The sequence below is a fragment of the Chrysemys picta genome, unplaced genomic scaffold (assembly GCF_011386835.1).
Source record: "Chrysemys picta bellii isolate R12L10 unplaced genomic scaffold, ASM1138683v2 scaf179, whole genome shotgun sequence".
Taxonomy (NCBI): Eukaryota; Metazoa; Chordata; order Testudines; family Emydidae; genus Chrysemys; species Chrysemys picta.
Window position 1 is genome coordinate 1 of NW_027052886.1, and position 69,069 is coordinate 69,069.

The 69,069-nt window shown below is 55.3% G+C and overlaps 3 protein-coding genes across 3 annotated transcripts; 1 reads left to right on the forward strand and 2 right to left on the reverse strand.

The window, feature by feature from the left end:
• Positions 1-10,297: 10,297 nt before the first annotated feature.
• LOC135978245 (maestro heat-like repeat family member 5) lies at positions 10,298-15,144 on the reverse strand. The gene is made up of 6 exons (XM_065579248.1): positions 14,972-15,144; positions 14,080-14,235; positions 12,862-12,984; positions 12,371-12,473; positions 11,907-11,981; positions 10,298-11,066 (listed from the first exon to the last, which is right to left on the reverse strand). The coding sequence occupies exons 1-6, from the start codon at positions 15,113-15,115 to the stop codon at positions 10,954-10,956; spliced, it is 714 nt and encodes a 237-aa protein (XP_065435320.1). The 5' UTR covers positions 15,116-15,144; the 3' UTR covers positions 10,298-10,953.
• Positions 15,145-17,262: 2,118 nt separating this feature from the next.
• On the reverse strand, positions 17,263-25,307 carry LOC135978242 (maestro heat-like repeat family member 5). Its single transcript, XM_065579245.1, has 7 exons — positions 24,844-25,307; positions 24,030-24,145; positions 23,375-23,533; positions 22,590-22,739; positions 20,448-20,602; positions 18,515-18,641; positions 17,263-17,457 (listed from the first exon to the last, which is right to left on the reverse strand). Exons 1-7 carry the CDS (start codon positions 25,028-25,030, stop codon positions 17,263-17,265), a joined length of 1,089 nt encoding a protein of 362 aa, XP_065435317.1. The 5' UTR covers positions 25,031-25,307.
• Positions 25,308-55,736: 30,429 nt separating this feature from the next.
• Positions 55,737-61,382, forward strand: LOC135978243 (zinc finger protein 383-like). Its single transcript, XM_065579246.1, has 4 exons — positions 55,737-56,344; positions 58,350-58,463; positions 58,806-60,075; positions 61,337-61,382. Exons 1-4 carry the CDS (start codon positions 56,311-56,313, stop codon positions 61,380-61,382), a joined length of 1,464 nt encoding a protein of 487 aa, XP_065435318.1. The 5' UTR covers positions 55,737-56,310.
• The last annotated feature ends 7,687 nt before the right edge of the window (positions 61,383-69,069 follow it).

A 69,069-nucleotide genomic window follows, 5' to 3' on the forward strand; every position in this document is an offset into this window, starting at 1 on the left:
GGGGCGGAGTTACCAGCTTTCCTGGACACTCCCCTTCCAGGGAACAGCTCCAGGTCAGTGGGGGAGCCCAGCCCAGGGGCTGATGGAAGATATGGGGAGGGGACAGGTGTCTAGAGGGAAGGTGGGGTCTGGCCCAAGTTTCCTTCTCTCAATCTCCATGGAAGGGGGATCCGGTCTGGGAAGAGGGGGGGGGGGGGGGGCTTTAGCCAGGGACTGGGAGTGTCTGGAAAGTTTCTGTCTCTTCCTTCTCCCCCCTTTGGCCCATCAGCTCAGCAGCCAGGGCTGCAGCCATCAGGAGGTGCTGATTGGGGGTCCTCTCCTCTGTCTGGGGTTTGCTTTGAATTTCCCTCTGGTGTGGGGGAGTCTCTGATGGCCAAGCTCTAATATTAGTGTTTTACACACCAGCTAATGAAATCTAAGAGGTTTCGTCCCTGTGGGATTGGCTGATGTTGATCCCTGTGGATTCTCCGATGTCTAGTAAGCTTTGAGTGGTCACTGAAGCTTTTCCGCACAGTGGAGGCCTGTACAGGGTTTCTCTCCCATGTGGGTCTCTCCTGGGCAGTAAGGGCTGATCGCTCAGGGGAACCTTTCCCACACTCACGGCATTTCTCTGGCCTCTCTCCGGTGTGCAGTCTCTGAGCTGTAATAAGCTGTGATCTCCGACTCAAGCTTTTCCCACTGTCCAAACATTTATACGGCCTCTCGCCTGTGTGCGTTTTCTGATGTCTACTAAGTCCTGACTCTCAGAGTGCCCCCCACCTGCTATTCCAGCCCTGGGACCTCCAACCGCCCCCCCCACCTCTGCCCCCCAGTCCTCCCCACAGGCTGCTCCCCACCTGCTATTCCAGCCCTGGGACCTCCAACCGCCCCCCCCACCTCTGCCCCCCAGTCCTCCCCACAGGCCGCTCCCCACCTGCTATTCCAGCCCTGGGACCTCCAACCGCCCCCCCCCAGCTCTGCCCCCCAGTCCTGCCCCACAGGCTGCTCCCCACCTGCTATTCCAGCCCTGGGACCTCCAACCGCCCCCCCCCAGCTCTGCCCCCCAGTCCTGCCCCACAGGCGGCTCCCCACCTGCTATTCCAGCCCCGGGCTCAGGGTGTGACGGGGCCAGGCCCAGGGAGCCCCTAGCCCCGGAAGCGGGGTGGAAGTGACGCCAGAGCGGGGCGGAAGCTTCGCGTTAGGGAGGGGCGGGGCCGGGCTCTTGCAGGCAACATGTTCCCGCCCCCCCCCCCCCGCGGGCGTGTCTAGCCCCGCCCCCCGCAGCCCGGGGCATCGCTCCCTGGGGGGTCTCTCCCCTTCTCCCCAAGCGGGGCCGCCCTGGGGCAGGGGCGGGACCGGGAGGGCGGGGCCGGGCCGGGGGCTCTGCCCTGGGGGAGGCTCCCGGGGAGCAGCGGGTAAGGGCCCGACTGGAGATTCCCCTCCCCCATGCTGCCAGCTCCGTCCACAGACACTAAGATTCTCGCTGGTGTCTGATTGGCGCGCCCACATGCCTATCATCCCTCCCCAGCTTCTGATTGGTGCCAATACACCCTTTTTCCCCTATTGTATTTAAGCCGTCACCCATCCAGGCAGGGCGGTTAAATGTGCGTTCCTTGGCGCTGATTGGCCCGTGCAGAGAGCAACTGCGGCTGTGATTGGAGGCCAGACCCGGAACTTCCCATCCTGTGCTAGGCTGCCCCACGTGGGGGGAGTCCTGGGCCCCTGGACACGCCCCCAGGTCCTGACCGGCCCCGGGGAGGGGGGGCTGGAGCAGGTTGTGGGAGCAGCCCCAGACCAGCAGCGCCCCCTGCTGCTGTGGCGGGTGTGAGCTTTGCGCTGGCTGCTGGCTATGGGGCGGGGGGGATACACAGTTAGGGGGCTGCAGCCCCACAAGCCCCTGCCCATAGAACGTAGGAACGGCCGGGCTGGGTCAGACCAAGGGTCCATCTGGCCCCGTGTCCTGTCGGCCGACAGCGGCCAGTGCCGGGGGCCCAGCGGGACTGAGCAGAACAGGGATCGTCCAGTGACCCGTCCCCTGTCGCCCATTCCCGGCCTCTGGCTAGCAGAGACGAGGGGCCCCCTCCCTGCCCAGCCTGGCTTGGGCAGCATGGCCGGCTTCCCCCGTGGGGCACAATGTGGGCAAAGAGCCACGGTGGAAGTGGGTGGGGAGGGAGGCTTGGAGCCAGCGGCACTGATCATCCATGTTTGCCTGGCCACACAGGTGCAGTTGGGAGGGGAGCGGGAGGGGCCGGCTGAAGCTTTTCCCCTGGGGCTGGAGGACTAACCCCAAGACTCGGCCATTGCTGTTAGGACCTGTGGTTTTACCAACGTTGTTTTGGTCTGATCAGCGGTTGTCAGCCGGGGGTCCGGGGCCGCGAGCCCTTTCATGGGGGCCATGGAGCCCCGCGGCTGAAACCCGGTGCAGCGAGCCCCAGCGCTGAAGCCAGGAGCGGCGCGGGGCTCAAGCCAGCAAACCTCCCCTGCCCCCAAGCCAGGAGCAGCAGGGAGGCTGAAGCCGGGAGCCCCAAGGCCTCGCCCCCTAAAGCTGGGAGTTCCACCGGGAGCCCCCGTGCCTGCACACAGCTCCTAGGTACCCCTCCCTGCACCCTGAGCTACTCCCCTGCCTGCACCCAGCCCCTACCTACCCTCTCCCTGCACCCTGAGCTACCCCCTGCCTGCACACAGCCCCAGCTACCCTCTCCCTGCACCCCTGAGCTACTCCCCTGCCTGCACACAGCCCCTAGCTACCTCTCCCTGCACCCTGAGCCACCCCCTGCCTTCACACAGCCCCTAGCTACCCCTCCCTGCACCCTGAGCTACCACTGCCTGCACACAGCCCCTAGCTACCCCCTCCCTGCACCCTGAGCTACCCACTGCCTGCACACAGCCCCTAGCTACCCCCTCCCTGCACCCTGAGCTACCCCCTTCCTGCACACAGCCCCTAGCTACCCCCTCCCTGCACCCTGAGCTACTCCCCTTCCTGCACACAACCCCTAGCTACCCTCTCCCTGCACCCTGAACTACCGCCTCCCCGTACACAGCCCCTAGCTACCCCCTCCCTGCACCCTGAGCTACTCCTCTTCCTGCACACAGCCCCTAGCTACCTTCTCCCTGCACCCTGAGCTACTCCTCTTCCTGCACACAGCCCTAGCTACCCCCTCCCTGCACCCTGAGCTACCCCCTGCCTGCACACAGCCCCTAGCTACCCCCTCCCTGCACCCTGAGCTACTCCTCTTCCTGCACACAGCCCCTAGCTACCCCCTCCCTGCACCCTGAGCTACCCCCTGCCTGCACACAGCCCCTAGCTACCCCCTCCCTGCACCCTGAGCTACTCGCTCCCCGTACACACCTTAACTGATCACTCTCCTTATGTTGTATATGGTAACACCCATTGTTTCATGTCTCTGTGTATATCTCTCTCTTCCTACTGTATTTTCCACTACATGCATCCGATGAAGTGGGCTGTAGCCCACGAAAGCTTATGCTCAAATACATTTGTTAGTCTCTAAGGTCATATAGAAGAGACCCCAGTAGGATCATGTCTTTTTATTGTGGCCAGGGAGCGTGAGCTCACACGTTCCCCCGGGATCATTGTTAGATCAGCTTTTGATGTGAACTGTAGTTCTCTGTCAGGGGACTGCAAACTGGTCTCCCACACGGCCTCCTGAGCGCAGCCCACAATCGAGGCGTACAGACAGCGTGGAATGAGCCAAAGCAGGGAAGGGCTGCGTGTGGCCATGTGTCTGTGGGTGTCCAGCCAGGCCAAGGGGGGGCTGTTAACTGGACGCTGTGCCCGGCAGTTGGGGTGAGTCCAGTTGAGGATCCTGAGCTGGGGCTGCTCCTGGCTATGTTGGGTTAGATAAAAGTCATGTTCTCTTCTTAAGTGTGTTGCTTATTCTTATTACTAACTCTTATCCCCGTGACACACGTCCTGCAGGGACCATTGGTCTTTGTGCCGAGGCGTGTGGCTGAGATCCAGGACTCGGGACCCCTTCCCCAACTATAAGCATCCCCCCATCTGACGCTCTCTTCCACTTCACACCCCCAGAACCCTCACTTTGTGTGTGTCTTACCCACAAGCCAGAGGTGGGGAATTAGCTCAAGCGGTAGAGCTTGTGCCTTGCATGCAAGAGGTAGCAGGATTGATGCCCACGTTCTCCAGCCACTCATCTGCTGTTTCTTCTCCCTTCCTCCTGGCCACTGTGGTCCACCTGCCTGCCTCTGCTTTCTCCTGTGTTAGCTCCCTGTCATTAGCAGTAGGCAAAAGAGCAAAAGCCATCTCTCACTGTGCCTTAGGGTATGTCTACACTGCACGGTTGTCGACAAAACTTTTCTCTTTTGCGGGTTCTTAAAAAAGCCCCCCGCGAAAGACAAACGTTTTGCCGACGCAAGCGGCGGTGTGAACGCTGCTCTGTCGGCAGGAGCGCTCTCCTGCCGACAAAACTTATGCCGCTCACGGGGCTGGAAGTATTTTGTCGGCAAAAGTGCCAACAAAATACCACAAAAGAGCGTTCACACACACTGACTTTTAGCGACAAGACACTGTCGACCCAGCCTTGTCCCTATGAGCTGCGTGATGTAGAGAAGCCCTTAGTGGGTCATAACTGAGAATAGTAAATTCAGGACAAAGTGCTGAGAAATGGGGCAGGCACCCCCAAAAAGCAGTGGTCATTCTCTGATAAGAGATACCAAACCAGCAACCAAAGTAAACTTCTCTTTCACCGCACTCGCTAACAAGAAGTCAGAAAAGCAATCTCCTTAGGCATTCCAGTCCTTTTATTGCCACCAAAAACACTGAATTTACTGCCGAGTGGTTATTTGAAGCCAATTCCATCAAACAAATGGGTTCTTCAGATCCTAACGGACCAGCCACATACCTAGGTCGATATACAACACAGATCTTACAAGAAGTGGAAGATTAGGCAAATGACCAGGGAGGAGTATAAAAATATTGCTCAGGCATGCAGGAGTGAAATCAGGAAGGCCAAATCACACTTGGAGTTGCAGCTAGCAAGAGATGTTAAGAGTAACAAGAAGGTACATTCTTCAGGTATGTTAGCAACAAGAAGAAAGTCAAGGAAAGTGTGGGCCCCTTATTGAATGGGGGAGGCAACCTAGTGACAGAGGATGTGGAAAAAGCTAATGTACTCAATGCTTTTTTTGCCTCTGTCTTCACAAAGAAGGTCAGCTCCCAGACTGCTGCACTGGACAGCACAGCATGGGGAGAAGGTGACCAGCCCTCTGTGGAGAAAGAAGTGGTTCAGGACTATTTAGAAAGGCTGGACGAGCACAGTCCATGAGGCCGGATGCGATCCATCAGAGGGTGCTAAAGGAGTTGGCGGATGTGATTGCAGAGCCGTTGGCCACTATCTTTGAAAACTCATGGCGATCGGGGGAGGTCCCGGATGACTGGAAAAAGGCTAATGTAGTGCCCATCTTTAAAAAAGGAAGAAGGAGGATCCGGGGAGCTACAGGCCAGTCAGCCTCACCTCAGTCCCTGGAAAAATCATGGAGCAGGTCCTCAAGGAATCAATTCTGAAGCACTTAGAGGAGAGGAAAGTGATCAGGAACAGTCAGCGTGGATTCACCAAGGGCAAGTCATGCCTGACTAACCTAATTGCCTTCTATGAGGAGATAACTGGCTCTGTGGATGAGGGGAAAACAGTGGATGTGTTATACCTTGACAGGTCTGGAATGATGGAATCTCTGCCTTTCCCTACCTTCTGCCAGCAGTAAGCATGAGCAGGATGGAAATGGTTTCCCTTCCCAAGAATTGGGCATTTTATCCCTTTTCACAGGAGTAAACATTATCGTCAATTCACGCGTTGCAAAAGAGCATTCACAAGGATTGATGGCATCCCGTGCCGTTTGTTTAGATCCTCGGCCTTTGAAGTTGGTTTGGACAATCCCCATTGTGACGTTTACCTCGTTCCTGAACCTTTGTCTGTCTTCAGTTATTGGCTCTTCTTTTCCCTCCGGGGTCCCTTCAGCAAAGATCCTGCATCTAGTCACAGTCTTGGGGCTGTGGTGTCACCAGGGCTGTCCTTAGAATTTATGGCGCCCTACGCAACCTCCCTGCCCCTACCACATTCCCCCCACGTGACTTGTTTCCGCTGCAGCTCGGCCCCCCCACACTCTCCCCCTGCCCTCCCCTCCCCATGGTACGCTACCTGGCACAGTCCAGCAGGGAGGCGGTTAAATGCCTGGCTGCTGTGGAGTGGGGAGCAGGGAGCCGTGGCTAGGAGGAACTGGCGGTGGCCCCGGGCCCCGCGTCTTGGGGGGCCTCGCGCTTCAGGGGGATGCAGAAGCGTGGGGCCCAGGACAGCCCAGAGGGTTATCAGGGGCCTGGCACCAGCAGCAGGGGTTGGGCCCGACCCCACACTCACCGTCAGGAAGCAGAGCGCCCCGGCCCCAGCCTGCTCCACTCTGCGGCTCCTCGCATCGCTCAGAGAAGGGGGCTTGGGGGAAGGGTTGCAGTGGTGGTGAAGCAGGGGCAGGAAGAGTTGGGGGTGGGGCCTGGCATGGACGGGGGGTTGTCCCAGGCCCGGCACCCCCTAGCGATGGCCCTGGCAGTAGTAACCAGGTAACCTCCCGCCCCGCCAGCGTTTGCATGTTCACGTCACCATAATTTGGGGGACCACGGGGACAGCAGGTAAGGGACGGCCCTGGGGGTTGCAGACTCTGGTGAGGGGAAGATGCAGGGTGCTCCTGCACGTTGGGAGGCCCTGTCTGGAGCTATCTCCCAACCCCAGGGCTGCACATCTGCAAGAAGCACATCTCCCCTCTTGGGGTCAACCTGACGCCCTCACCCCCAGGACTGAGTCCTTCTCCAGCCCCCTTTCCTGAAGGGCTGTGACGTGGGCTCTGGGGGTTAAGAAAATCCTCCCTCTGTCCAGGTGTCCCTGACACCAGCAGCGTTCTTTCCGCTGCTTCCTTTGTGCTGCCAGGCAAGGGGAAGTCACCCCCGCCCCCAGCCAGCCGGGTCATTTCCATCTTCACACACAGGCATGTTCAGCCTGAAGGCTCCTTGGATTCAAACCCTTGGCAGAGGCTGAATTTTGCCTTAAAGGGATATCGTCCTTTCCCTTAAGTATGTCAAAATGGATGTCCTGGTGAATCCCAACTCCCGCTCCCCCTGGGGATCAGATGTGCCTGAGCGCAGCAGCGTAAAACCGGACATATGCCCTGGGGCCTGGAGGGAGAGCCCATCTGCCACCACCCCATGTCCTCGAGGGGTTAGCTGTGTGACTGCTTTCCTCTGAAAGGTCAGCTCCACAGTTCATGCTCTGAGGCTGAGTTCCAGGCTGGTGGCCTGGGGGAGTGTTGGGGGCAGGTAGAGGTTTAGTCAGCCCCTCTGTGTGGGGTGTCCATCCCCAGGTGACCAGCATGAGGACATTCCTGTGCTAACAACATGACTTCCCCAGGGTCCTGGCTGGGCACACACACCTGCTGAGAGGGTTGGTCAGGGCTTTCGTTCTCTCCCACTGAAGCTTTCCTAGACATTTTCCCATCTTCTTCAAAAGGCCTTTCCCTGATTTCCTTTCCTGGCGCCCCCTGTAAGCCACCATCCGTGGTGCTCTCTAGGGCCAGGTCTATGCTTTCTTCAACTGCAGAACTCTGGCTGTGAGCAATTGGAACAGCTTGTTCAGTGACAGGCACCTCTTGGACCCCTTTGTCTCTGAGGGCACTGCTGCAGGAATTCATCTCGGCACCTCCCTTTGCTGCTGGAGACACGCTGCTTCTCCCTACTGCCGGGGTGTCAAAGAGACTTTCTCTGTCTCTCTTAGCTTCTGGGATTTCCCCCTCCTCCCTGGGATCTCAACACAAAGATGCATTTCTGCTGTGGGTGACCACATCCACACCCTTAGCCACATGAAAAATTATACTCTGTCCTTGATTTACCAGCCGTTAATAGGCTTCATCTCTAGCTCTGCAGACCCAACCCTCTCAAAACCTTTCAAATTTCAGAGTAGAAGCCGTGTTAGTCTGTATCCGCAAAAAGAACAGGAGTACTTGTGGCACCTTAGAGACTAACAAATTTATTAGAGCATAAGCTTTCGTGGACTACAGCCCACTTCTTCGGATGCATCCACGAAAGCTTATGCTCTAATAAATTTGTTAGTCTATAAAACCTTTCAAGTAATCCTCAGGTGCTTCAGGGGTTTCTGTGCTGAGGACAGTGAATTAACGTGAACTGGCTGAGGCTTGTTGTTTCTCAGCTCAGGGCCCTGATTTCTCTGGTGCTCCGGGTAGTTCCACTGATCACACTTCCTCAGGCTCTTCCTTGACAGGAGATTTGTAATGGGAATTACTAGGAGAGGAATGATCCTGGGGAAGTCAGTGCCCAGCCTCCTAACCCTGCTCCTTTGTCTTTGTTTAATGAACAGATTAAAGATAAAAGTATGTACTCAATACGTTCAGTGTCCATACAGTCTCTGTGCACATTGGATTTGAATGTTGTCCTTCATCTGTACACCACAAGTGTCCATTTGAAATCAAAAGATTCCTAATGCCCCATGGGCTACCTCCCTATGATACACAGGGTCACAAACATCGTGGTGAGTAGGACAGATTACTAAGTAATCACAGTGGGTTTCAGCCCTGTAGGATCACCTGTAAGGATTTTTCCTTCCTTTAAAGAGGGCAGAACCCAAACCCCATTCAGTAGATGCAGGGAAATCTTACAGTAAATTCTTCCCACATGGTCCCCTTTGTAAAGCTCGTCTATCAGAGCTTGCCTTAGAACAAGAAAATAAGGCCACACAGTGGTAACCACACAAACCAGACATCATTTACTACGGGGAAAAGGGTTAGGATAGGATAGAGAAGAGTCGGATTAACAAAACTTTAACTCTGGAACTGCTCCACTCTCACAAACAATTAGACCCATGAGGTAATGTTGATGTTCTCTCTACTTTCTCTTGCAGTAACAGCGATGGACGGACACTGTTCTCTTGACATTGGACATTAGGGATGGACTTCTATGCTGGACGCAGGAACGGGCGAGTATAGACCTAACTAAAACCCCTCCCTATCCCTCTTTGCGTCGTCTCTGCCTGGATGTTAGACCCTATCTACGCGGATTCAATCCGTGCGTGGGAGTGTGCTTCCCAACCCAAAATAATATAGCAAATGGCAAAAGGTCACAACATTTTTTCCAAAGTCCAAGATGGCCACCTTATATATAACCCAAAAGATCCATGCCTTTCGTCCCTTCTTTTACTAAAATTTGGCAGGGGCAACCAGCATTTTACACACCGGGAGACTGGATTTGACCAATCGGGGGATATTCCGGGACAGGGTGACCCATCCAGAAGGGGGTTGTATATCTCCTCTGATATCTCCTCCCTCTGTCCTCTATCAATTGAAGTGGGCGTCAGCCCTGTAGAACCACCCCGAGAGGGGATTTGACCAAACAAGGAAGTGCTGTAGTGGAGTGACCTGCCCGCAAAAGGATCCCGTGATCCCTCTAAGAAGTCCCCCCACCACCCTTTACCAATTGGTGAGGGTTTCACTCCTACCTTAGGCCATCTCAGAAGGGAAACATGTACAAATCAGAACAGGTATAGCCTGAAGTCTAGGCCGTGATTTCTGCAAAAGACACCCTTGGAACGAGACGGCCTCTTCCACGCAGCGTTGTGTTGCGACTTCCAGGGCGATGCTGCCAGCCACGCAAACATGGAGCTCCAGAGATCGGCGGCTTCTTGCCTAGACCTTCGGGCACTACCTATTCTGATCGATACATTTCCCTTCTGGGATGGCCTAAAGGGTGTGTTTGAAACCCTGACCGATTAGTAGAGGACAGTGGGGGGATTTCATGGAGGGGTAATGGCTGTGTGGCCCAACGACCAGAGTCCGTGCGGCCGCCCTCTCCATCGGGGCTGTGTGGCCCAACGACCAGAGTCCGTGCGGCCGCCCTCTCCATCGGGGCTGTGTGGCCCAACGACCAGAGTCCGTGCGGCCGCCCTCTCCGTCAGGGCTGTAGGGCCCAACGACCAGAGTCCGTGCGGTCGCCCTCTCCGTCGGGGCTGTGGGGTCCAACGACCACAGTCCGTGCGGCCGCCCTCTCCGTCGGGGCTGTGTGGCCCAACGACCACAGTCCATACGGCCGCCCGCTCCGTCGGGGCCGTCTGGCCCAATGATCAGAGTCCGTGCGGCCGCCCTCTCCGTCGGGGCTGTGGGGTCCAATGAGCAGAGTCCGAGCGGCTGCCCTCTCCGTCGGGGCTGTGTGGCCCAACGACCAGAGTCCGTGCGGCCGCCCTCTCCATCGGGGCTGTGTGGCCCAACGACCAGAGTCCGTGCGGCCGCCCTCTCCGTCGGGGCTGTGTGGCCCAACGACCACAGTCCATACGGCCGCCCGCTCCGTCGGGGCCGTCTGGCCCAATGACCAGAGTCCGTGCGGCCGCCCTCTCCGTCGGGGCTGTGGGGTCCAATGAGCAGAGTCCGAGCGGCTGCCCTCTCCATCGGGGCTGTGTGGCCCAACGACCAGAGTCCGTGCGGCCGCCCTCTCCGTCGGGGCTGTGTGGCCCAGAGACCAGAGTCCGTGCCGCTATCCTGTCTCTCATGCCTGTGTGGCCTTGAAGAAGTGAGGTTTTTACTCACGAAAGCTTATGCCCAAATAAATCTGTTAGTCTTTAAGGTGCCACCAGACTCCTTGTTGTTTTTCTACATAATTTTGTGTCATCTGCCAATATCCACCTCATTGTTCAGTCCCGGTTCCAAATATAAGAACATAAGAAAGGCCAAACTGGGTCAGACCAAAGGTCCATCTAGCCCAGTATCCTGTCTTCTGACAGTGGCCAATGCCAGGTGCCCCAGAGCGAATGAACAGACAGGTAATCATGTAGTGATCAATCCCCTGTCACCCATTCCCAGCTTCTGGCAAACAGAGGCTCGGGACACCAAAAAGTTGATAAGCGTCTGTTGGACGTACCATAGCAGGACAAAGAGGTCTTCTGTGTCGGTCACAGTTCCCTAGTCGAATGCAGAACCTGACACAAGATTTCCAAGCTTCTGCAGCCATTTGTAATATCTCCTGAGGATCCACCCTGTGGTCATGTCAGATGTCAAAGGCACTTCCTGAAAAGCTGAAACAAAGAGGAAACGGGTTGAAAGCCCCATGGTGCTGATGTGACTGGCGCCTAGGAAATCTCCCCTTCAGATGGCCGTCGCCACATGCTATTAACTACCCAAGAGTCTGCGGGCACAGAAACAACAACTCTGCTACTCCCAAAATAGCCCTGGACAGAGAGGAGACCCCATTCTGTGCGTAACTTCCCCCTCCCCCAGGATACACACGTCCACACACATGTCCACACACTAAAACACAGGCAGGTGGGGGCAATTGTTCCTGGGACGTAACAAAAAAGTGTCAACAGCAGAGGTGTTAAATCATCAAACATTTATGCACAGATCCGCAAAGGAATTTAGACTGAAATCCTTTGTGGCCCTGTGCCTTCATTCCTCAAGAGGTCACAGGGAAAGATGTTTCCCATGTGCACTCAGGGGATTTCCTATGAGCTGATAACCAACCTCTGAGTGGTTCCCTGGCCTGCAATCACTCCATTACAGAGAGGGCAGGTGATGAATTTTTCCCTACAGAGGGTAATTGTCATCATCATCATCATGCTTAATAATAACAACAGCCCTTTTCAATTCTGCCCGGCCTTCCTTTAGAGACTTTCTGACCTTTCTGAAGACAGTCTCCCCACACAGCTCTAAGGCTACCTCTATGCTAGGAGCTAGGGATGGTTATCCCCTGCTCCCGTACACATCTTGTGGGACCTCGATGAAAGCTCGTGTGACCATCCTTCTTCTTTAAACGCTGTCCTTAGCCAGAGAGGGACACATTCAAACCTGTGTTCAGGCCTTGTGCTGCACCCCTGTACTTCCCACAGAGGCACAAACACACAGAGCTATTTCCTTACCTTCATACAGGCGGGAGATGCCATCTTCAGTCACGGTTTCAGACAACAAGTCGCAGTAATGGCGGATAGTTTTTCCTAGACATACAATGGATCTCATTACTTTTCAAATCCTTCGCTGAAAACTGCTAAAGGTGCAGCCATTCCCCCAAGACAGCCCTTGGGAAATTCAATACATTCCTTCCATCTGCTCACAAAGCACATAAAAGCATCTGATGCACAGAAGTTACTGAGAGGCTGATTTCCAAAGGAGATTGAATTCACATCATGCGGGTTTCCACTAGGCGCAGCCAAAGAGTTGTTGTGGGCAGGGGAAGTTGGTGCAATCAATACAGCTAAATTGCTCCCTTAATCTTGGAATACATGTTAATTCTGTCTCTCTCTCTCTCACACACACACACCAGAAGTCTAGAAAAGGGCTTTGAAGGAAGCAGTTCAAAAAAGATCAAGTGAATTTCTCTGCTTACCAATGAACAGGGCTGCAGAATGTCTTATTGTTGTCTGTGAGCTTTCCAGGTACTCTAAGGCCTGGAACAGGAATTTGGGGATGTGTCTCTCGTTGTTCTGCATCTAGGAGGGAAGAAGGAAGAAATGCGCAATATACAAATGACATGTTCTTCCCACAGCGAAGGGGCCAGGAAAGCCAAAGCACACAGCCAGGGCAAAGCAACAGCCAGTATGAGCCCATACACCATAGCAGCACATCTCTGGAGTTACTAGTGTGTTCTCCAGAACCTCAGCTTTCATTTTAAAAGACACAAGTTTGGAGGTCTGACAGTTGTGGAGAAAAATTTGAAAAATGTGAAGGGATTGTAACTCATGCAGAAATGAACCAGCAGAGAGCCTGGAATAGAGTCCTGCCGCCCGACCGAAGCGGATGGGTACTCAGGGTGTGGGGTTAGAAAGGTCTCCCTCAAGTCACCGTTCACCACTCTCAAGGCACAAGGAATCCACCTACCAAGCACTTCCAGACACACTTCAGGAGCTGTGAGGAGCCATCCCAGGCCATGCTGCGGAACAGCCTCTTCAAATGAGCCCACCTGAGAAACACTGCGCAGCGGAAGAGCGTCAGTTTACATCTCTGCAAGAGAAGGTGAGACCAAGAGGGTTCTCACTGAGAGAGGGATTGTCTGGGGGACATCGAACCTTCCCCTGTCCCTTTTCTCTCGCTTTTCCTGCTAGTGGAGATTCCTGTTATTTCTTCTACACAGGACTGTGCTCAGGAGAGGGAACTGAGACTTGGCTGGAGACAGCCAGAGCCGTCCTGTCTTTGGATGGTTTGGGGCGGTTGCCCAGGGCCCTCTGCTTTGGGGGGCCCCGCACTTCACGGGACGCAGGACCTGGGCTGTGCTGGGGCCAGCAGCAGTAGTCCCGGCCCGACTAAGATATACCCCACCTCGCCAGCACCCAACGTCGCTCGGGAGAGGAGAGGGCAGGGGCTTGGGAGGAGGGGAGAAATAGGGGTGGGATGGGGGAGGAGCAGGGGTGGGAAAAGGTGGAGTGGGGGCTTGGAGGAAGGGGTGGAGTGGGGGTGGGAGGTGGACGGGGGGGGGTTGTCCCAGGCCCAGTGCCCCCCTATGGGTGGCCCTGGAAAGAGTCATAAGAGATCTCCACAACTCAGTCCTTCTATGCAAAGAAACTGTATGAGAGCGTGAGTCAGCTTTGGGATCCCAAAGAGTCGGACCAAAGAGGCACACGGATCAGGCTTCCCTCCACATCCCAGTTGGCCCAACGAAAGAAGGCAACGTCCGGTGAATGTTGGGAAGCGAGGACCTGCTGGAGAAGGTCTCTCAGGAGCTCCAGGGAAGAAGGCAGGGCAGCTGCACCCACTTTCCAGAAGGCTGTGGGCAGATACCAGCTCCCTGAACCGAAGGGCACTTACAGATTTATGCTCCCTTTTCTTTTGCTGCCTCTTGTTGGGAACCTTTGGATGCAGCAGCCCAAAGGCCTGAGGCCTGTCTTTGCAGTAGAGGGTCAGGACTCTTTCCCAGAAGAAGGCTTTTCTTCCAAATTGTGCTATGTGCTGTGGGGATGGATGAGGCCCTAGACTCCAGCATGGAGTGAAGCAGGGAGGAGAAGACTCTGCTTGGGCAAGAGGCTCTGGCCATTAATGGAGTGGGGGCCCCAGGGGATTCTGGCTCTTTGCTTATAAGGAAATAAGGACGGTGGCACTTACCAGTGTCACACGCTCCTCCTGGTCTTCGAGATGCAGCAGCAGCGGGAGCAAGCAGTTGATCATTTCCTGCTGCACCAGGCCTTTGTCCGGGTCCTTCACCCTGCTCACCACCTTGCCAAGCAGTAAAATGGCAGCGGAGCGCACATTGCCCCTCTCCTGGCAATGACACACAGGGAGTGGGGAAGCCCGGTTAAAGCCAGGCAGTATCAGAGCATAACGCGACAGAGTCATAATCCGCCCGCTGCTCCGGTTCCCCCTGTGTTAACTGACTTGGCTGGCGGGAGCAGTGAGGCCACCAGGCTAGCGCCATAGACAACTTGTGCAGAACAGGGCCTGAGACACTGTGCAGGGCAGTGCAGCCCCTTGGTGTCCCAGACGCAATTTCTGTCTGGAGAGCACCGAACCCTAGACCCCTAGAAGATTAGGGGAGGGGGTGGGAAGGCTGCTGGAGACTGGTCTGGGGAAGGGGAGAAGCAGCTGCTGGAGCCTTGCAGGGATGTGCTGCTACAAAACACAGCAGTTCTTTTGCTCTTCAGTTCCCCTGAGAGCCGGGCCATTCCCGACCCACCTCTTTCCTGCTGGGAATCTCCACCTCTTTGGGGGCTGGTGTTCTCCAGACAGCTGGTCATCTGCCCAGTGCCAGCCCCTCTCCCCCAGGCCAGGCTGCAGCAGGGGCTGGGAGCAGGGCGCTGAGGCTGAGGTTTGCCGAGAAGAGCTCTGACAGGGAGGTGGCGGAGCAGGAGATTCCCCACCCATGGCAGGGGCACTCCTAGGAGGCTCCATGGCAGGGCTGAGGGGCGGGAGGCAAGGGGATGGGGAGAGAGACACAAGGGCATCAGAGGCAGGTGGAGGGGGGGGGGAAATGGGCTTCTCCTGCGGTTCCAAGCCTTACGTCATCAATGAAGGGGCGAAGGCTGACTGCAATGTCCTGGGAGATGGAGCCAAGCCCCTCCCCGTCGAGGAGGTAGATGATGTCTCCAGCTTTATGCATGGCCTCCATGACACACACTCCATTCCTGTCATCGAACGTGTCCATGATCGCTGGCAGCTGGGCCCGTAACAATTGCACCTGCAGGAATGAAGAAGGCAGCTCATTACTATCCTGGGTGACAGCCTGGAGCACATGCTGGACCATCCCACTCCCACCTATGAGAAACCACGGCTGGCACAGCCCCCCAACGGGGCAGAAAGTCATTCTCCTCTCACTCAGTGCCAACTGCTCACTGTAACCTTTGTCTTTGCTCACCCCGCCTCCCCCATTGCATCACATCTGCAATCAGGGGTCAGCTCACGGGAGCAGGGACCATGTCATGCCTTGATTCGCTCAGTAACGCACCTCCAACATTTGAGTGCCGTGTGTTAAACAACAAGGCTTGTGTGGGGATCTCGCTCTCATTTCTGAGCTATTCGATAGACATCGGCTTCCTCGGTCCCCGGGCAATCCACGCCTCTCACCTTTGCTGGCTGGAGAACAACACTGCCAAGGCCTCGCAGACTGAGCCTACGTATGATGGGATTTTTGTCCTGGGTCCATTCCATGAGCTGCGCCTTGAGCTCTGATTTTGTCACTATCGTCTCAATGGAAGGACTCTGGAGCAACTGGAAAGAGCCAAATCAACATCCGGTTGAGGAGCAGAGGTCTTCTTGTGGGGTCTGTTCCCTGGACAGTCATCTTTACCAAATGGCCACTTACTCCCGTACAAAGTCTCTGGTGTGTAGGGAGCCAGTTGCTGCTCTTTCAGTTGGTTCATTCCCAGAAGTTAGACTAATGTATAAGTCACAAATAAACCCGCAGGGAAAGGGGAATCTCCAGGCCCCATTGAGTGCCATGGAACAACCCCTGGGGCAGAAGAAAAGCAGACCCCAAGAAAAGGTGAGGAGAGAAGCATGGCCTTGGGGCAGTGGTGAAACATCTCCTCTTGTCATATGATCCCATCTAGGCACATCCAGCCAGGGGCGATCTCACCCTGTCTCTCCCTCCCTCTCTCTGCCGTGCCCCACAGCCATCCATGTGTGGAGAGGAGCTAGCTGGCTGTAGGCTGCTGAGCTCCTGACAATGTGCCCCAGAGCTTACTGGCCTGAGCTGCTCTGCAGAAAGCCCACTTGTGCCTGTCAATTAATGAATCTCACCTCAGTGCAGAAAGTCATGGCGATATGTCTCTGCTCATCCTCCTTCTGACTCTGGACAATGGTGACGGCCTCTCTGAAAACTGCAGGGAGCTGAGGGTTCTCAAACTCGATCATGGCTCTGGAACATGGAACAGAAAGTCCCTTGTGGTTATCAAGGGGGAGAGAGAGTTCCTCACTAGTTGCTGGGCTGAGATGGCAGCTGGAACAGAGGAATATTTCACACGGAAATCCCATTGCCAAGAGAGACCCAATGAAGAGGAAACTTTGGGCTCCTACCTTGCAATTAGGCCAACCCCCTGCGAGTAGTAATATCGGGAGGATATCATGTCCCAACCCTGCTGTAACTGGATGCCGGCAAATTCCTTCCAGTATCCGGGCATGGAAAAAAGAGTCTTCACAGCCTCCACTGACGTGCTAAAGACAAAAAAATCCCAGTGTCAGGCAACGAGATCACCCCCAAGCATGGCAAATCTGCACAAGCCCTGGGACACACAGCATGGTCAGCAGTAGCTAGCGACCCCGAGGATAGATCCAGTGTGATATCATGGTGCTTCCCTTCCCAAGGGGCCCTGTCTACACTGCAGATTCACTGAGTTTGTAACCAGTTACTGACACTAGCTTCTTAAGATGGTTGGTGTCATCACTCAATACGGTTGAATACTTGATTCTTTACTGTGGCAGGTAACAGGACACAAGCGGGCATGTGCGGCCAGATCCTTAGTTGGTGTAAGCGAGCAAAGCTGTGTCAGTTTACAGCACCTGAGGTGGCCTCTGGCGCTCTGTGTTTCCACTGACGCTTTGGCAGGTGGCACATGGGGATGGATGCACAAACATGACTGCTGCCTGACTGTGGAGTGAAAGCAGCTGGCCTGTGGACGGAGTCAGATGAGCGAGTGTGACTCACAAGAACACACGGCTCTCAACCCTTTCCCCTCAAGAGAGACCTGCACCAAACTGAGCCTGGGCGAACTACAGCACCCGAACAAATGATGGCCATGAACAGAGCACACGTGTTTAGCAGAACAAATCTGTTCTTCCTTTTCCTTTCAGTCATTACCTTAGGGGGCTGAGGCAGCTGGACCCCTCCTCGGGGCTGGATGTCTCGCTGGCCCCGTAGGTCCCTGGCAAGCGCAGCTCCATCACATACTGCACTTGCCTGACGCAGAGGATGAGCATCTGCGGATACATTTCCAGGATGGCTTCTCGGTATCCCCACAGGAAAAGGACCTCGTAAATGGTCCTCATTGCCTGGAGGGGGGAAAGAATTTCAGTCAACTATCCCAATCTGCCACCTGCCCCCATTGCCATTCGCTATTGTCCTTTTCTCATGTCTCATTTCCTCCACAGGGTATTAGAAAAGAGGATAGGCTCCTGAGAGGGGAGGAGACATTTTGAGGCTCCAGAACCATCACCCATTCCTGGAACGAAAGCAGGATGGAGCCCTATGGAAAGATCAGAAGAGTCTGGATGACGTTATTCCCCGTTGTTTCTCTTAATGGTGCAGACCCTGTGCTTTGGCTTTCCAGCCATGACTGGACGGGCTGAAACCATCCTGAGGAGATCCGTTCGCATAGGCCCAGTGTTTCTGGCCCAGTCAAAAGTACTGGACATCTCATGATCCCATGCTGGGAAGCTCTCTAGTCACAGTTTACAGAGCCAAGAGACACCGGAACTGCAGCTGCTCACTAAAGGGCCATCTAGAGCAGAAGACAACTGAGCCAGGGGACCAGCAGATAAACCACTTCAGATCTGTAACTTTTACCTGGGGGAAACTTTCTTTACACGTCTTTGGTTTGCTAGGAGGTGGCCAGGACACACTAAGGCCTGGTCTGCACTACAGAGTTAGGTCAACGCAAGGCCGCTCACCCAGCATCACCCTAACTATGGAATTTCCTTCCCGTCGGCAGAACTGCCCCTCGGTTCCAAATTAATAACAATAATAATTAAAAATCTCTCCACGAGTGGCAGAGAGTCCAGGTTGATGCAGTTAGGTCGATGCAGTGTCAGTGTAGACACCGCGTCGCTTATGTCAACTGGCTTTCAGGAGCCTCCCCACCCTGACCGTACAATCAAGACAAGCGCTTCTGGCGAGGACGTGCACTGCCGACACGAGCAGCAAAGTGCAGACACACACAAGGGATGGAATTGCTGTGGCGGCTGTATGCCGAGGTAAGTTAGGTCAACTTCATTGTGTAGTGGAGCCATGGCCTGAAGCTAAGAAGGGGTGAAGCTCCCGCGCACACACAGATGCACCATCCTCCCTGCGGTGGCGGGTTGGCAAAGTGACATCTCAAATCTCACTTACAGCCAGAGACACATTGCCGCTCTTCTCCTCCCGGCGTCTCTGCTGGAGCTTGTCCAGCAGCTGCTGCAGCACCTCCCTGGTGAGCTGTGGTTCTTCACCCAAGGCCTTCCACAGCTCAATGGCACATCTGCAAATTCAGAAACAGAAGTTTGACCTTCCCTGCTTGGCCACCTCTTGCCCTCCCCAGGGAGAGACTTGGCATGTAGGCAGGAAAGGCATCTCTCAGAGGACACACCGATTGGTGCAGAGAGGCTGAGGCAGGGCAAGTCCCTTCAGAGAACGTTGTATTTATTCCTTTCCCCTAATGGGCTATTGTTCCTGAAGCTACAACCGCTGTTTCCAAGACAGTGACCATGTACTGACCACAGAGTGACCACCAAACTGTGACCCCCAGACTGTGCAAAATTCTGCTCTGTTACGCTAGGGTCAATCCCGAGGAACTTGCCTGACCTCACTGGAGTTGCTCTGGCTATTTGGGGGTGTAACTGAGACCCAGCGTTTGGCCAAGTGTCTCTTAACAGCTCAATCCTACTGCAGTGTGGTGGGCGGGGTCAGACACTGAATCAGAACATGCCCTGATAGGAGAGGACTCAGGAGTTTGGAAGGGGAGATTGTACTGCCCAGTGGGACAGAGATGGAAGGAAACTAGTACTGAAATCCCCCTCCTCTCTTCTCTCCATTCTTGCTGATCTAAGCACTGCTGTTCCTCGCAGGCATCTGCAGAGGAAGACTGCAGATGGATCCAAAAGACTCCAGTCATTGGACTTCCAAGTTTGGTGAGGAAGGTCGGACATGGTGGTCAAGCCCTGGGGACATTGAGAATTAGGTTGGACAAATCAAGAGTAAATGGCCTGGATTTGAGATCTTCAGGAAGCTTGGCTGAAATTCTGTGCCAACGCTGCCGAGTTTCTATAGCTTCTGAGCACAGACCCTGGAAAGCACTGTGGCTGTTTCAAGGAATTCAAACCTGAAAGGTTTACAAATCAAACATTCAAATCAATATGAAAACCAGCACTGTATTCCTCTGGTAACTGCATTGGGTAAGAAAGTCAATTTCTTTCGTGCTGCTCTTCAATTTGCTCTCCCATGTGACACAGATTTGTCTGTGGTCAGTGCAGAACTGCACTGCAGAGGATGCCGAGGAAAGCCGGCGTTTTGACCTCTGGCTAGGGTCCAGTTGGGTTTCACGGCCCCTAGGCACATGGGGATTGTGTTATAAACACCTCAGCTGGATGACTCTGCAAAGTGATCGGCAATAACCAGCAGGACTCAGATGAAAAGAGGCACTCACTCCGCTCAGAGCCATTATTCCCGGCTGTCTGCAGACTCAGGCAGGCTGCACTGCATTTATGCTCAGGTCATGTGTGGATGATTTTTTTGTTGTTGCAACAATAAGGGCTGGAAATTTGTGTCTTAAGAGATTTATCTCTGCTGTACAGCTCCATAAGGATGAGTGCATTTTCTCAGCACTTCCTCAGCCATGGAATAACTAGGGATCTGACTACAGGTAACAATCCTGCACTGGTCCCCAGGGGACAGACAGATGGGCCTCATGGGCCTTTTCCATCTCTGCCCTCTCTCACGCAATAGGGAGCAGCCAGACCTCATGACCCAGGGATGTGGAGTGAGCCCCAAGTCATTTATTGGCCCTGTACTGGATCAGAGAGCAAGTGGAGTGACCCATCGAAATCAGGACAATGCTGGAATTCTCCAGAAAACTGGCACGTCTCCATCCTGGGGAGTGCAGGAGGAGGGGTTGGCTCCTCAGTGGCTGTGCCTGGGCATGTCCTCTTAGTGAGAATGGACAGCTCTCTTCACCGCAGGAAACTCCCTCCAACTGTGTGAGCCTGACAGACCCTTCACGGACGGTGGCCTGTCAGTAGGAGCAGGAAGAGAAATAATGGCCCGAGGTGATAACAGAGCAGCTCCCTACCTGTCCGATGACAGCGTGTGCGCCACACAGCTCAGAACCACATCCTGGGGGTGGGAGCGAGCCAGCAAGGCTGTGGCCCTCAGCGCTGCTTTTCTGGCTCTGGGATCACAGACGTCGTCTAGCCACATTAAGATCCTTCCAACAACGTCTCCAACCTGGAAGAAAGCCAGAAAGTTGAGGGATGGATTTATCAATGAGTGACCTCCTCCCAGGTAACCCCATCTGGCAGCCCTGCAAACTGCCTCTCACCTCACTTTCCCATCTCTACTCCTCCATAATCTCAAGAAAGAGGCTTTGACAAGTACAGGAACCCCAGTCTTCCTGAGGTCTGGTTTAGCACCTTAGGCTCAGAAACACACACAAAAGCCTTCCCCAAAACCTGACCGTGGGCACAGCTCAAACTCCCCTGATGTCCCAGGGCCTTCCCTGCCTTAGCAAACTGCTCGCAGCCCTGCTCTCAAGGGCTTCCCTGCAGGAGCCTTTCCTCCATCTCTGCAACTTCCTGTTGCTCTTTCTACCACGATCAGTTCCTCCAGACCAGTGGTTATCAACCTAGTTTCCGTGTGGGCCACATCCAATACTATCTCTTTGCCCCTGAGGATGTCCCAGGTAGAGAAGCACTGCTCCAAACCCAGCTGGTTCTACGGATGTAGCCCAGAGCCCATCCCAGCGATGGCAGGCAGGGCTACGTGGATGGGACTAGCCAGCTCCAGGCCCCAGCCCTATGGAGAACCTCTACACTGTGGGATTTTAAAACCTGCCGTAACAAATCTTAAAGCCGGGTCTCTAACCTCGGGCTCAGGCTGTGGCACTCAGAACAGCAGTGCAGACATGGTGACTTGGGCTGGAGCCCAGGCTCTGAAGCCCCCTCCTCCCCTGGCTTCAGAGCTCAAGTTCCAGCCCAAGCCCAGAAGAGGCTGCATTGCTGTTTGGCCCCACAGTGCCAGCCCTGGGAGCCCAAGTCCATAGGGCCAGGCTTTACGGCTCCTGCTGCAGAGTTTGCAGCACAGGGTAGACAGACCCGAAAGGGACAAGCCACCCCCTAGGGCTCTTCCATGAGGAATCGATCATTGCTCTTTCCTCTCCTGAACAAGGAGCAGGAGCTACAACCCGGGTGGCTGGATTCGGTTGACCTGTTCTGCTAGCAGGAGGTAGAGCCCGGCACAAATCAATCTGCTGATCGAGGGGCCATTTGTTAACTTCCCGCCGGGACCTGCTGGAAACAGGGAACTTGGCCAGAGACAGGGACGACCTGCAGGGAACCCGAGGAACAGGCAGGTTTGGGGAGGAAGCTCAGGCTGAGGATTCGGTTCGTTTATGAGTCTCCGAGTTTCCAGGAAAGCCAAAGCCCAGGAAGGGAATAAGTCTGCACTGACGCGCCACGGGCAGGCGGTATTTGGAGAAGGGCGGGAATGTCACCTATTTCCAGGCTGAGTGATAAAAGGCAACGTTTAAAGAACTGTAGGGAACATGAACCCTGATTCCTTTCTCAATAACCCACCTGCGCAGGCTTGGGCAAGTCAAGGAGCTCTCTGGACTTCAGTTTCCCCAGGTATCCAATGGGTTCAATTCCTACCTCCCAGGAGGGTGGTGGAGTTTCATTAATCAGGGGAGTAAATGATACCGAGAGCCTCCTACCCAGGGGATGTAGAAATGAAGTCTGCCAGAGACCTCCCTAGGCCAATCTAATTCAGGGGGGCAGACACTCAGATCTGTGGGGATGGGCAACAGGATCAGAGCTTGGGAGAGACAGAGAGAAAAGTGCAAAGCCAAATTCCTCCTGATACTTCAGCTGGACAAACAAGGCCCTGCAGCATGTCTGAGGAAACCATGTCTGCTCCTGGAGCCTAATGTGGAGGCCCATCGGCAGACTAGGTAAGTGCTGTGCTGCCAGGGCTGGGGCTCTCGGCACCTTCAGTGTGGCTGGGCTGTCCTCAGGGACGTGTCAGAGCTCCAGCGGGCAGAGAGCACGTTACAAACCTGATGCCGCGGATCCCCGCGGCCAAGCGATGAATGGAAAGGGGCTGAGCCAACCTTCAAAGCACCATGCCAGCATGTCCCAGGAACGGTTTCCTAGGAGAGGAAATTCTCCCCTCCCCCTCTCTGCACAGCATCCTCTGCCCCACGGCGGGAGTCTCTTACTCTCTCCATCTTGTCTCCGTGTAGAGATACGATGGCCCTCAGCTCTTCCTCTGCGGCTTTAAATCGCTCCAGGGTGGGTGTTGTCAGACCCTTCACGGCTCTCATCAGCAGGGCTTGGGGCTGGGCTGAGGAAAGCTGCTCCCCGGGGGTCTGCAATGAACAGGGACAAAGCCTGTTGGGACGGAGTATTTCCATTGGGCAGCTGCCCTGGAATAGTCTGTCTCCGCGGGAGGCTGGCAGGGCCTAGTGAGCGTGGAGACTCCGGCTGAGCCCTTTTCTTAAAAAGCCTCAACAGGTGCCGAGGTTTCCTCAGTCTTTCATCCGCTCCCCTCGCCCCCTCTGCCTGAGAAGAGATGGGAGCCTCTCAGCCAGTGCTGGGACCCCAAGGGCCACCCCATTTCCTCCCTCTCTAGCCCCTCCTCCCAGGAGCCCAGCTTGTGCTGAGAAAGCCCCAATGGCCTGCAAAGCCCATTCAAGTTGCTTGTTGAGTGCAGCCGAGGGGTCGCTGGAGAATCTGCCCCGCGTCCCATCCCACCTCGAGCGCCTGAGCAGATTGGCTCAGCAACTCTAGCAGCCCACGGTGTCTGCGCGGAAAGGACTGAGAACAGGCCCCAACGGAAATGCCTCTTCCTTCCCCACCCCGCAGCGTGTGGCGCTGCCACAAAACAGGCAGAAATCGCCGGCAGGACAGAAAGTAGCTTCGACTGAAGGAGCGAGTCTGCCTGGCTGAGGAGAATCCCAAACTGTGGGCTTCTGGGGCCAGACCCTTGTGGGTCAGAACTTACTGGGCACAATGTTAGTCCAGGGGACCTGGTTCCAGGGTCTTCTAAACCCAGGGCCTGGGGTGCTGGAGGCCTTTGTCCTGGTGTCTCAGGCACCTCCTGAGTATTACTGCAGCTGGCCTGCGTGTCTGGATCAGCACCGTCTGTCCTGGATGGCAGCAGCTGAGGACACAGCAGAGCACACCAGAGTGACACACTCGCATAGCTACTCCAGCCCCCCGGCGTGTCAGAAGCTCCCAGAATTGCAGACTTTTGTATGTGCTGCAGGGTGCTCTGTCACTAGTCATCAGAGTTACAATGGTGTCTCAGTGTCTACAAGTGCAGGGATGGGCCTCGTATGATTTTCAGCAGTGCCTGTGTGCCATGAAAAGTGCATCAGAATCAGGCACCTGAGTCAGGCACTTCTGCGAATCCCACTAAGCACTTGTCTACTTCTTTAGGTGCCTAAACCCCTTTGTCAATCTGGATTATTTGCCTTATGCAAACAACCTAGAGAAACTCATAAAGACTGGCTGGAGTTGATGACGTGCAGAATGTTTCCTTTCAGCTCCCTGAGCAAGGGGCAGGTAGTTCTCCTGTCAGAGATACCAGCTCCGGGAGACATTAATACACACAGCAGGGGATGCTTTCCATTATCTCAGTCACAAAGCGTCATTACCATTGTCATATGGGAGCTGCTTGGTAATGAGGGGATGGGAGCGCGCTCTTCTTCCTGCTCTTCTGGACTCCCTTTTCCCCACTTCCCCTTCGACTCAGACGGCTCCTCCTTCGTCCCTGAAGCAGAAAGAAACATTCGTAACATTTCGCTTTTCCATGTGTTATCCCTGGTTTACAGAGGACGGAAGTCGGGCCCAGAGCCCTGAAGCGACTTGCCCAGGGTCAGACTGAAGGTTGTGGGCAGAGCTAAGCAGAGAACTCCGATCTCATGGCTCTTCGCTGGGGGCTTTTACCACATGAGGCTTCCTCTGATCTAGGGGCCAGTTTCTTTTCCATGGTGTATTCTACTCTTCCCCTCCCCTTGCACACCGTTCCTGTCAGTGATGGGCAACAGGCCTCATTTGCACTTAACCCCCCAAGAAGTAATGACTCAGCTCTGGTACGGTTCCCAGCTGTGACCTGCTGAGACCTCTGGAGCATTTTACTGATGAAACAGACCCGATCCAGGAGACAAGAAATAATTTCCTACAACATCCAGCCTCTCTGTTCTCCTTACAGCCTGGAGCAATGTTAGTACTCCCCACCCCACAGTGCCAGACCCCCAGAGGGGGGTGATCTGACACTGTCAGCTCTCCCCACCTCAGCGATGGACCTCGGCCACCCTGTCCAGAAGGATCCGGCACTAAATGGATTCCAGAGTCTGAGGTTTCCATCACTGTCCCGTGAGAAGCCCTGATGTGTAAGGCTTGTAGAGTGACTGGTGTGAGTATTCCTCACATGCTCCTCGCCACAAACCATGTGGATTGAATCCTCACCTGTAAGATCCAGTTCAACTTTTTCTGTGTTCTCCTGCAGCTTCACCTCCTCTGACTCCACCTGGGTCTCAGCTGTTTTCTTCTTCAGGGACAAGTGCGTCCACCTTCGTGGTGAGGAAACTGTTCTCTCCTCATTGCTCTCTGCCATCGAGGTGTCAGATTGGCTACGGACACAGAGTCTTTTCATGCCTGATAAGATGGTCCATGAGCATTTGTTTCTCTGGGGCTTCTCTGGCAAGGCCTGTTCTTGCTGGCTGAGGACAGAGCATGCCTCGATTGCTGCAGGTTGGAGGAACACTTTGTGCACAGGGATCTCTCTGTGCTCCCTAGAGGCGAGTCTTTGGAAAAAGGAACGAAGCCTGGAGTAGAAAGAAGGAGGAAATGGGTTTTTCTGTCATTCTCTAAAGGAAAGGAATTAGTTTGCCCAGGATTCACAGATCCAAGAGACTGGTCTTTTGAAGCCAACTGCTCCTCTAATAGCCAGCTAGTTCATACAACCAAGAACATAAGCAACACAAGATCGCCCAGCCTGGGTAAAACTGTCTGACAGTAGCCAGTGCCCCAGAGGGAATGAACAGGGAATGATCAAGTGATCCATTCCTGACGCTCATTTCCAGCTCCTGGCAAACGGAGGTTAGGGACACCATCCCTGTGCATCCTGGCTAATAGCCATTAATGGACCTCTCCTGCATAAATGTATCTAGTTCCTTTTTGAACTCTGTTAAAGTCTTGGACTTCACAACATCCTCCGGCAAAGAGTTCCACAGGTTAACTGTGCGTTGTGTGAAAAATACTTCCTTTTGTTTGTGTGAAACCTGCTGCTTATTAACAGAGACTTCAAAGGGGGCACTAGGATGTGACTCAAGGACCATTTGATCTGTAGTTAAACACTGTACCCCCATGATTAGACCCACCACATGGGACCGTGGTGAAACAGAAATTCTTCTGCAGACGTTCTAGGGCCTGTGTTATGTAGGGGGTCAGACTAGATGATCAGGACTGGCCTTAGAGCCTTTGAAACTATGAATTTCTGAACCTAAAGATGGCTCTAACTGCTAGTGTGAAGGTTGCTGCTCCTGTCCAAGAGGAGATACTTTGTCTGAGGTTTCCTTGGGGAGAGGCACCTGGATCCCTGTTCCCTCTTTCTCATAACCTTCCTTGGACAGAGCACATCACAGGTTCTCCCCTTTTGTTCTCTAACAGGAAACCTCCATCCACCAGATCTGTAATTCCTCCCTTGCTAGCACAGTCGCTGGCTACATTTCCTAGCCTGACTCTCACCTCAGGGTTGGGGTGCAGGGGGCTGAGGGCTCCGGCTGGGGGTGTGGGCTCTGGGATGGGGCTGGGAATGAGGGGCTCTGGGCTAAGGCAGAGGATTGGGGTGCAGGGGGGTGAGGGCTCCGGCTGGGGGTGCGGGCTCTGAGATGGGGCTAGGACTGGGGGGCTCAGGACTGGAGTTGAGGGTTGGGGTGCAGGGGGTGAGGACTCCAGCTGGAGATGTGGCCTCTGGGATGGGTATGGGAATGAGGAGCTCAGGGCTAGGGCAGAGGGTTGGGGTGCAGGGGGCTGAGGGCTCCAGCTGGGGGTGTGGTCTCTGGGATGGGGCTGGGAATGAGGAGCTCAGGGCTAGGGCAGAGGGTTGGGGTGCAGGGATTGAGGACTCCGGCTGGGGGTGCAGGCTCTGGGCTGGGGCTTGGAATGAGGGGTTTGGGGAGCAGGTTGTCCCAGGGAGAGAGGACTCCCCCAGCCCTCTCTCACCACAGCAGCAGGGCCAGGTGAGAGAGCAGCTGTCTCCTGGCCACAGCAGCTCTGGTGGGGCTGGGCTGGGACTAGGGGAGGGGACAGGATTTATTTTTCCTAAGTCAAAACGGGGAAGGGAAGGAGTTATGCTTCAGTTTTTACCTTATAAACTTAGTTCCTATCTAATATACAAGACGCTATGGGAATAAGACACCATGTCATGTGGTGACATCACAAGAGCAGAGGGTGTGAGAACTACAGCCACCGAGAGGGCAGGGGATTTATAGTCAGATTGCTTCAAATGCTGCATTCGTCGGCTTACATTTAACAACAACGCTTAGCTAACAGAATGGAGAAAGGAATTCTCTGCTAAAGATTCAACCTGCCCCTTTGGCCAACTCCACCCCTTCCCTGAACAGAGTGTGCTCAGAACAACACCCCCACCCACCCACCCACCCACACACACAAGCCCACAGCTGGGCACCCAGCACAAAGCAAGGGAGGGGGTTACTTGGCTTGTTTTATTTTTACTTTGCAAAAGGTTTTTTCAAAAGCATTTTCTGCCCCTGTTACCCATGGTAAGGAAGCAGATGGTTGTGGGGAAGGGAACCTGAGAGTGGTGGAGCCAGGGCAGGGCGGGGAAGTTGCGGGAGGCTGAAGAGGGCAACGGGGGGCTGAATGTGACCAGGTGCGGTGGGGAGAAGGGAACAGTTGAGATAGAGTGAGGCAGAGGGGATAAAAGTTACCACGGATGGGGGAAGCCGTCAGCAGCAGTTCCAAACTAGGGTGTGGTGGAAGGTAGAAGGACTTGTGTTGCTCACTGGATGGTCCATCTCAGCACCACCTCCCCAGGGCTGTGGTGTTAAAGGCCCCGGATGGCCCAGTGCCCAGGTACCGCAGCTCTGCTCTAGCTGAAATGGTGACTGAACTGCCCAAAGAGACTGGATTCAGGGAAATAGTTTACACCCTCCCCCGCACCCCTCTGGGCTCTGCTAGCATCAGCCCCTGAGCCAGAGACTGCAGGTGATACGAGACATCTGGGGTAAGTGCTGGGCCCAGGCTGGAAAGTGTCTCTGCAGAAATGGCTCCTGCTCGCCCAATCTCTGCCCCGGAGTTTCTGCGCGGCTCAGAGCTGCTGCCCAGAGCCCCCAGGCTCACCCCCGTTAGCAGTGGCTGTAGCTATTGGCGAGGAAACGCCCACGGGAATGCAGGACAGTGACCGGCTCTTCGTGCAGGAGGGAGAGGGGAGAGACTGGACGGGGCAGCTGGAGTCTTGTGGATAAGGGAGAAGCGGTGGATGTGGTATACCTAGACTTCAGTAAGGCATTTGATAGGGTCTCGCATGATATTCTTATCGATAAACTAGGCAAATACAACTTAGATGGGGCTACTATAAGGTGGGTGCGTAACTGCCTGGATAACAGTACTCAGAGAGTAGTTATTAATGGTTCCCAATCCTGCTGGAAAGGTATAACAAGTGGGGTTCCGCAGGGATCTGTTTTGGGACCGGCTCTGTTCAATATCTTCATCGACGACTTAGATATTGGCATAGAAAGTACATTTCTTGAATTTGCAGATGATACCAAACTGGGAGGGATTGCAACTGCTTTGGAGGATAGGGTCATAATTCAAAATGATCTGGACAAATTGGAGAAATGGTCTGAGGTAAACAGCATGAAGTTTAACAAAGACAAATGCAAAGTGCTCCACTTAGGAAGGAACAATCAGTTTCACACATACAGAATGGAAAGAGACTGTCTAGGAAGGAGTACGTCAGAAAGGGATCTAGGCGTTATAGTGGACCACAAGCTAAATATGAATCAACAGTGTGATGCTGTTGCGAAAAAAGCAAACATGATTCTGGGATGCATTAACAGGTGTGTTGTGAGCAAGACATGAGAAGTCATTCTTCCGCTCTACTCTGCGCTGGTTAGGTCTCAACTGGAGTATTGTGTCCAGTTCTGGACACCACATTTCAAGGAAGACATGGAGAAATTGGAGAGGGTCCAGAGAAGAGCAACAAGAATGATTAAAGGTCTTGAGAACATGACCTATGAAGGAAGGCTGAAAGAATTGGATTTGTTTAATTTGGAAAAGAGAAGACTGAGAGAGGACATGATAGCAGTTTTCAGGTATCTAAAAAAAGAAGAACAGGAGTACTTGTGGCACATTAGAGACTAACAAATTTATTAGAGCATAAGCTTTCGTGGACTACAGCCCACTTCTTCTATATGCATCCGAAGAAGTGGGCTGTAGTCCACGAAAGCTTATGCTCTAATAAATTTGTTAGTCTCTAAGGTGCCACAAGTACTCCTGTTCTTCTTTTTGCGGATACAGACTAACACGGCTGTTACTCTGAAACCAGGTATCTAAAAGGGTGTCATAAGGAGGAGAGAGAAAACTTGTTCAGTAAAGACTGGAATAAACTGCCTAGGGAGGTTGTGGAATCTCCATCTCTGGAGATATTTAAGAGTAGGTTAGATAAATATCTATCCGGGATGGTCTAGACAGTATTTGGTCCTGCCCTGAGGGCAGGGGACTGGATTCAATGACCTCTCGAGGTCCCCTCCAGTCCTAGAATCTATGAATCTATGAAGGAGGCACCAGCCTGTCATGTGTGATCTAAGGAGCAGGAAAAGAATCTGGGAATTACCTTTTGTAAAATCTCATCTTCTTTCGAAAACCTGTGGAAATAGCTGATTCAAGAAGTTGTTGACAGATGGATAGTACGCATCTATCACCTCCTGGGTTCACCAGCCGTTGTCAACCAAGCAAGTTGGCAGACTGAAGGCAGGGCAAGAATGTTGAACCAGAACGGTCTTTGCTCTTGTCACACATGACATCACAATAAACTTATGCATACACACACACACACACATAGACATACAGACAGAGGCTGGTACCATTAGCAACACTGAGAGACTCAGCCAAAATCTCTAGGAATTTTGATTTCTGGGAGGGGATGCACAAAGGACTGATACTTTGCATGTACAGAATATATCACATTGTACCTGTGGAGTTACAGAGTAGTTTACAAGCTTGAATTCAAGAAGCCTGACAGTTGCTCCGAGCAGGACCAGGTCATGGTGGGGCTGTACTGAGGGGTCTGCGAGCTGCAGCGGGACGCGCTGGACTGGGTTTCGCTCTGGTGGAGCAGGTGAGAGGGTCTGGGGGCCAGTGCATTGGGGGAGGGGCTGTCACCCCAGTGGCTGAAGCCCGGAGCACTGACCCCCTCGCCCCTCTTGTGGCTGAAGTCCAGAGCCCCAACCTCCCTCCCTGCCCTCCTGTGGATGAGTCGCAGAGCCCAGACCCCCCACTCCCCTCCACCTCCCCAGCGGCTGAAGCTTGGAGCCCTGATCCCCCCACCATGGCAGCCAAAGACCAGGTCTCTTCCCTTCATCTCTCTTGCTGGCTTGAGCCTGGACCACAAGCCCAGAGTCCTCCCTCCCCCCTGGGTGCTATAGCCCGGATCCTGGAGTCTCTACCCAGTTGTGGGAGACCAGAGCCCCAAACCCAGAGCTCCCCCTCCGTCGATCAAGCCTGGAGCCCTGAGCTCATCCCCACCCCCGGGAGTTGTTTCGGAAGATGGTAAACACCTATGTAGGGCCCTATGAAATCTCTTTTATTATTGGGGAGTTTCCAATTTAGTATTTTCTGAGTTTTGTCCTTTCCATTTCTTAAAAATTAATTCCGTCTTTCTGGTTTTTGTATTAATCACAATTGTTTGATACACTAACCACAGTTAAGTAGCTTTACTATAAATGCACACAAATGTTCAGAAGTGTCTTGCAAGGGGAGAAACTGATTTTACTAAAAGAATCCTACAATTTAAACAAAACTTCCTGCAGATGCACAGTGTACGGTAAAAGTGACACTTTTAACTCACCTTTTAAAGTAGCCATCGGTAACACGACCAACTGATATTGCTGAACTACAGGTTTCAGAGTAGCAGCCGTGTTAGTCTGTATCCGCAAAAAGAACAGGAGTACTTGTGGCACCTTAGAGACTAACAAATTTATTAGAGCATAAGCTTTCGTGGGCTACTGCCCACTTCTTCGGATGCATATAGAGCGGCACATATATTGAGGAGATATATATACACACATACAGAGAGCATGAACAGGTGGGAGTTGTCTTACCAACTCTGAGAGGCCAATTAAGTAAGAGAAAAAAAATGGCCTCTCAGAGTTGGTAAGACAACTCCCACCTGTTCATGCTCTCTGTATGTGTGTATATATATCTCCTCAATATATGTGCCGCTCTATATGCATCCGAAGAAGTGGGCAGTAGCCCACGAAAGCTTATGCTCTAATAAATTTGTTAGTCTCTATAGTGACACTACAGTCCACAGCAGTGTGTATGGGGGGGAGGGAGGTTGTGGGGGAGTGGAGTGTGTGTGTGTGTGTGTGTGTGTGTGTGTTGGGGGAGAGTATGTATGGGTGTGTTGGGAAGTGGGGGAGGAGTGTGAGTGTGTGGGTGGAAGTTTATGGGGCGCAGTGGAGGTGAGCGTGGGGGTGGGGGTGGAAGTTTGTGGGGGAAGTGGAAGTGAGTGTGTGTATTGGGGGAGTGTGTGGGTGGAAGTTTGTGGGGGCAGCGGAGGTGAGTGTGTGAGTGGGGGTGGGTGGAAGTTTGTGGGGGCAGTGGAGGTGAGTGTGTGGGTGGAGGTGAGTGTGTGGGTGGAAGTTTGTGGGGGCAGTGGAGGTGAGTGGGTGGAGGTGAGTGGAAGTTTGTGGGAGCAGTGGAGGTGAGTGTGTGCGTGGGGTGGGCGTGAGTGGAAGTTTGTGCGGGCAGTGGAGGTGAATGTGTGGGTAGGGGGTGTGGGTGGAAGTTTGGGGGGCAGTGGAGGTGAGTGTGTGGGTGGGGTGGGCGTGGGTGGAAGCTTGTGGGGGCAGTGGAGGTGAGTGTGTGGGTGGGGTGGGCGTGGGTGGAAGCTTGTGGGGGCAGTGGAGGTGAGTGTGTGGGTGAGGGTGGGTGGAAGTTTGTGGGGGCAGTGGAGGGAAGTGTGTGGGTGGGGTGGGCGTGGGTGGAAGTTTGTGGGGGCAGTGGAGGTGAGTGTGTGTGGGGGGTGTGGGTGGAAGTTTGTGGGGGCAGTGGAGGTGAGTGGGTGGGTGTGGGTGGAAGTTTGTGGGAGCAGTGGAGGTGAGTTTGTGCGTGGGGTGGGCGTGAGTGGAAGTTTGTGGGGGCAGTGGAGCTGAATGTGTGGGTAGGGGGGTCTGGGTGGAAGTTTGTGGGGGGCAGTGGAGGTGAGTGTGTGGGTGGGGGTGTCTGTGGGGGCAGTGGACGTGAGTGTGTGTGTGGGTGGAAGTTTGTGGGGGCAGTGGAGGTGAGTGTGTGGGTGGGGTGGGCGTGCGTGGAAGTTTGTGGGGGCAGTGGAGGTGAGTGTGTGGGTGGGGTGGGCGTGGGTGGAAGCTTGTGGGGGCAGTGGAGGTGAGTGTGTGGGTGAGGGTGGGTGGAAGTTTGTGGGGGCAGTGGAGGTGAGTGTGTGGGTGGGGTGGGCGTGGGTGGAAGTTTGTGGGGGCAGTGGAGGTGAGTGTGTGGGTGGGGGTGGGGGTGGAAGTTTATGGGGGCAGTGGAGGTGAGTGTGTGTGTGGGTGGAAGTTTGTGGGGGCAGTGGAGGTGAGTGTGTGGGTGGGGGGAAGTTTGTGGGGGTAGTGGAAGTGAGTGTGTGTGTGGGTGGGGGGAAGTTTGTGGGGGTAGTGGAAGTGAGTGTGTGGGTGGGGGTGGGTGGAAGTTTGTGGGGGGAGTGGAGGTGAGTGTGTGGGTGGGGGGAAGTTTGTGGGGGCAGTGGAGGGGAGTGTGTGGGTGGGGGGAAGTTTGTGGGGGCAGTGGAGGGGAGTGTGGGGGTGGGGGGAAGTTTGTGGGGGCAGTGGAGGGGAGTGTGGGGGTGGGGGGAAGTTTGTGGGGGCAGTGGAGGGGAGTGTGGGGGTGGACGTTTGTGGGGGCAGTGGAGGGGAGCGTGACTGTGGGCGTTGGGGCAGTCAGGAGGCTGGGGGTCCCGTCTCCGTGTGAGCTGGAGCTGCCTGAGCAGGGCTGAGCTGAGGGGAGAGGAGCAGCCCAGGGGCCGCGCGGGGGGCAGAGCAGCAGCAGCCGTGTGGGGCTGGGGCTGGAGCCCTCTGGAGCCAGGTGTGGGGAGCAGCTGGGCAGAGTGAGGGGGTCCTTGGGCAGCGGGCCCAGCACAGGGAAACCCCAACAGTCTGGAGGCCTTGCAGGCCGCACTGGGAGGGGTATTGTAACCCCCGCGGGGGGGAGGGGCCCTGCCACCTAGACCCTGAGGGCGTGTGGCCACCGCCAGAGCGAGTGTCCGACCCGCGGAGTCCCTGCAGCACAGCGAGGGCCTGGCCAGGGGCCTGGGACGTGTGAGGAGCAGACTGTGAACTGCCCTGACGTTCCAGCCACAGCTGTTTGGGGTTCCCCGTGCCACAGAGCGGGGTGACGGCTTTTCCTTTCACCTTCCCCAGTTTCTCCTTATTTTTCATGACTTGCTGTTTAATAACTTGTGTTTGCTTTGAACTATATGCGATGATCAGTGGGTCAGGGAAGCGTCCGGAGCAGAGAGAGTACCCCGGAATGGAGACACCCAAGCCCTGTCCTAAGTACAACAACCAGACTGAGGGTCGAGCCCCAGGAATCCTGGGCCCAGCCTTGTCTGGGTTACGAGGACTCTGCCACACGAGAGTAGAAGGGGTGTCCTGGAGTCATGCGGGCCTCTGGGTGAAGGGAGTGGGAGTAAGGACTCAGATCCTTTCGCCAGCCAATTCGACGGGGGTAGTGTATGAGCCAGGAAAGGTCCCCACGATAGCGGGACCATTCCCCCGCTTACATAGGCCTGGACACAGAATGCCTTTAGCTGTGGATTGCACTGCAGATCTGATTGGCTGTAAATCCTGGATACCTCTGGCAACATGAGACCGCATGAACTGGTCCTTTCCTATGGTCTGGCTCTGGTGAGGTAAGACTCAAAGGTCTTTTCACGGTTGGACCAGGACAGACTCTGGGGAGTGCATTATTCTCCTCAGCACTTGCATTCTGTAGTGCCCTGGCAGCAAGATCCCAGGTGAATGTGTGGGTTACTCTACCTGGCAGGGTCAGGTTTTCTGTTCAGTTTTTAATGACTGAAATGCTCTTCTCTTCTTTTTGCGGATACAGACTAACACGGCTGCTACTCTGAAACTTCTCTTCTTTGTAACCTAGGCACACGTTTTGACTGTAATCGCGGAGCGGAAGCAGAAAATAGTCACCATTCCCCCGAGATGCCCAGCTAAAGAGGGAACTTTTCAGTAAGAGCTCCCTGCTGGTTCACACATGCATGTAGACAGCGTCCATGCGGGTGTCTGTCAGTGAGGTTTCTCTGTCTGTTCTGTCAAATGTTTGCCTACTTGTTTTCTGGCTGGTGCCGGCTAAAAGGATTTCGTATCCGAGGAAGGACGTAGCCTCCTGGTTAGCAAACAAACAAAGCAGCACATTTCATGCCCAGATTCCATTTAGTCGTAAATCGACATTGTGATGGTTCCCCACCAAGGAAAGTTACCCCGTCTTTAGGAAAATGACTGAAGTATGAATGCCAAACACAATTCCAATAGAGGATTCAAAGCAAGGTTTTCTACGTGTTGATTATAAAGGGTTTAATTTAAATCAGTCCACCCTGAGGTGAGCAATTACGAGTTGTTATCTTCACTGAAGGCAGTTGAGGTCTAAGCCCTTGGTTCTGTCTGAATGGAAATTCGTTCCATTTACTAATCCGGTTTCAGGAGCATTGTGTGGGGTGCAAGGAGAGGTCAGTCCCATGAGGACAGACGGCTTTGGATGTAAAGGTCGTGGGCAGCACCTGTAACACCTCCCCCCCAACGTGCCCTCGCTTGTCCTGGCTCCGGAGCTGCGGCTGGAGCGGGGCTCGAGTCAAACCCTTTGGCGCTGAAGCCCAGTGTTGACATCTCGCTCTCGGGGGCCCAGACTGACCCAGCCACAATCCCCACGCGAGGGGGGGCCGAGCTCTGTCTCCCGTGGCCGTGGGGAGCATCTCGGGAGAAGCGGATGCTCCGTCCCCCGTGAGCGCACCGGCCCCGGGTGCAGCGGGGGGACCGGGGCCAGGCGGCGATGTCCTGGGGCTGAAAGTGCCACTTAGACCTGACCGGGCACCGCGGCTGAGCGCCCCGGGGCCCCCGAGCTGGGCGGTGCGGGGCGGTGCGCCCCTGGGTGCGCGGGGCCGGGCCAACCTCCGCGGGGAACGGGCACCCAGCCCCGCCCTGACCTGTCCCCGCCCCCAGCCCCGCCCCGCTCTGCCCCCCAGCCCCGCCCCGTCCCGCCCCGCCCCGCTCTGCCCCCCTCCCAGCCCCGCCCCACCCCGCTCCGCTCTGGACCCTCCTCGCCCGGGGGCCTGGCCTCAGCCCTGATCGCTCTGCCCCACCCCCCAGCCGCCACATGCCCCGCCCACTGCGACGGCCTTTCGCCTCCCCAGCGCCCCCGCCCCTGAAACTCCTCTACCCAGGACGAGGCCGGAAGCGGAAGTGAGTGCAGCGCTCAGGACGCCATTAGGAGAAGGTCAGAGGCACCAGAGGGCGGGGCCGAGTGGGGCCGTTCCATGCGGCTCCTGCCAGCTCCGGTGCATTGTGGGATTCCTCCTTCCTCCCAGCGAGTCTCTGCTGTTCTCAGTCACGTGTCGCCTTCGCGCCTCCGCGCGCCACAAGCAGCCCGGCCCCGCCCCCCGCCCGAGTCTGCTCCCGTGCGGCCCCTTCAGCCCCTCCCCCACCTACTCCCTGCTCCTTAGAGCCCCGACATCCCCCTCTGCCCCCAACCTGCTCTGTCCCCCCCAGCCCCCCATCCACCCCCTGCGCCCCGCCCTGTCCCCGTGGGGCCCCCTCAGCCCCCTCATCCCCTCCCCCACCCGCTCCCTAGAGCCCCGACATCCCCCTCTGCCCCCAAACTGCCCTGTCCCCCCCCAGCCCCCCATCCACCCCCTGCGCCCCGCCCTGTCCCCATGGGGCCCCCTCAGCCCCCCATCCGCTCCCTAGAGCCCCGACATCCCCCTCTGCCCCCAACCTGTCCTGTCCCCCCAGCCCCCCATCCACCCCCTGCGCCCCGCCCTGTACCCGCGGGGCCCCGTCAGCCCCCTCATCTCCTCCCCCACCCGCTCCCTAGAGCCCCGACATCCCCCTCAGCCCCCAACCTGCCCCGTCCCCCTCCCGCCCCCCCATCTACCCCCTGCGCCCCGCCCTGTCCCCGTGGGGCCCCCTCATCCCCTCCCCCACCGGCTCCCTAGAGCCCCGACATCCCCCTCAGCCCCCAACCTGCCCCGTTTCCCCCCACCCCCCATCCACCCCCTGTGCCCCGCCCTGTCCCCGTGGGGCCCCCTCAGCCCCCCCATCCCCTCCCCCACCCACTCCCTGCTCTGTAGGGCCCTGACATTCTCTTCAGCCCCCCAACCTGCCCCATCCCTGGGCCTCCCCAGCCCCACATCCACCCCCAGCCCTGTCCTGCGCCCATGGGGACCCCCAGCCTCAGTCCTGCTCCCCAAACTCCCCCTAGTTCACCCCCCAGCCCTCCGTCATCCCCCAGCGCTCCCCTCCCCCACCCTGTCCTCTCTCCGTGGCCTTTCCCTTTCCCCTGCCAAGGTGCTGCCTCTCTCAGCGTCCTCCTCCCACCTCGCCCCAATCGACTCCAGCCCATTTCTCCAGTACTGGGCCCCACGTCCCTGTCACCCCATTGCCTTCTCCATCCCCAGTGTGCGAGTCCCTCATCTCCACTCTCTGCTACCCCCCAACCTGCTGGATTCCCCTTTTCAGACCCTGTGGGGCCCTCCAACCTGCCCCACCTTTCCTCTCTGGGCTCTCTAAATCCCCCAGTCCCACAGTGCACTTGGTAACCCTACTCTCCTCTACCTCTAATCCTCCTAGTCCCTTACCTTGGGTCCTCCTGGATACCTCAAACCCACAGTCCCGCCCCCCACATATATCCCAGTCCTCATTCACACGCTGAGCCAGTCCCTTGAGGCCCCCACTGCCCACCAAACTTCTCCATCCATGAGGCCCGGGAAGCGGGGGCATGCTCCCAATTTGGCTGGGCTTAGTGTGTGTGTGTGTGTGCTGGGCTCACAAAGGCATTTTGCTCCCTTGGGGTGGGGTGTGGCTTTTGGCACAAGGTGACATGGCTTGGTAGCCCTGTGGATGCCATGTGGTGTCTGGAATGGGGAGAGTGTGTTCCCATGATGCCCCTTCCCCTCTGCCTGCAGAGCTGAGGAAAGACAGGTCTGAGGAGCAGAGCAGAAGCTCTGGGAAGGAGAAGAGCAATATGAAGATGGAGTCTAAGATGACACCAGGTGACTTCTGTGGAGGGAGACATGCTGGACAGCGCCAAGGACTTGGGAGACAACAGGTGTGAGCCCAGGGCACAGAGAGAGCTGGGGGAGGGTCTCTGTGTCTGTAACACTTCCCAGTCCTCTCTCACAGATGGAGTCCAAGAGGGAGAGGAAGGAGAGGACAAGAGCCCCAGTACTAAAGAACAATAAGGTGCATCCTAGCTGGGCCTGGGGCTCTGTGGGGTTAAGACTAGTGGACTGTGGAAGGGACAAGACTCTCCTGTGCAGAGTGACTCTGTTGGGTGCAGGTGCAGTGGGGTGCTTTCTAATTGTAGCTCTGACAACATCATGGGAAGGGGGTTCAGGGTAGAGCCCTGGGGTGTGGGAGATGCGAGAAGGAGAGTCTGGCCATCACGGCAGATTGCGATGATAACTTTTGTTTTTCCTTCTTGTGTTGTGTTTGGCACCAAGGGAAAAGAAGTGTGTGGTGGGGGTGGGGGACAGACTCCGTCTCGGTGGTGAGATGGAAAGCGAGCGAGAGCGCAAGCGTTGTTGATGTCAGGCAAGACTTGTCCAGCTGGGAGCGGAGCAGCTGTCACTGTCTGTGAGACCAGTGTCTGGTTTGGTGAGGGCTCTGGTCACAGCCCCCTTGGCTCCAGGCAGGGACTTCCCGTTAGCTGGGTGTGGGTTTGTTTTAAAAAAAAAACAAGAAAAAGGGTTTCCTGACTAGCTGTGGATTCAAGGGAGATGATGATGTCATTTGTGGGGGCTGTTCATCTCTCTGGCCAGCAGTGGTGTTTGCTCCCTAGCAGTAGGTTGGGTCCATGAGGGATTGCTGCTGGATTGGCTGTAGGAGCTGGGTCTGGGGAGTCCCCACAGAACTGCCCGGCGGAAAGAGGGGGCTGTTCAGTTCTGCTGACTTTGCAGGTGGATACAGCCTTTTGGGTCCTAGTGCCGGTGGTGCTCCCCGTCTGTGTGCTGGGAGGGGCCATCCTGTTCTCTGTACAGCAGGGAGTGCATGTGCATGTGCTGGGGTGGGGTGTGGGAAATAAGCAGTAGGGAAGGAAGGGGGTGGGATGTGGAGGAGATGGGCAGTGGGGAAGGGGCATGGGATGGGAAAGAGAAGGGAATGGGGGATGCGGAGACAGGGGAAAACCGGGAGTCCGGCATGCAGCATCCCCTTGGCAGCAGCTGAGGCTCGCCAGTTAAGCAGCCCCATCGAACCCTCCCCCTGACTAGCCCCACTTCCCCTGCATCTGTACCACCCCGACGAGCCCCCCGACACCCACCCCACAAAGCCCCAGCCAGCTGCACTTGGACCCCCACCCCAATGAGCCCCACCTCCCCTGCACCCACCCTCCCGCTGAGCTCCCCACACCTAGACACCCCCTGCTGAACCCCAAGCACCTTCACCTGGACCCCTCTACAGAGTCCCACTGCTCCATCCCCCAACGAGCCCCTGTGCATCCAGATCCCCCACTGAGCCACCTGCACCCCGACTGCTCCACCCAGAACCCTGTTAGCCCCACCTGGATCCCCCCACACTGAGCCCCTCCACACTTGCATCCTGCTGGGCTGAGCCTGCCTCCCACACCTGGTGCACCTGGCGCAGAGGGGCAGTGCCCAAAGGTATTTCTGGGGCAGGCCCATCCCTTACACTGTGTCAGGGTCCGGTGCAGCCTCACTGTCGAGTCCCTGTCCTGGGAAGGGAGTGGGGAGGCTGCAGGGTGATCTCCCACCTGCATGCAGCCAGTGGCCTGGGCTCCCCCTGCCAGGCTGCAGCTTCCACGTTTATTTATTGACAAATAAAATTTGCAGAATTTTAAAATAGTGCACAGAATTTTGAATGTTTTGGTGCTGAATTTCCTCAGGAATAAGGGGGTGGGGGTAATGGGCGGGGGGCAGTATGGCAGAGCACGCTGGCAGAGCAGGGCTGGGTGGGCCAGTGGCCTCTGGCGGGGTTGCGTGGACCGTGGCTGTACCTCCCCTCTCCCCCCGCGCCTTGCCCCTGGCCAGCCCCTCACTCTGGGGATCAACCCCCCTCGTGCCATGCCCCATTCCCCCATGGGAGCCCACAAATGTGTTTGGCGCCGGCCCTACAAAAGGTTAATCGGGCCCTGTCCACACCTCCTTGTGCTGGGCAGTGCATGGACAATCGGAGGGACAGCAGGATGATGTGGAGATCGATGAGTGTGTGAGGCAGGCAGATGGATGGGGGGTGTGTGTGGCATACAGTGGGGGCTGGCCCTGTCATCTCCTGCCCCCATCTGACTCCGCCCCTGTCTCTCGCAGGCAGCACTCAACAGAGAGTGGCTCTGTAGCGTTACACTGGTGCTTACATCCAGTGCGTACAGCTGGGCGTAATGTGCTCCTGGAGAGCTCGGGCAGGGACAAGCGTGGGGCTCACGGCTGCTGAACCAGCTACTCCAGAGATTGCCACAGATCTCACTCCCCCCCCCCCCTTGGGCAGCAAGACCCTGGCCGGGGGTTCCTTGTCCCTCCTATCAGCCAAAGCAGCCTGCTCAGCACAGAGACCGAGGTCACCTGCCCCCGCCCAGCCTGGCTGGAGCTGCTCCAGCCCCGAATTGCTGGTATCCAGCCTGGCTGGAGTTGGTTTGATGTCCTAGCGGAGTCCGTTCCCCACTGTGGTTAGTTGCTCTTTCTCTGCTTCCCCATAGCCCCTCCCCAGAGTCTGTCACTGCTTGGCCTAAAAGCTTCTTCCCCTTTGGGGCTGTGTGTTCTGGGGTCTCTGCTGGCAGCAGGGACACTGCTCTGGCTTTGGGCAGGTGCTCGGCAAGGTAGGGTTGTAACTTAGAGCTTTCTTCAGCAGAAATTTTAGTAAAATTAGCCTTTGCCTCATTTCTGAAAGTGCAGAATAAGACCCAGGCACCCCCCTGCTCACCGGGGATATGTGTGGGTAGGTGTCAGGGTGCAGTGCCCCCTGCTGCCCAGATGGGATAGTGCCATATGTGTATCTCTCCCCCAACACTGTGATAGTGATCCCTGCTGGCCAGGCACGGGAGTGCCCTGTCAGTGCCTTCTTGTTGGAGCAGTGACCCCTGGTGGCCACTGATGGCAGTTGCCTATGTGACCCCACCACTACCATTGCGCCTGTGACGGTTGGTGGCTGGGTGAGGCAGGGCCCTGTATGTATATCAGCCATTGGGGCAGTGCCCTCTGCGTATCCCACACTCATCTCAGTGAAGCGTGTTGCCCAGGCGGGGCTGTCCCCTGTGTGTATTTACACACCCCAGCCCCTGCACTGGGGCAGTGGCCACTGGTAGCCAGAGGAGTCGGTGCCCTAGGTATGTTCTTCACTTCCCCCAAGGGGGCAGGGGCCTGGGTGTCAGGCAGTGCCTGCGTATCTTCCAACGCCATTGTGGCCGTGAGCCCTGCTCCTGGTGTGCGTCACTCCCCACTAGGGATGTGCCCTGTTGGCCACGTGGGGCAGTGCCGTGTGTGTAGCTCCCCCTCACCCTCTGTGCCAGGTATGGCAGGCACTGATCCCTGCATGCCCGTGGGGCAGTGCCCTCTGTGTATCCCCCAACTGGGGCAGTGACCCCTGCTGGCCAGCTGGGGCAGTGCCATGTGTGTGTGTGTTCTATTTGGGTAGTGACCCCTGGGGGCTAAGTGAGGCAGTGGCCTTTGATTTCCTCTTCTCTCCACACACACACCCCTCTCCCTCTCTCTCTCTGTCTGACACAGTGCCCCCTGTTGGCCAGTTGGGGCACTACCCGATGTGCATCTCTAGTGATTGGAGCAGTGACCTCCTGGTGTGGCAGTGCCCTCTTGGTATCTCCCCCCCACACACACACACACCATTGTGGTAGTGGCCACTTCAGGCAGTGGCCTGTTTCATTCCCCTACCACCACCATTGCAGCAGTGACCCCTGGTGGCCAGGTGCAGCAGTGCCCTGCGTGTATCCCCCCAACCAGTGCCCAGTCTGTGACCTCTGGTAGCCACGTGGGGCAGTGGCCTGTGTGTACCATCTCCACTAGAGCAGTGACCCCTGGTGTCTTGGTGCTAAGATGCAGCCACCTCTGGGTTACACAGTGGGGCTGTTTATAGGCCAGTGGGGACAGGCCCCCTCTGTTCCAGGAAGTAGGGAATAGCTGGGACTCGGGGCTGAGCGCTCCACCTTGTATGTACGTGTGATGCTGTTAAGGCTGCTTCCCCACTTTGAACTTTAGGGTACAAATGTGGGGGCCTGCATGAAGACTTCTAAGCTTAACTACCAGCTTAGATCTGGTCCACTGCCACCATTCCCAAATGGATTCCCTTCCCTGGGAAGCCTTGAGAAACTCTTCACCAATTCCCTGGTAAATACAGATCCAAACCCCTTGGATCTTAAAGCAGGGAGAAATGAACCACTCCCCCTCCTTCTCCCACCAACTCCTGGTGAATACAGTTTCAACCCCCCTGAGATCTTAAAACAAGGAGAAATTAACCATCCCCCCTCCTTCCTTTCACCAACCCCTGGTGAATACAGATTCAACCCCCCTGGGATCTTAAAACAAGGAGAAATTAACCATCCCTCCTCCTTCCTTTCACCAACCCCTGGTGAATACAGATTCAACCCCCCTGGGATCTTAAAACAAGGAGAAATTAACCATCTCCCCTCCTTCTTTCACCAACTTCTGGTGAATACAGATCCAACCCCCTTGGATTTAAAAACAAGGAAAAATCAATCAGGTTCTTAAAAAGAAGGCTTTTAATTAAAGAAAAAGGTAAAATTATTTCTGTAAAATTAGTATGGAAAATAACTTTACAGGGTAATCAGACTTAAAGAGCTCAGAGGACCTCCCTCTAGCCTCAGGTTCAAAGTATAGCAAACAAAGATAAACACTCTAGTAAAAGGTACATTTACAAGTTGAGAAAACAAAGGAAAACTAACACGCCTTGCCTGGCTATTTACTTACAAGTTTGAAATAGGAGAGACTTGTTTAGAAAGATGTGGAGAACCTGGATTGATGTCTGGTCCCTCTCAGTCCCAAGAGCGAACAACAACCCAAACAAAGAGCACAAACAAAAGCCTTCCCCCCACCAAGATTTGAAAGTATCTTGTCCCCTTATTGGTTCTTTGGTTCAGATGCCAGCCAGGTTACCTGACCTTCTTAACCCTTTACAGGGAAAAGGATTTTGGAGTCTCTGGCCAGGAGGGGTTTTATAGTACTGTACACAGGACAGCTGATACCCTTCCCTTTATAGTTATGACAGACGCGCTGAGCACCTTTCCCCGACGTGAAGAAGACCCTGTGTGGCTCCAAAGCTGGTCCAGTAACAGATATCACCTCACTAGCCTTGTCTCCCTGTCTTCCATTCTGCAAGTGTCCAACTTCCCCTTCGCTGCTGCTCTCCAACCCCCCCAGGCAACACCCCCAGGTCCCTTCACCTGCCAAACCTCCCCTGGACCCTGAGCCCGACCCCAACCCTGGGGGGGCTCCCCACCTGCAAACCCTATGGAGCCTGGGGGGCCTGCTCCGAGGAGGGGAGGGGAAACCTGGGGCCACAAACTCAGTCATGCGGTTGAGGCTGCCCCTGCAAGGAGAAGCGGGGTGGGAGGGGAGAGAAGAGTGAAGCAATGCATGCTGGGAGATAGAATCGTAGAACTGGAAGGGACCTCGAGAGGTCTCTAGTCCAGTCCCCTGCACTCAAGGCAGGACGAAGTATTATCTAGACCAGCCCTGACAGGTGTTTGTCCAATCCGCTCTTCAACCTCCCCAAGGATGGAGATTCCACAATCTCCTTAGGCAATTTATTCCAGAGCTTAACCATCCTGACAATTAGGAAGTTTTTCCTAATGTCCAACCTAAACCTCCCTTGCTGCAGTTTAAGCCCCTTGCTTCTTGTCCTATCCTCAGAGGTTAAGAAGAACAATTCTTCTCCCTCCTCCTTGTAACAACCTTTTAGGTACTTGAAAACTGTTGTTATGTCGCCTCTCAGTCTTCTCTTCTCCAGACTAAACAAACCCAGTTTTTTCAATCTTCCCTCAAAACTCATGTTTTCTAGACCTTTAATCATTTTTGTTGCTCTTCTCTGGACTTTCGCCAATTTGTCCACATCTTTCCTGCAATGTGGAGCCCAGAACTGGATACAATGCTCCAGTTGACACGTAATCAGCACGGAGTAGAGCGGAAGAATTACTTCTCGTGTCTTGCTTACAATACTCCTGCTAGTACATCCCAGACTGATGTTCGCTTTTTTTGCAACAGCGTTACACTGTTAACTCATATTTAGCTTGTGATCCACTATGACCCCCCCAGATCCCTTTCTGCAGTACTCCTTCCTAGGCAGTCAATTCCCATTCTGTATGTGTGCAACTGATTGATTGCTCCTTCCTAAATGGAGCACTTTGCATTTGTCCTTATTGAATTCCATCCTGTTTACTTCAGACCATTTCTCCAGTTTGTCCAGATCATTTTGAAGTTTAATCTTATCCTCCAAAGCACTTGCAACCCCTCCCAGCTTGGTATCGTCCGCGAGCTTTATAAGTGCACTCTCTATGCCATGATCTACATCTAGGGTGACCAGATGTCCCGATTTTATAGGGACAGTCCCGATTTTTGGGTCTTTTTCTTATATAGGCTCCTATTACCCCCCACCCCCGTCCCGATTTTACACATTTGCTGTCTGGTCACCCTATCTACATCGTTGATGAAGATATTGATGTAGCGTCTCAGCAGGGCTCTATCTCCCCTCAGCCACGCCGGGCCCCGTGACACCATGGGAGATGTGGTGTCTCCTGCCTCCATCTCCCATCAGCCACTGTGAGGGCCATGGCACCATGGGAGTGGTTGTCTCTCCGGCCTCCATGTCCTGTCAGCCACTGCAAGGCCTGGCCCAGACTTCCCATTTCCGGTGTGAGTCCGGAAGCAGAAGTTGCCATGAGTTGGTGCCAGGAAGGGTGATGCTGTTGTCAGGAGAAAGCAAGAGGAGTAGGTGGAGTCCGTGCTACTGTGGGGAGGTGCTGCCCTTGCTGTGAAAGGGCCCAGCTGTTATGGGAGATGTCGTCGCCCTGCCCTGCCACGCTCTGCACCAGCCCCTGCCTGTCACGGGAGGTGCAGGCTCCAGCCTGCAGAGCTGCAGCAGGGAACTTTGGATGTGAGATTGAAATGGAGTTTTAGTGCCATTATTTTTTTATTTCAAAACAGAACAAAACAAACCTAATTTATCTCAAACCTACAAACAGGATTTTACAAACCATGAGTGTGGTTTAGGTCCTTAAAACCTTACATAATTACACACCAATATTTACACACGCAAATTCTTTTTTGCCTAATATCCCTTGCACTGCTCTAATTATTTTTGTATAATACTGTACCCTGATTACATTCCCATTTTGTATAATCGAACGCAGTCAAGTTAACTTCCAGTAGAAACCTCATATATATAGTGATTTTGATTACAAACATTTCTGTGGGGAAAATCAGCAGCAAAATCATCCGGCCCGAGCATCATGAGATTTTCCCAGGGCCCCCAAAGTTGCCCGAGGCCCCTGGGCATGGGCCCCCCAAGTTGCCCGAGGCCCCTGGGCATGGGCCCCCCAAGTTGCCCGAGGCCCCTGGGCATGGGCCCCCTATGCGTTAATCCACCACTGCAATGGCTGCGGAACTCAGGATCCCGCTTCCCGGAATGCCCGGAATGCCGGGCGGGGACGGAACACGCGGGGAGCGACCACCAGAGCCAATCAGAAGCCAGCGCTCAGAGACAAAGGGCTCGGTTTACATTCGGTTGTTGGCTGTTGCTGGAGTGGAGCAGAGGGAGACGCAGCACAGCCTGGGAGGTGCCCACTGACACTGAGACTGAAGACCTGGTAAGGATCCCCACGTGTGCTTGTTTTCCTTGTGAATTTCAAGCTGGCCAAGGAGTACAGGGCGGCATCAGCCCCTAGAGAATTGATACTCAACTCCCATTCTGCTGCACAGGGGCTGGGAGGGAGCTGGTTGTGGGGGGGTCGGGCCCCTTGTAAATGCTGTTATTGTTGATGGGTTATTAGTCTAGTTGCTCCTGTTCTTTCCTTAGCCCCAGGCCTTTCTTCCCTCTGCCCAATAAGCTCCCTCACTTGTTGTGTTGTTCCTGGGGGGATTGTGATAGATTTGTACCCCTTGTGCCTGGATGGTGATCCTCGTCTGTTATTGGGCACTAAACACTTCCCCAGGGCACAGCAGCCCTTGTGACTCAGGCGCTAGGAGGGGCCCCTTGGGGTGGAGTCTGCAGGTGCCAAGAGAGTCCTTCACTTCGGACGGAAGAATCCCAGCACCGCTACAGGCTGGGTGCCGACTGGCTAAGCGGCAGTTCTGCAGAAAAGGACCTGGGGTTACAGTGGATGAGAAGCTGGATACGCGTTAGCAGTGTGCCCTTGTTGCCAAGAAGGCTAACGGCATATTGGGCTGCATTAGTAGGAGCATTGCCAGCAGTTCGAGGGACGTGATCATTCCCCTCTATTCGACGTTGGTGAGGCCACATCTGGAGTACTGCATCCAGTTTTGCCCCCCCCCCCCACTACAGAAAGGATGTGGACACATTGGAGAGAGCCCAGTGGAGGGCAATGAAAATAATCAGGGGGCCAGAGCACATGATTTATGAGGAGAGGCTGAGGGAACTGGGCTTATTAAGTCTGCGGAGGAGAACCTGTCTACAGAGGAGGAGGAGAATTTGTCAGCAGAAGAGGAGGAGGAGGAGCTCTCCATAGACGAGGAAGAGGACTTGACCACAGAGAAGGAGGAGGAAGAAGAAGGTAAAGGAAGAGGAAGAGAAGGACGTGGCCTTGGTGGAGGAACATCTGATCATGGAGCAAAAGGAAGAAGAGAAGGATCTGGCCATGGAGGAGGAAGAGGAGCACCTGCCTATGGAGGAAGAGGAGAAGGCCCAGGCCACAGAGGAGGACAAGGAGGACCTGGACCAGGAGGAGGAGAAGGAAGAGGACCCAGTAATGGAGGACGACGAGGATGTGGCCATGCAGGAGAAAGAAGAGAAGGAAGAGGAGGTACTGGCTATGGAGGAAAAGGAAGTGGAAGAAGATTAGGACTTGGCCACGGAGAAGGAGCAGGAGGAAGAGGACTTGGCACAGAGGAGGAGGAGGAGGATGTGGCCATGCAGGGGGAAGAAGAAGAGGCAGAAGAGGAGGGGGAGGACCTGGCTATAGACTAGGAGGACCCAGGAATGGAGGAGGAGGAGGATGTGCTGATGCAGGGGGAAGAAGAAGAGGAGGGGGAGGACCTGGCCATAGGAATGGAGCACGTGGTCATGGACAAGAAAGCAGAAGAGGATGACTTGGAGGAGGAGGAGGAGGAGGAGGAGGGCAAGGCCAAGTCCTCTTCCACCTCCATGGCCAGGTCCCCCTTGCCCAGATGTGTAAATAGGGCAGTAATGAGTAGGAGCAGGGGGGGAATCTTACCTCTCTCTATAGCATTAGTGAGAGAGATAATGGAATAGTGACAGCCAGTTCTGGTGTCTATGTTTTAAAAGGAGGGTGTTAAATTGAAGAGGGTGCAGAAAAGAGTCACACAAATGATCTGAGAGCTGGAGAAAATGACCTACAGTGAGAGACTCAGATTGTAGGTGGGTGAAATTTAATGGCCTGGAACATTCAGGAGGTCAGATGAGATGATCCAATGGTGCCTTCTGGCCTTAAGCTCTATGAAACTCGATGAAGCATCGCCTCCCTCCACCCCCCGCTCCGATGTGCTTCACCGCACAGAAGGGTGGCTGGACAGCCTAGAAAGACCCTGCTCCAAAGCGGCCCTGGTGGAGAAGACAGCGGTAAGAGTGAGAGATGAGTGAGAGACGGCTGTGGGGACCTGGTGGGAGGGCAGGAGATCTCGGACAAGGAGGGGGCTCCCCTGGGCAGGGCACTGGAGGGGACAGCAGAGAGCAGGGATTCCTGGGGCTGAGGTCTGGGCACCGCCAAGAGGAAATTCTGGGCGTCAGCGCTGGGGGCAGGTGGGGAATCGTGGGACTGGAGGGTAAGCTGAGGCTGGGGGTGGAAAGGTAAGGGGCAGCTACGAGAGGCTGGACAAGGGTCAAGTTGGAAGGGAAAGAAGGAATCGGGAGGACAGGGCCCAGCTGTGTTGCCAGAGGATCCTGCTGGCTGTGTCTGGGCAGCCTCTCTGGGAAGTGCCCAGGGGTCAGTGGGGCCTGAATCTGACCTTCTCCTTTGGGTCTTACAGGAACTAACTGAGGAGCTGCCCCAGGACTCTGGGCCCAGCTCTGTCCTCTCCAGCTCCATGGACCGCATGTGAAACCTCCCGTACCAGAAGCTCCCGTCCGGCTCCCCCAGCTCCGGTGCTGCTCAGACCCAGAGACGCTGCCTCCTCCATGGCCAGGTTCTCCTCCACCTCCTGCACAGCCTGCAGTGATGGGTAAGGGAACCCTTGGCCACAGAGACCCCATGGGCACGGGTGGGGATTGAATCTGGGCCCTTCACCACGGGCACAAGCTCTGTCAGGCTCCCATTCAGAAAGCCATGGAAGGCTCTGCCTGCAGACACCCCCGCTCCATTCCCACTGCCAGACTCTTGCCCGCGGTGACAATGAAGAAGCAGGAGAACTTCTGCCAGAGAACCCCGGGCTGCACAGTCGGGTGTCACTGGGACGTCTCTGGGAGCCATTTCCAGTGTGTTCTGGTGGGGTCATTTTCCTTCTCGAATCCAGGGTGTCTCTGCTCCCAGAATCTCAGCCAGGGAGGCCACCCTGCAGAATATGGCCCCGCAGTTTGGCGATGGGCTGCAGGAGTCACCACGTAGGTGTGCAGCAGCCGTAGCGCCTGCACTGACCATGGGCCAAAACCTGCAGCCCTGACAGCCCAGGATACCCCCACGGATGGCAATGGGAGGGTAGCCTGGGTAACTAGCTGCTGGGCCAGGGCATATAGAGAGAGGACTCAGAGATGCAGCAAACCAATGGCCAGAGAAGTGAAGGATGTAAGGGCAAGAGAAGAGCTAGGACATCTGGGGAGCTGCTGCGGCGCTTGGGTGAGTGTCTTGTCCCTGGGGGGATCTTCCCCTCTGGCCCCCCACCCCAGCCCCAGGGCAGCCTGCCTGCTGCACCCCAAACTCCTCATCCCTGGCCCAGCCCCACACCCTGCACCCCCTCCCGCACCCCAACGCCCTGTCCCAGCCCAGAGCCTGCACCCAGCACCCAAACCCCCTCCCATGCCCCCTCCTGCACCCCAACCCTCTGTCCCAGCCCAGAGCCTGCACCCAGCCCCCAAACTCCATCCTAGAGCCTGCACCCCCTTCTGCCCCCCTGCCCCAGCCCAGAGCCTGCACTCAGCACCCAAATCCCCCTCTCACACCCAGCCCCCAAACCCCCTCCTACACCCCAACTCCCGGTCCCAGCCCAGAGCCTGCACCCAGCACCCAAATCTCCCTCTCACACCCGGCCCCCAAACCCCCTCCCACACCCCCTCCTGCACCCCAACTCCCGGTCCCAGCCCAGAGCCTGCACTCAGCACCCAAACCCCCTCCCATACGCCCTCCAGCACCTCAACCCTCTGTCCCAGCCCAGAGCCTGCACCCAGCACCCAAACCCCCTCTCACACCCATCCCCCAACACCCCTCCCGTATCCGCTCCTGCACCCCAACCCCCTGCACCCAGCACCCAAACTCCCTCCTGCGCCCCAACCCTCTGTCCCAGCCCAGAGCCTGCACTCAGCACCCAAACCCCCTCCCATACGCCCTCCAGCACCTCAACCCTCTGTCCCAGCCCAGAGCCTGCACCCAGCACCCAAATCCCCCTCTCACACCCAGCCCCCAAACCCCCTCCCACACCCCCTCCTGCACCCCAACCCCCGGTCCCAGTCCAGAGCCTGCACCCAGCACCCAAACTCCATCCTATAGCCTGCACACCCTTCTGCACCCCCAACCCCCTGCCGCAGCCCAGAGCCTGCACCCAGCACCCAAACTCCATCCCAGAGCCTGCACCCCTTCTGCACCCCCAACCCTAACCCCCTGCCCCAGCCCAGAGCCTGCACCCAGCACCCAAACTCCCTCCTGCACTCCAACCCTCTGTCCCAGCCCAGAGCCTGCACCCAGCCCCTAAACCCCCTCTCACACCCAGCCCCCAAACCCCCTCCTGTGCCCCCAAACCCCCTCCCGTACCCCCTCCTGCACCCCAACCCCCTGTCCCAGCCCAGAGCCTGCACCCAGCACCCAAACCCCCTCTCACACCCAGCCCCCAAACCCCCTCCTGCACCCCAACCCCATGCTCCAGCCCAGAGCCTGCACCCCCTTCTGCACCCCAACCCCCCTGTCCCAGTCCAGAGCCCGCACCCCAACTCCGTCCCAAAGCCCGCACCCCAAACCCCCTCCTGCACCCAAACGCCCTCCCTGAACCTTGCAGTCCCTTCTAACCCGATGGGTCTATAATTCTTTGATTCTAGCATCTGTCACCTAAAAAGCAGGGCTGGTGCGTATGGATTTCCTCCGCATCCTCTGCACTGAAGACAGAAGTTTCTCCGCAATGGCCTGGTCTTCCTGGAGTGCTCCTTTAGCGCCTCGATCGCCTAGTGGCTTTGCTGACTGTTTGGCAGACTTCCTGCATCCCATGTACTTAACCAGTACTTTGCTGTTAGTTGTTGTGCCTTAGCTAGTTGCTCTTCACGTTCTTTTTTGGCCTTATTATACTTTGCATTTGACTTGCCAGAGTTTATGCGTCTTTGTATTTTCCTCACTAGGATTTGACTTCCAAAGTGCCTCTTTTACTCGGCTGTTTAGCCCTGGGGGCATTTTTTTTATCCTTGCACTGGTTTGTTTTTTATTTGCGGGATACATGTAGTGGGAGCCTCTAGCATGGTGTTTTTAAACAGTCTCCGTGCGCTTTGCTGGCATTTCACCCTGGCGTGTTGCTTTTAATTTCCATTTAACGAGCCCCCTCACGTCTGTGCAGTTCCCCTTTCTGAGTTGAATGCTCCTGCGGTGGGTTTCTTTGGCAGTTCCCCCTCCAGGGCTGTGCCATGTAATTCCATCAGGACTGCGATTCCTGAGAGTAACTACTCCAGTGTGGAGGCTGCGCGGTGAGAGCTCACACCGTGCACTGTCCTAAGCAGAGAATGTCTCCAAGGGCCGGCGCTGCGGTACCGCTCCTCGCCAACGCCGCCCGGCTCCGCTGCATGTGCCCCGTCAGCCAGCAGGGGTTTGTTCTCGATTGTCACAAACGGGGGATAAAAGGACTCTCCTGATCTGTGTGAAGGGGACGTTACCAGCATTCAGCCAGTATTCACAGAGGCGCTGGCGTCATCTGGCCCCTCGGCAGCTCGGGGCATAGGGCAGAAAGTGAAGTCACAGCCTGCGCTGATTCAATGTACTGCCCACACGTTGCTCCCCTCCCTGACATGGCCTGTTCCCTTTCCCCTCCCTCACCTGCCCCCCACAACGGGGCCTGTTTGCAACAGCAGCAGGTGCGGGGACAGGGTCAGGAGCAACATTGACCCCCGTATGTCACAGGGTCGGATAAGCTCAGATAAAAGTACATGGCCCCATTACTCTCTGGGAGGGGCCGACAGGGGTAGGTCAGTGGCAGCGGGCGGGGGGGGGGGGGGGCACAGGGTCTCCTTCGCTCAACTCAGGGTACTGTGCGGTTAACAGGACACTTGTTTTCCTTGGCGACGGCGTCATCTAGCCGTTCCTCCGTGACGCTCCCCAGTGCAGCAGGGCTCTACCCCTGCACCAATGAACTACGCCAGGCCGCGCTGCAGGGACGGCGCGAGGAGAGGTGGTCGGGCAGCTTCCCCTCAGCAATCAGCCCCACGGCCATCGAGATGCTCTTTTAAAGTCACTTTCCCAGTCAGGAAGCTGCAGAGGGGCCGGAGTGTGAGACAGAGCAGCCCACCTGCCCCCACAGGCCAGCCCATGCCATGCCGGCAGCTCAGTGCAGGGCACATTCCTGGTCACCGAGCTCAACGCCCATGGGCTCACCTGGATGGCGTGTCCCTCTGCCTAGGACGGCAGATCAGCCCCTTAGCACGGGGCTCTGCAGACCCTGCCCGCGAGAGGGGTCCCGCAGGGCAGAGAGCGGATCATGCTAGTGCAGGGGCATCAGCTAGCAACCAGAGGGGAGCACGGAGATGAAATGTCCAGCCGTCTCTGTGGTGGAAAGGGTCTCTGAGGCTCAGGGCAGGAGGCTACCAACCCTCAGGGACCCGCTCTGACTCCTGTGCTCACGGCCCTCCAGGGGCTAGTGCAGACGGGAGAGGGGCACACTAGTGACAAGGCACCTGCGAGGTCAGAGGTGCAGAGCACCCCCGCCATCCGGAGACCTGAACTGCCCTCCACACCAACCACATCACTCCTCCAAAATCCCAACCTGGCCTGGCCTCTCCCCGCTCCTCTCTGGGACACTCAGTGCTGGGCTAGAGTGCTGGGAGCCACCGTGTGAGGAGATCGTCTGCACAGGGGGATCTCGCTCACCGTCCTCCCTCACCCTCAGGAGGGGACACAGCACAGACCCGCCGAACCCCATTGCCCCTCGGAAGGGGGCTCAGGCCCAGCCAGATGTTCAACAAGGACAAGTGCAGAGTCCTGCACTTCGGACGGAAGAATCCCATCCACTGCTACAGGCTGGGAACCGACTGGCTAAGCGGCAGTTCTGCAGAAAAGGACCTGGGGATTACAATGGATGAGAAGCTGGATACGCGTCAGCAGTGTGCCCTTGTTGCCAAGAAGGCTAACGGCATTTTGGGCTGTATAAGTAAGGGCATTGCCAGCAGATCGGGGGACATGATCATTCCCCTCTATTTGGCATTGGTGAGGCCTCATCTGGAGTATTGTGTCCAGTTTTCGGCCCCACACTACAAGAAGGATATGGAAAAATTGGAAAGAGTCCAGTGGAGGGCAACAAAAATGAATAGGGGGCTGGGGCACATGACTTATGAGGAGAGGCTGAGGGAACTGGGATTATTTAGTCTGCAGAAGAGAAGAATGAGGGGGGATTTGATAGCTGCTTTCAACTACCTGAAGGGGGGATCCAAAGAGGATGGAGCTCGGCTGTTCTCAGTGGTGGCAGATGACTGTACAAGAAGCAATGGTCTCAAGTTGCAGTGGGGGCGGTTTAGGTTGGATATTAGGAAAAACTTTTTCACTAGGAGGGTGGTGAAGTACTGGAATGGATTCCCTAGGGAGGTGGTGGAATCTCCTTCCTTAGAGGTTTTTAAGGTCAGGCTTGACAAAGCCCTGGCTGGGATGATTTAGTTGGTGTTGGTCCTGCTTTGACCAGGGGATTAGACTAGATACCTTCTGAGGTCCCTTCCAACCCTGAGATTCTATGATTGGGGGAGGTCCTGGAAGATTGGAAAGAAGGCAAATCTAATGCCCATCTTTAAAAAAGGGAAGAAAGAGAACCTGGGGAACTACAGACCGGTCCGCCTCACTCAGTCCCTGGCAAAATGATAGAGCAGGTCCTCAAGGAATCCATTTTGAAGCACTTGGAGGAGAGGAAGGTGATCGGGAACAGTCAACCTGGATTCACCAAGGGCAAGTCATGCCTGACCAACCTGATTGCCCCACGACAACATCCCTGTCACCCTCATGTCTCATTGATCCAGCTAACGTCCCTGTTTGGGCTAAACTTTCTTTCGTCTAGGCGATATTGACTGCCCAGAGACACTAGCTCACCCCCTCTGGTGCCTGGGCCATGGGCAGGGAAACAGCTACTGCTCTCGGTTACGCTGCAGCTCAAGGGGCAGAGGTCTGCGCCTGGTGGATCAAAGGGCCTTGGTCTGAGGATGAGTTGGGGGGGGGGGTCGGTTTGGCTCCCCAGGATGTTGAGGTTGGGAGCTGTACAAATATAGGAAATGACACAAAAATTGCCCAGCCGCCTTGTCTGTGCGTGATCCTGGGGGCAGGAGGACAAGGCCGCTGTCTCTGAGCAAGACCCAGCAGCACCAGGGGTCGGTGCCGGATGTGCAATGGGCACAAACACGCCTGCCACAGGCTCACTTGTGCAGCAATCCCTCTGCACTGCTCCTCCCTGGTCCAGCCAGCCCCAGACGAGCCTGTCCCAGAGACACGGGCTGTCCCGTCGCCCCAGTGCCCCGTGACCCCAGCCGGATCTGGAGCGGCTCCTCTCTCAGAGGACAGCCCGGCAGAGCTGGGTCACAGCTGTGGCCTATGGAGGGTCCCTGGTTTTGAACACGTAACATCACACAAGGGGCTTCCCGAACTGTCTGGGCGATGCTGCTCCACAGGCTCCCCAGGACATTAGGAACCAGGCGGTTGTTAGGGTTCAAACGCCCCTCACCAGGCGTGTTCGCAGCCAGAGGCTGGCAATAGGGGGTAGGGGGGACTGGCAATGGGGGACGGGGGGCAGGGAGAGGCTGGCAATGGGGGCGGGGGGTGCAGCCAGAGGCTGGCAATGGGGGGCAGGGAGATGCAGGGAGAGGCTGGCAATGGGGGGCAGGGGGGTGCAGGGAGAGGATGGCAATGGGGGGCGGGGGGTGCAGGGAGAGGTTGGCAATAGAGGGCAGGGTGGTGCAGCCAGAGGGTGGCAATGTGGGGTGGAGGGGCAGGGAGAGGCTGGCAATGAGGGGCCGGGGGATGCAGGGAGAGCCTGGCAATGGGGGGCGGGGGGTGCAGCCAGAGGCTGGCAAGGGGGGCAGGGAGGGGCTGGCAATGGGCGGCGGGGGTAGCATCCAGAGGCTGGCAATGGAGGGGCAGGGAGAAGCTGGCAATGGAGGGCAGGGGGCTGTGGGTCACTCCCCTTCCCCCGCTCCCCCCCAGCCGGAGATCTGCCCGGGATGCTCCGTCTCCCAGCGATCCTGGGGCAGGCGCTGGCTGCAGCCCGGCCGGACGCACAGGAAGGGGCTGGGCTCGGGAGCGGTGGGGGGGAAGTGGGGCGGACAGCCCCAGAGATCGGACCTGGGGCCGGGAGGAGACCCCGGGGAAAGTGACTCCGTACAAGGGCTCCTGGGGGGGGTCCCCTGTGGGGCGGTGTCGGGGAGGGGGGAGCCGGAGTTGCGGGGCGGGGGGGGGGGGGCGTTGAACTGTCTGTGCAGCCGGGAGATTTGGGGGGAGATGCAGGGACGCTGAGAGCCACTGACCAGAACTGTGAACACGTGTCTCTGCCAGCCCCTGCTCTGCCCCTTCCCCGCTCTGGGCTGGGGCAGGGGTGGGGGTGCAGGACAGGGGAGGGAGTTTGGGTGTGGGATGGGGGAGGGGCGCAGGCTCTGGGAGGAAGTTTGGGTGAGGGGGTGGGTGTGCAGGCTCTGGGAGGAAATGAGGGTGGGAGGGGATGCTGGGTGCAGGCTCATCTGGGGCAGTGGTGGGGTGCAGGAGGGGTGAGGGGTGCAGGTTCCGGGAGGGAGTTTGGGTGCAGGAGGGGTGCAGGGTGCAGGCTCTGGGGGGGAGTTTGGGTGCAGGGGGTGAGGGGGCGGGTGTGCAGGCTCTGGGAGGAAATGGGGGTGTGGGGTGCCAGCTCTGGGATGGAGTGTGGGTGCTGGATGCAGGCTCTGGGCAGGGACAGGGGTTGGGTGCAGGAGGGGTGAGAGGGTTCAGGGCCTGGGAGGGTGTTTGGGTTGGCAGGGAGGGAGTTTGGGGGTGGGAAGGGATGTGGGGGTAGGCGGTGGGGTGCAGGCTCTTGGAGCGGGTGGAGGATACAGCATTTACCTGGGGCAGCGGCTCCTAGGTGGCATAGGCCAGGGGGTCTCCGCACGCTGCTGCCCCCCTCACTCCCCCAGAGGCCGCAGCGCAGGGATGGGCCTTTTTTAATCGCCTGGGGGAGGCAGGTGGGACCGGGGGCCGCATGGCGGGGGGGGAGTGTGCGGGGCGGCAGGTGGGGGGGAGGGGATGGAGGGTGCGGGGATGGCAGGAGGGACTGGGGGACGCATGGGGGTGGCAGGCAGGGTCGCGGGAGAGACCCGGCCCCGAACATTTGTGGAGCCGGGCCCCAGGCCAGGAATATTCCTGGTGCCCAGGCACCATGAGCCCCTACAACTCGCCGCCCGTACCTCCTCATCCCGCCCCCCACCTGCCAGGTTCTTCCTCGCCACCCCTCCCTGCCAGTCATCTCCCTGCCTCTCCGCTCCCCCCTCACCCCTCTGTGCTATGGGGAGGGGGTGGAGGAGAGACCCTGGGGAGCAGCAGGAGGGGGCGAGCGGGGGGCGGAGTGTGGGCAGAGTCTCGGGCTGCAGAGGCGGGGCAGGGAGCTACTCCCCCCTGCCCCCCGCCCAGAGAAGATTCATCCCCCGCCCGCGCTTTCCCTGTCTGTAGAAATTCCCTCCAGTTCATCCCCTTTTCTCTCCTTGTCACGTGTCGCCCAGCATGGCAGAATCTCGGGGTCTGTCTGCAGGGAAAGAACCTGGGGAATCGTGATGGGAACGTACCTAAAGCCTGTTCTCCCACCTCCACAACTGCCCTTCTCGCCCTGCCAGGCTGCAGAACGACGCCCACGCTTCGCTCCAGCCCTTGGCACAGGGCAGAGAAATGGCTGCAGCGGAGCCAGTTCAGGTAGGGGTTCTTGGGGGGTGGCTGGTGGGTTGCTGCAGGAGGGAGGGGGCAGCAATACACAGGGGGTGAGAAGGTTTGGGTCTGGTTTGGAGGTGGGAGCGGGGCAGGAAATTCCCAGGGTGGAGAAAGGGAGGAGGCCAGGGGCTGGCAAACCTGCTGGGACTTGTTTAATAAGTGCCCTGGATTCTAGGATCAGAGCCATGCGGTTCGGAGGGGAAATGCCCTAATTTGTGGGAGAGGAAACAACCCACCTAGGTGAGGTTAGGAAACACTGACCAGGCTCCCAGTGCTGGAGCCTGACCCGACTGACCAACGGCAGCTGCGAAATATGAAAGGGGCAGCGTAGGGGCCCTGCCCTTCCCTTCATATCCAGCTCCTCGCAATGAGGAGGGTGTTGGTATCTACCAGGGAATTGTCCCTGGACCCTGCCAGGGCTCCATCTCCTGTATCAGCCCCTGGCTAGTAGGTGTGTGATGGATCTGCTGGGAGAGACCAGGGGCTCTCTCTTCGTCCCCTCACCTGGGTGTTTCCTGGATGCTCTGGTACCAGATAGATTCATGGAGGGCAGGTTCATCGATGGCTATTAGCCGGGATGGGCAGGGACGGTGTCCCTGGTCTCTGTTTGCTAGAAACTGGGAATAGGCGACAGGTGAATCACTTGATGATTCCCTGTTCTGTTCATTCCCTCTGAGGCGTCTGGCATTGGCCACTGTCGGCAGACAGGATACTGGGCTAGATGGACCTTTGGTCTGACTCAGGCTGGCTGTTCTTATGAGTGGTTTGGGGGTTGGTCTCTGACTGCGAGCCCCTCAGAGCTTCCATTTGATTGGCTCCTTTCCCCCATGAATAGTGGAGTTGTGGCTGGGGCAGCAGGCACTGAGTGGGGGGCACCTGTTGTTTCAGGGGCCGGTGAGCTTCCAGTAGGTGGCTGTGTATTTCACCGCGGGGCAGGGGGCTCTGCTGGACCCCACTCAGAGAGCCCTCTACACAGACGTCATGCAGCAGAACTATGAGAACGTGACCTCGCTGGGTAAGAGTTCCTGTCCCCTCGGTTCTTAGGAGGGGAAATGCAGAGTTAAGGCTTATGGCATCCCCACAATGCAACCTCTACTCTGCCCTGTTTCAGCAACACCCCAACAAGCCAGTGACACACACCCTAGCGCTCTGCCCTCCCCTGCTACAGGACGCTCTGGGAACAGCGCACAGGGGCAGCACAGCACGAAGTCTGACATCTTCTCTTTGCTAGGGCAAAACTTGGATTTAGGTCCAATGTGACAAACAGAAACTTGTGACCCCTGGCCGGCACTCACACACTGATCCCACTCCACACAAACCAGCTCGGACCTGCAAAGTGAGATCACCCCTTTCCCCTCGCCCCGAGGTTTCCTCCTAAGTCACAGACTTCGCTTAGCTCTCACTGAGCCCTGAGGATCACTAGCACATATGTCACCAGGATGCTGACAATCTCAGTGACAAGAACTCACCCCTGTGCACCTTCACGGACCCAGCCTCCAGCCCTTAGCACGGGCATGAGGCAGACTAGGCCCCCAAGTTTTACATGTAGCTCTCTTCATATCACAGTCACATCTCTGCCAAGCTGCTCCCAGTCATCCACAGCTGACACACATGCAGGAAAATGCTGGTATTCCGATCCGTGGAACACAACACAAACGGTGGCATGTTCTTCTCAGTGGTTCTTCATAGCTGTATGTTTACCCTAGAGCTTTTCCCAGCATAGCTGTGTTGGTCAGTGGTGTGATTTTTCACACCCCCATCACACAGAGCTAGGCTAGCAAAAAGTTTAAGTGCAGACTGGGCAAGAAAGTGGGTTTTTTAGTTCAGAGAACTTTAAACTATTAATCTTAACACAAACATTTTGGTATAAAAGGGCAAAGCTTCCAAGAGGAACTTCTGCCGAATGCAAGAAAAATGCACCACACACATAGTGTGAAAGCTATCGGAGCTCGGGCTCAGGCTTCAGTTCATGGGTGTCGTTCAGGTTCAGTGGCTGCAGCCCATCCCCTTGAGCAAACCTTTCCCTGGGCCAGCAGATTGCTGGCAACCCTCGCGCACTTCATAGGGACGTAGTCTGGCAGCACGTGTGCATTTCCAGGTCAGCGACTGCTCAGTTTGGCTTGTGCTGCTCTGAGATTCCAGATTCCGCAGCTATTGGCTTTCAGAGCTGGTTTCCTGCAGAAGACGGGGTGTCCTGTATTAACAGATCAACGCCAAGTGACTGTGATCAGTCCAGGGACAATTAGAACCAGTTTCAGCCCCAGCTGTGTGCAAAAAACATTTCAAGACCAAGATGATTTTGTCAAAAGCTGCCTAGGGTGGTGGGGCTGAATCTCAGGAACATCTTTAACCCGTCACCCCATACTGGGACCAGTAACCCGTCCATGAATGACCATAGAAACCAGCACATTTCAAGGCCATCTGAATGCACCTGTGGAATTTAGGGTAGTTAGAATAGTTGGTTTTTATGCAGAAAATGATGCTTCTGTGGACTAGCTATTGCCTCTGCGGGAGGTGGATGACCTACCCCGACAGCAGAACCTTCCCATTGCTGAGTATCTACACTGACCCACTACAGCACTCCAGTCATGGTGTCTCAAGTGTAGACACATCCTGAGATACGACATTCGGTGACACCCCCTGTCCCTCCTATTCCTCACTGCGCTGAATCCCACCAGCCCGTGCTCAACGGTCCCAACTCTCCTACAACTCCCCCATTCTCTCGGGGTTTCTCTCTGGGATGAAGAAGCAGGTCCAGGGTAACTTCCCCTCTGGCTGGGGCCTTAACTTCCTGGAACGTGGAGTTCCTGTCTCTGTGTTTTAGGACCCCGTTTGCTGAGCAGTGTCTGGCTGTGTGTGTTCCCAGCAGAGATGGGGAGAGTTAAATCCCTCATACGCAGAGTCTCCTGCACCTGGGGAGCTGCCCCCAGCCTTTCCCTGCTGTAAAATGGGCTGGGGTTAAAGTAATAGAAACGTCCCATGAATTCCCTGATCTCCCTTGTTTTCTTTCCCCTGAGCAGGGTGTCCAGTTTCCAAACCTGATGTGAACTCCCAGCTGGAACGAGGGGAGGAGCCGTGGGTCCCGGATCTCCAGGGCTGTGAGGAAGGAGAGATCCCCAGAGGTGCCTGCGCAGGTGAGGGATCATTAAACCAACTCAAAGCTCTCAGTGCCCGAAAGAAACAGCTGGGAGTCCCTAAAAGCCTTGTGAGCTCTCGGGGTTCAGGAGTATCCCCAGGAGGCCGTGTATCCTCAGGGCAGCTGTCGCTCATGGCTTCCTGCGCATCCTGACTGACACCTGGCAGAGCTCCCTCCCTGAGGGGATGTGGAGGCAGAATTGTTCCCCTCCTCTCTCCCCTATGGGGAAGAGTTGTGGAGAATCCAGCTACTAGGTTTCTTTTCTGTCTCTCCAGCTCTAATTTTGGTTGTTTTCCCCTTTCCATCCCTGTGTCTGAGGTTTCTCTCTCTGTCCCAGCAGGTGCTGGGATGGTGAGTGAGGAGAAGAAGCAGAATCCTCATCAGGAAGATTCTGAGCAAGTGGCACCACATGGGGGATTATCGCACGATTCCAGAGGGAATGTGTCCCGACATCGTGTGCAGGGCAAAGCCTGTGGGAGTCAGCACAGGCCAGAGAGGGAGCAGAGAAACCAGCCAGCGGAGAAAGTGGGTAACTCCATTAATTGTCAGGGAACTCACCAGGACCTCCTGGAAACCACAGCCCAGGCGAGAATACCCACAGGAGAGAGAAAAGACACATGCACTGAGTGTGGAAAACATTTCACTAACCACTCAGGCCTTTTAAAACATCAGAGAATCCACACAGGAGAGAGACCCCAAGAATGCAGTGAGTGCGAGAAAACCTTCACTCTGAGCTCTACCCTTAGTAACCATCAGAGGATCCACACAGGGGAGAAACCCTACGAATGCTGTGAGTGCGGGAAAAGCTTCACTCAGAGCTCAGCCCTTAATAAACATCAGAGGATCCACACAGGGGAGAAACCCTACGAATGCAGTGAGTGCGGGAAAAGCTTCACTGTCAGCTCAGACCTTACTGGACATCAGAATATCCACAAGGGAAAGATACCTCATCAGTGCTCTGAGTGTGGAAAAATGTTCACACAGAGTCCAGCTCTTATTACACATCAAAGGATCCACACTGGAGTGAGACCCTATGAGTGCCATGAATGCGGGGAAAAATTCACTGTCAAGAAAGCCCTCAATACACATCAGAGGATCCACACGGGAGAGCGCCCCTATGAGTGCTCACCTACTGACCGCTACACTTACCTACATGCCTCCAGCTTCCATCCAAGACACATCACACAATCCATTGTCTACAGCCAAGCCCTAAGATACAACCGAATTTGCTCCAACCCCTCAGACAGAGACAAACATCTACAAGATCTTTATCAAGCATTCGTAAAACTACAATACCCACCTGGGGAAGTGAGGAAACAGATTGACAGAGCAAGACGGGTACCCAGAAATCACCTACTACAGGACAGGCCCAACAAGGACAATAACAGAACACCACTGGCCATCACATACAGTCCCCAGCTAAAACCTCTCCAGCGCATTATCCACGATCTACAACCTATCCTGGAAAATGATCCCTCACTCTCACAGACCTTGGGAGGCAGGCCAGTCCTCGCTTACAGACAACCCCCCAACCTTAAGCAAATACTCACCAGCAACTACACACCACACCACAGAAACACCAACCCAGGAACCTATCCCTGTAGCAAACCTCGTTGCCTATTCTGTCCCCATATCTACTCTGGCAACAGCATCAGAGGACCCAACCACATCAGCCACACCATCAAGGGCTCATTCACCTGCACATCCACTAATGTTATATATGCCATCATGTGCCAGCAATGCCCCTCTGCCATGTACATTGGCCAAACCGGACAGTCCCTCCGCAAAAGAATAAATGGACACAAATCGGACATCAGGAATGGTAACATACATAAGCCAGTAAGTGAACATTTCAATCTCCCTGGTCATTCTATTACAGATTTAAAAGTCACTATCATTGAACAAAAAAACTTCAGAAACAGACTTCAAAGAGAAACAGCAGAATTAAAATTCATTTGCAAATTCAACACCATTAATCTGGGCTTGAATAGGGACTGGGAGTGGCTGGCTCATTACAGAAGCAGCTTTTCCTCTCCTGGAATTGACACCTCCTCATCTATTATTGGGAGTGGACTACATCCACCCTGATTGAATTGGCCCTGTCAACAGTGGTTCTCCACTTGAGAAGTAACTTCCTGCTCTCCATGTGTCAGTATATAATGCCTGCATCTGTAACTTTCACTCTATGCATCTGAAGAAGTGAGGTTTTTACTCATGAAAGCTTATGCCCAAATAAATCTGTTAGTCTTTAAGGTGCCACCAGACTCCCTGTTGTTTTTGTAGATACAGACTAACACGGCTACCCCCTGATACTTGACACCTATGAGTGCTGTGAGTGTGAGAAACTGTTCAGACAGAAATCAACCCTAATTACACATCAGGCAAGTCAAGACATACAGGAGAGAGACCCTATCAGTGTTGTGAGTGCGGGAAAGGCTTCAGTGTGAGCTCAGACCTCATTGTACATCAGAGAATTCACACGGGAGAGAGACCTTATAGATGCTGTGAGTGCGGGAAAAGTTTCACTCAGGGCCCACACCTTACAAGACATCAGGGTGTTCACAGGACAGCGACGCAGTGAGAAAAGACTTTTTTTAAAAACACATTTGCTAATTCCCACATAGTGACCTTGTGGTTGGTTTGCACCATTTGTGTCCCTCTGGTCTCTCAACTGCCTCGTGTGTTGCCCACTTGTGCCTTTTACAGGTCACCCTTCTCTGGGGTGAGTCCCTTGCTCCTTTCTCCTGTGAGTCATTGGAGTGTGTGTCCTTCCAGCAAGGAGTTTCCATCAGCCCCAGGTGGGGGAAATAGGGGTGACCACAAGTCGCCTCACTGAGTGAAAATGGACATGGGGTTTGTCTTCTGCTCTAGGATTTCCCTGGGCGTCGGCGTGCTGGAGGTAGCTATCCTGATGTAAACACACTGCTCTGTTTGCAGTGCTGACATAGCCCGGGCACAGGGGTTGGGGTTAGCTGGCATCTTCCCCTTTGGCCTGTCCTAATGGACACCCATTTTCCTAGTCTGGACAATCCCTGAGCATCACATTTATACTGTCACCCCAGTAGCAGAGCGATTGTTAGTCACCAAGTCCCCCCTTTGCTGACAAAATGTCTCCTTCCCAGTTGTGCTCACGCTGGTCCAGGTGGTGCTGGGCAGCAGGTATTTTTCTTTTTTACCATTTTCCTTATTTAAAATACATTTCCATGTAACGAGGAGGAGCAGGAGCGGGACAGATGGATCATTTCAGCCTCTGCAAGGCCGGAAGGCAATGGGGCGAGTCGGAGGGATTCCCTCCTTCCCCATCACCGTCACTGTATCTGCTGACTCCAGCAGCGCTGGCCTGTGTCTGAGGCACAGTGGAGTTTATCCACCTGTATTTTGTGTCCCCCCCCCCCCCCCCCCCCCCGCAGCAGAGAGTCTCCGCACTTAGGATCAATTTGATCCTGTATCCAACTCATTAGAGCTGGAGATGAGTGTCCCAGGCCTGGGTGGGGAATTCCAATGGTGCAGGCGGGTGCTCCGGCCGGGAGAGAGGCGTCTTCCCAGCTGTCTCTCCCTGCAGCAGCACCTAGGCTTGGCGGGGAGGCGACCCCCTGCCCCCCGTATCAGCTGCAGGGCCGGGCCCACAGGATAGGCGCCTCTCCCTGGCAAGGCCAGGGCTGGCGTCAGGCCTGGGCAAGGGCAGCTCAGGCTCAGCTGGGTTGGCGCAGGTTGGAGGCCGGGATAGATTGGGGCTCAGGGAACGGTGCCCCTCCCCTGGCCATGGCAGCCCCCCGGGTGGGTTGTCTGAGGGCCCAGGCGGCGCTAAGGAGGCTGCTGGGTGGCTGCGCGGCTGTGCAGCTTCCAGGGAACTCGGGCTACTTGTCCTGTACTGTAAGTGTAAGTGCTGTTATTTGGAGGAAGAAAAATCTGTTGTTGTTTTTTCACATCTATTGGAAGTTGAAAACTTGGTTTACAAGCCCGGCCTTAATCACAGAGACGCTCCTGACACCCACACACTCCTCCTTGCGTCTGCTTTGTACAGTTAGACTTGAAGCTCCTTCCCCTAGGAGCTGCCTCTCACAATGTGTGTGTCTAATATGACACCGAGCACAATAGAGCCTCCGTCTTGGGTGCAGCCTCTCAGGGCCGTCCTTACCCATACGCAAAGTGTGCAGCTGTGTGGGGCACCAGCTCTTCCCCAGCCCCCGCCCCTGCTCCGCCCCCACTCCCTTGAGGACTCCAGAAGCGGTCGGGCCTGCCCTCACCCATAAGTAGAGCGACCCGGCCTCCTACCTGCTCCGCTCCCCAACTCCCAGCCGCATCTGAGCTACATCCTGTCAAACTAAGCTAATATCAAAGTATGTGACCAAACAGCCTTCACCAGGAGAGAAAACCCACAATTCAGGAGGGGCAATAAAACACTTGCACATTCAAAAATTGAAATCTCAGAAAATCTTTGAAGACTCAAAATCAGGGAAATAAATTTACCCATTTTCTTATGAAGTAGCTAAACCTGCTTCACTATTCATCTCATTATTTGGCTGTATTAGTTACAAAAGTTTTAGCATCACTATACTAAAAGAAAGAGGCGGAGGGGGAGGGGAAATAACCCAAACGACACATCTTCAAATGATCTGAACTAGCCTAGAAAAAGCCCAGAAGCAATTTTCTCAATAGCTGGAACCAGGGCTATAAGATTGGAGAGGTCACTCTGTGCTTTGAGGTTCAGTGGGAATTCCCTGCCCCTCCACGTCTGACACTTTCTTTTCCAACCCTCAGGAGACTGATTTGGGATCATAGAAGATCAGGGTTGGAAGGGACCTCAGGAGGTGTCTAGTCCAAGCCCCTGCTCAAAGCAGGACCAACCCCAACTAAATGATCTCAGCCAGGGCTTTGTTAAGCCTGACCTTAAAATCCTCTAAGGAAGGAGATTCCACTACCTCCCTAGGTAACCCATTCCAGTGCTTCACCACCTTCCTAGTGAAATAGTGTTTCCTAATATCCAGCCCAGATCCTCCCCACTGCAACTTGAGATCATTGCTTCTTGTTCTGTCATCTGCCACCACTGAGAACAGCCGAGCTCCATCCTCTTTGGAACCCCCCTTCAGGTAGTTGAAGGCTGCTAGCCAATCCCCCACCCCACCCGGCTTCTCTTCTGCAGACTAAATAAGCCCAGTTCCCTCAGCCTCTCCTCATAGGTCATGTGCGCCAGTCCCCCCACCCGCCAAACATTTTTGTTTCCTTCCCCTGGATTCTCCAGTTTGTCCATATCCATTCTGTAGTGTGGGGCCCAAAACTGGACGCAATACTCCAAGTGTGGCCTCACCAGTGCCGAATAGAGGGGAATAATCACTCCCTGAATCTGCTGGCAGTGTGCCTACTAATGGAGCCCAATAGGCCATTGGCCTTCTTGGCAACAAGGGCACACTGCTGACTCATATCCAGCTTCTCGTCCACTGTAACCCCTAGGTCAGGGGTCGGCAACCTTTCAGGAGTGGTCTGCCGAGTCTTCATTTATTCACTCTAATTTCAGGTTTCGCGTGCCAGTCATACATTTTAACATTTTTAGAAGGTCTCTTTCTATAAGTTTATAATATAGAACTAAACTATTGTTGTATGTAAAGTAAATAAGGTTTTTAAAATGTTTAAGACGCTTCATTTAAAATTAAAATAAAACGCAGAGCCCCTGGGACCGGTGGCCAGGACCCGGGCAGTGTCAGTGCCACTGAAAACCAGCTCTTTTGGCCCAGTCCTTCTTGAGAGTGGGACGGGGCTTGGACACCAGCTTAAAGCCACATCTGCCCAGGGCAGCACAGCACAGTGTGCAACGCAGGGGTCACATTTTCACTATGTGCAACTTAACCCTGAGGTTCTCAGCCCTGGGAATGAGACTGTGGAATTCCCCAGCCCATGGGAAAGATCATGAGTGTAAAATATCCCCCAGGGTCGTTACATCCCTGAGGGACCATCTGTCTCTGGGTGCTGGGGATAGAATCAGGACCTTTCACTGCCAGGCCTCTGCTTACGACCAGAACCAGGTCAGCCGTGATCAAGTATAAACAGTGACTGACAATGAGCCACCTACTGTTGTTAATGGGCAAGGCGGTAAGGCCTAAATGTACAACAATGGCCTCATTTTGGGTACCTCCTGTGACGGGATGGATCACAGAAACCCCCTTGGGAGCTGCCACCCGATGTGCAAAGACTACCTCTGCTCCTGTTTTCCCTGCCAGCTCAGGACTCCAGCACCCTGTCTTGCTGAGCCAGACACTCCCGTCTGCTCCAACACAGACCCAGCATCTGAATCACTTGTCCCAAAGCGGCAAGTTTACCTGAAAACAGCTCACAGAAGTGTGCTTGTCTTTAGCACTCAGATGCCCAACTCCCAATGGGGTCTAAACCCAAATAAATCCGTTTTACCCTGCATAAAGCTTATGCAGGGCAAACTCAGAAATTGTTCACCCTCTATAACACTGATAGAGAGATATGCACAGCTGTTTGCTCCCCCAGGTATTAATACATACTCTGAGTAAATTACTAAATAAAAAGTATCAGGGGGTAGCCGTGTTAGTCTGTATCTACAAAAACAACAAGGAGTCTGGTGGCACCTTAAAGACTAACAGATTTATTTGGGCATAAGCTTTCGTGAGTAAAATGCATCTGAAGAAGTGAGGTTTTTACTCACGAAAGCTTATGCCCAAATAAATCTGTTAGTCTTTAAGGTGCCACCAGACTCCTTGTTGTTTAAATAAAAAGTGATTTTATTAAATACAGACAGTAGGATTTAAGTGGTTCCAAGTAGTAACAGACAGAACAAAGTAAGTCACCAAGCAAAATAAAATAAAATGCGCAAATCTATGTCTAATCAAACTGAATACAGATAATCTCACCCTCAGAGATGCTTCAGTAAGTTTTTTCTCAGGCTGGACACCTTCCAGGCCTGGGCACAATTCTTTCCCCTGGTACAGCTCTTATTGCAGCTCAGGTGATAGCTAGGGGATTCTTCATGATGGCTCCTCTCCCGCTTTGTTCTGTTCCACCCCTTTATATATCTTTTGCATAAGGCGGGAACCCTTTGTCCCTCTGGGTTTCCACCCCGCTCCCTGGAAAAGCAGCAGGTTGAAGATGGATTCCAGTTCAGGTGACATGATCACATGTCACTGCAAGACTTCATTGCCCACTTGCCAGCACACACATATACAGGAAGACTAACAGGAAAACACAGCCATCTGCAGACAAGGGTCCTTGTTAATGGGAGTCATCAAGATTCCAAACCATCATTAATGGCCCACACTTTACATAATTACAATAGGCCCTCAGAGTTCTATAATATTTCTGGTTTTAGATACAAGAGTGGTACATTTCTACAAATCGGATGATCACACTCAGTAGATTATGAGCTTTGTAATGTTACCTTACAAGAGACCTTTTGCACGAAGCATATCCCAGTTGCATTATATTCACTTATTATCAAATCTTAATAAAACTATCCCAGTTACATTATATTCACTTATTAGCATGTTTTTATAAAACCATATAGACTGCACGTCACACCTCCGTTTATCTCTCTGAACTACAGGGCTGCAGGGACCTTGTTCCAACTGCATCTGGAGTCCGTGGGCAGTGCAGGGGTCCAGCCCCTCAGAGAACCAGCCCCAACGCACTTCAAGGCAGAATCCCGGGTTTGGACCCTACATCAAGAGACATTCTTGAAGTCTGGACCCAGCCCACCACTGTGCTCTGGCTCCCAGGCTGGCTAGCGCGGGCCAAAGGGGCTGTAGGGAAGGTGTAAAGCCCTCCCCCACCCTGGGAAATTCCTCCAACAGAGGTGCCACTTGTGCCTCCCCCCAGCAGCTGCAGGCCCAAGGAGTGTTCCGGGGGGTGGGGGGGAGGGCATGGACAGGCTGGAGGAGGGGGTGGAGCAGGGGTAGAGGGGAGTGGCCAGGACAAAGCTGCACCTCAGTCTTATAGCCTGGCAAAGCCCCTAACACCATTAAAACGGGTGCAGCACTTTACTCAGCTGAGCTGCAACCTCTGTATTAACCATGTAGTGAAAGTGCTGCGACATCGCACCCAGGGAACTAGCTGCATCTGCAGCAGCATCTCTGCCCAGCACAGCTGAATTCCCTCCTTCTCCCCGATGGCTGCGTCCCAGACTCCTGCCCCAGGCCCCTTCGCTCTGGTCCCAGATCCCCTCCTGCCGTGGAATGGACACGTGGCCGGAGAGCCCTGGACACTGGAGTTCTCTGTTTATCCCACACCATGGACCCTGCAGGAGCGCTAGTGCCAGGTCCCCTCACCCGCTGCCCTTGGCCATTGGCCTGCAGCCCCCAGCTGGGGTAGAGGAGCCCATTCTCCATGGACCAATGAGTCCCTGGTCTCTCTGCTGGGACTCACAAACAGGGAGAAAATCAGAGCAGGCCTTGCTGGGTATGGTTGTGTGTGACGGGGTCACCTACCTCACTAGGGCCCAGGCCGAGATCCCAGTCCATTCCACGCCAGCCCCTGACCTGCCATCAGATGGACTTTCAGCCTCTGTCCCTGTGGTTGGGGGGAGGCATTGGGTCATTGCCCTGGGGGCGCTGCTGGGCGAGGGAGGCGATTTACCTGCTCACACACCCAATGGACTAGCTTTACTTTAGTTATTATCTTTGAAAAGTCATGGAAGATGGGAGAGATTCCAGAAGTCTGGAAAAGGGCAAATGTAGTTCCCATCTATGAAAAGGGAAATAAGGACAAGCCAGGCAATTACAGACCAGCCAGCTTAACTTCTGTACCAGGAGAGATGATGGAGCAAATAATTAAGGAATCCATCTGAAAACATCTCGAAGATAATAAGGTGATAAGCAATAGCCAGCATGGATTTATCAAGGACAAATCGTGTCAAACCAACCCCTGGTAGCTTTCTTTGACTGGGTAACAAACCCTTGTGGATGGGAGGAAGCGGTAGATATGCTATATCTAGACGTTAGTACGGCTTTTGATACAGTCTCACATGACCTTCTCATTAACAAACTAGGGAAATACAATCTAGATGGAGCTACTATAAGGTGGGTGTATAACTGGTTGGAAAACTGTTCCCAGAGAGTAGTTATCAGTGGTTCACAGTCAGGCCGGAAGGGCATAACGAGTGCAGTCCTTCAGGGATCAGTTCTGGGTCCGGTTCTGTTCAATATCTTCATCAATGATTTAGACCCGTGGCATAGAGAGAACCGTTACAAAGTTGGCAGATGATACCAAGCTGGAAGGGGTTGCAAGCGCTTTGGAGGATAGGATGAACATTCAAAATGATCTGGACAAACTGGAGAAATGGTCTGAGGTAAATAGGATGAAATTTAATAAGGACAAATGCAAAGTACTCCACTTAGGAAGGAACAATCAGTTGCACTCATACAGAATGGGAAATGACTGCCTAGGGAGGAGTACTGCGGACAAGGATCCAAGGGTCATAGTGGACCACAAGCTAAATAAGAGTCAACAATGTAACCTGTTGCAAAAAAGCCAACATCAGTCTGGGATGTATTAGTAGGAGTATTGAAATCAAGACACGAGAAGTAATTCTTCCGCTCTACTCCACGCTGATTAGGCCTCAACTGGATTATCGTGTACAGTTTTGGGCACCACATTTCTGGAAAGATGCCAGCATGTCCCTGTGGCTGGGGGGGAGGGGGCCTGTGTCTCCGCACGCTGCCCCTGCCCCGAACGCCCCTGCAGCCAATGGGACGCTGCGGGGGTGATGGGGACAGGAGCGCATTGAGACCTCCTAGCCCGCCCCGCCTAGGAACCGCTGCTGGAGGGGTGCCCCAGGTAAGCATCGAACTCCCCGCCCCCTTCAGAGCCTGCACCCACACCCCCTCCTCCACCCCCACCCCCTGCCCCAGCCCAGAGCCTGCATCCAGCACCCAAACTCCCTCCCAGAGCCTGCATCCCTCACCCCCTCCTCCACACCCACCCCCTGCCCCAGCCCAGAGCCTGCATCCAGCACCCAAACTCCCTCCCAGAGCCTGCACCCCAGACATCCTCCCCCCACCCAAACTCCCTCCCACAGCCTGCACCCCTCACCCCTCCTGCACCCCAATCCCCTGCCCAGCCTAGAGCCTGCACCCAAACTCCATCCCAGAGCCTGCACCCCAGACCCTCACCCAAACACAAACACAAACCCTAACCCTTAGGGAGGTGTGTGTGTGGGGGGGTATTTGGAGGGGCAGGTTCTGGGCACCACCAACATTTCTACAAACCTGCCATCCTAGGGTGTTATTAGCACCACGCTCTCACCAGTTGAGCTAGCCGGCCCACAGAAACCAGCCTGAGAAGCGGCCCTTTCAGAAAGGAGCCGTGGGCAGCCGCAGGGTGGTTGTGGTCTCTGGAATGAGAGGGGGGCTGAGGACAGCTGCTTGTGTCCAGTGGAATTAGCGCAAGTGGTTGAGCGCTCGCGTCGCATGCGAGAGGCAGTGGGATCAATGGCCACATTCTCCAGTGGCAGGGGGGTTCCCATCCCCTTCCTTCCTTTTAAAAGCACTGCCAGGCAGGGGACTAAGAGCATCCAGTGGGCTTCTCCCTCTCCCTACTTGACCTGCCATAACAGTCCAGAGAATTTTACCCAGTGAGACCTACATGGACCC

Coding starts and splice junctions, on each gene's coding strand:
- LOC135978245 (XM_065579248.1), bottom strand. CDS start 15,115: ATGGACACGTTCGATGACAGGAATGGAGTGTGTGTCATGGAGGCCATG. Junction 14,236..14,971: donor TTCGCCCCTTCATTGATGAC/GTAAGGCTTGGA, acceptor TGTCATTGCCAG/GAGAGGGGCAATGTGCGCTC. Junction 11,067..11,906: donor CATCTCCCGCCTGTATGAAG/GTAAGGAAATAG, acceptor TCTTTGTTTCAG/CTTTTCAGGAAGTGCCTTTG.
- LOC135978242 (XM_065579245.1), bottom strand. CDS start 25,030: ATGAAAAGACTCTGTGTCCGTAGCCAATCTGACACCTCGATGGCAGAG. Junction 24,146..24,843: donor AGTTGAACTGGATCTTACAG/GTGAGGATTCAA, acceptor TTTCTGCTTCAG/GGACGAAGGAGGAGCCGTCT. Junction 17,458..18,514: donor GCGGCAATGTGTCTCTGGCT/GTAAGTGAGATT, acceptor TCCCCCCTCCAG/GCAATGAGGACCATTTACGA.
- LOC135978243 (XM_065579246.1), top strand. CDS start 56,311: ATGCAGCAGAACTATGAGAACGTGACCTCGCTGG. Junction 58,464..58,805: donor CCCCAGAGGTGCCTGCGCAG/GTGAGGGATCAT, acceptor CTGTCCCAGCAG/GTGCTGGGATGGTGAGTGAG. Junction 60,076..61,336: donor ACCTATCCCTGTAGCAAACC/TCGTTGCCTATT, acceptor CTTCTGCTCTAG/GATTTCCCTGGGCGTCGGCG.